Genomic DNA, 60,948 nt, shown 5'->3' with positions numbered 1-60,948 from the left:
CATAGCAATGAGATCAGTGTTAGAGAAAAGAAGATTGGCAGATGGACTCAGAGAGCTCATGTAGTAGCCTCAATAAACAAACTTCATGAGGTGCCGTTTCTCAAGTGGTTTTGCACAAGTGGTCATAGCGGGGCAGGGAAGGGTGCACCTAGAGAGCCCTGTGTAGGCAGAAAACAGTTTTCTCAGCAGACATTCCTGGCTGCTTCTGGTGGAGGATTCATTTGAAATTTTCAGTCTGAAATGCAGACAGCTACTCTGCAGCTCATTTCAGAGAACACCCATGTGCTCTAGCCTTCATTTTCTTTTTCCTACAAAACTTGTCCCTCTAAGGATACAAAAGGCAGTCTTTGGAGACCTATTTCTTTCTATACCTTGGCCCCAGAGAGGAATTACGGTGCAGTAAAATGTTGCCAATGGGGTTGGGATTAAAAGAAACAATGAGTCTGTAGAATGGTTTCGGTCAATTCAAGGGTGTTTGTGTGAAAGGAAGGAACTAGGGAGTTACTATGGCTGCTGGCACTATCTCTGAAGGGATGGGCTGTGGTCATTAACTACCGTACACAGCATACTTCAGAAGAGATGACACATTTATTTCTATTTATGTTATGTTTCCTTTGTAGGTCAGCTAGGGCTCTGCTCTGCCTCATCTCACTCCAGGACCCAGGCTGAGGGGGCAGCTGCTGTCTGAGCATTGCTGATTGCCATGGCAGAAGGAAAGAAAAAAGAAAAAATTGCATGCTAGGCCTAGAAACTTTGGTCCAGATGTACGTGGTTATCATAAGCAGAATTTTTTTTTTTTTTTTTTCGAGACAGAGTCTCTCACTCTAGCGCTGGGCTGGAGTGCAGTGGTGCCATCTCGGCTCACTGCAACCTCTGTCTCCCGGGTTCAAGCGATTCTCCTGCCTCAGTAGCTGAGTACTACAGTACTTCCCGAGTAGCTGGGACTACAGGCATGCACCACCACGCCCAGCTAATTTGTGTATTTTTAGTAGAGACAGGGTTTCACCATGTTGGCCAGGATGGTCTCGATCTCTTGACCTCGTGATCTGCCTGCCTCAGCCTCCCAAAGTGCTGAGATTACAGGCGTGAGCCACCATGCCTGGCCTCGTGAGTTGAATATTATCCACACCGCCTCCCTCCACAAATTCATGTCCACCCCAAACTTCATAATGTGATCTTTATTTGGAAATAGGGTCTTTGCAGGTATATTTAGTTAAGGAGCTCAAGATGATATCTAGGTTGGTCCCTAAATCTAATGATGGATGTCCTTATATGAAGAGGAGAGCACACAGAGACAGAGAAGACCCTGTGAAGACAGCGGCAGAGCCTGAAGTGATGCAGCTCAAGTTAAGGAATGCCAAAGGCTGCCAGGCTAGGAAGGAAGGATTCTTCTCAGGAGCCTTCAGAGAGAGCGTGGCCCTCAGAATAGTGAGAGAATAAGCTTCTCTTGTTTTAAGCCTCCTGTTTATGGTAATCTGCTATGGTCGTCCTAGGAAACTAACACACTGGCCCAAGCGAATCCCAGCGCCATACCCGATTTCAACGACACAGGGAAGGACAGTCTCACAGTGCTGGATAGTCTCTCTCAGATCCACCCTCTACCTTTCTATACTCTGCTCTGAGCCTGGAAAGTTAAAATTCAAGAACTGCATAAACAGACTCCCCTTTCCTCTGGCTCCTCGTTAAGATTTGCCAATAGTGGGAGTTCAGAGGGAGGGAGGAGAGTGAAGTCATCTAGTTTGCCACCTACCTCCCTGCCAGGCTGGTTGTAGCGGTGTTCCACTATTGAAGGCCACAGCTCCAGCCAAGCATCCCCTCCTTCAGTTTCTCCTTTCTCTTGGGGTTCTAGTAACTGTTTCTTCCCTATACTCCTCCAGGAGTGGGGTGCAATAGCTGTTGTTAGCCAACATGCTCTGTCATTCCTTGTTGGTTTTACATTGCCCCACTCACAACCTTGTAAACAGTCCTTTTCTTAATCTCTTCTCAATAACTTCATTTGAGCGTGCCATGTGTGTTCTGCTGAGACCCAGGAGACACACATACCACATACCCAGGAGGAGAGTTAGAAATCTTTGGTGGACAGAGTGACGACCTTGCTAAATTGAGAAGCAGCCCTAGTGAAACAATGGTGGGAAATGCAATGAGAGTGGCAGGTCACATGATGGCTTTTCTTCCACCCCTCCATCTCTGGCAGAGGAAGGAGTGTGAGCTCTGAAGCAAGATTCAAACCCCGGCTCCCCCGTTTATCAGCTGTAATAGGAACCTCTCTGAACCTCAGTTACTATTCGTATATGATGAGTATAACAATGCTTTCTTTATGAGGCTGTTACATGGATTAAGGGAGAAAAATACGAAAATAACCTACCTGTGGTAGGCAGAATAATGTCCCCCAAAGATTTCCAAGCCCTAATCTCTGGGAACTTGTGAATATGTTACTTTACATGGCAAAAGAGACAGTGTGGATGTGATTGAGATTACAGACCTTAAAATAGGAAGATTATCTTGGATTACCAAGGGGGCCCATCTAATCACTTAAAAGCAGAAGTGGAAGGCAGAAGAGTTGGTCATAGAGATGCAGCACAAGAAGCGGAGACAGAAGAGATCCAGGGTCAGAAGAATTTAATATGCCATTCCTAGTTTTGGGTGTGCAGAGACTACCTACAGTGACTCAAAAGAGGCCTCTAAATACCAAGGGAGATGCCCAGATGGCAGCCAGCAAAGGAAACAGACCTCAGTTCTATAGACATTGATTTCTGCCGACTACCTGGATGAACCTGGAAATGGACTCTCCCCTAGAGCCTCCGGAAGGGAAAGCAGCTCAGCGAATGCCTTGATTTCAGTCTTGTGAGACTTGAAACAGAGAAACCAGCTGTGCCTACTGGACTTCTGACCTACAGAACTGTGAGATAATAAATGGGTGTTGTTTTAAGCCCCTAAATTTGTAGTAATTTGTAGTAGTAGCAATCGAAAGTAAATCCACTAGCACAGCGAGGTCTTGGTGCGTGGTTTATGCCCACTGCACGTATGTTACAGGCTCTCAAAAAGGAGAGGTAGGCAAGATACAAAAGGGTCTTCTCAGGACTCAAAACAGTATGTGTTCTCAAAGAAATAAGCCTGCTGCAATTTTGCAATGTAATGTAGAAGCTGGCCTTCTCTAGTGCTTTCAAGCTGTCATGAATATGGGTGCCCTACATGAGTGGCCTCCAGCAGCAACAGCAGAGGGAGGAGTAGAGAATGTTGTGCATCTTGTGGCGGAAGCAAATTAATCCTTGTTATTCATTTGACATGCAGAGGAAAACGCATACCAGATCACATTGTCATCTCTGTGGCAGGATATCCCTTACCTAAAACCCTCAGTCCTATTATCCTCCTACCTTGAGGCAGTTCCTGCTTCTAATATTTGCCCCTAATTGGAACACAGGCTAGCAAGAAAATGATTTCCTGCTGCTGGAGCCTTCCTTCTGTTCTCCTAAGCCAAATCCATCTCTCCAACGCCACAATCCCATACCAATATCTTCCAGCTCCCTAACCATCCAAATCTAACCCTTGACTAGACAGCACAGACCTTCGTTGCTCTACTGCTTTATCTGATGACTGGGGTTCCTATGCTTTTATAGCTGGGTCAAGTTGAAATAGCACCCTAGGAGACTGGGCTCCAAGCCAGGTATCAGAGACATGGGTCCCTCAGCATTTAATCGCCAATGAAATGTGAAGAAGCAGCAAATTAAGGCCTACCCACTAGGCACAGACACGCTCATCTAGCTTCAATCAAAACTGTTGACACTTCTCCAACTCAAGGTGCTCCTTCAACGCTCCTGAGCAGCAACTGGTGATTCTTTTGATAATATTTTCACTGCCCTTCTAGGAGACCAATCTCACTATATAAGATGATTATTATAATAAGGGCTAATATTTATTGTGTGCCTACTGTGCCTCAGGCACTGCTCTACATAACTGTAAAGGTGTTAACTTATTACATTCTCAAGCCATGTTCAAAAGTTAATTTATATTGTTTTTAACATCTTCGCTTTACAAATGAGAAAACAAGTGCTCAGAAAGTTTAAATAATGTGTCCAAGGTTAACAGGTAGTAAGTGGCTTGACCTATAACTCAGACCTAGGCTAAAGTGACTCTGTATACTACATACCACCCTGTAAATTTTCTTGATTGATTCGACACACGTAGGTCTCCAGGCACTATGTTTGACTTTGGAGATTGTGATGGTTAATTTTAGGTATTAACTTGACTGGATTAAGAGATGGGTGCTAAATCATTATTTCTGAGTGTGTCTATGAGGGTATTTCCAGAGGATATTGGCATGTGAGTTAGTGGACTGAATTGGGGAGATCCTCCTTCAATGTGGGTGGGCACCATCTAACCGGCTGGGGGTCTGGATAGAGTAAAAAGGCAGAGGAAAGGCTCTCTTACTCTCTCTCCTGGAGCTGAGACCCCCTTCTCGTCCTGTCCTTGGCCATCAGAACTCTAGGTTCTCCAGCCTTTGAACTCTGAGACTTGCACCAGTGGCCTCCTGGCTTCTTAGGTCTTCAGCCTTAGAGTGAGAGGTGCACCAAGGGCTTCCCTGGTTCTGAGGCCCTCCAGTTTGGACAACCATGCTACTGGCATCCCTGTGTCTCCAGGCTTACAGATGGTCTATCGAGGAACGTCTCAGCCTCTTTAATCACATGAGCCAATCCACCTACCTCTCTATCCTATTAGTTCTGTCTCTCTAGAGAACCCTAATACAGACATGCAAATATACTCAGGACAAATTTCATTTTCTCCAAGCTAATGTGATAGAAGAGGAAACTATTATGTAGAAACAAATATCTACTGACACATTTTGTTAGCAGTATGAACAAAGCATCATGGGAGAGATAACTAGACCTATGAAATGATGGAGAATCATGGCAAAGAGGAAAAGTAGGGTTGAGAAAGGCTTCTTGGAGGAAGTGATATTTGATCTTGGCCTTGAAGAACGAGCTAGAATTCTCTGAGTTGAGGAGCAAAGAAGAAAACATGAGGGAGAATTATGAGAAGCAGAGCAAACAGCGTAATTGAAGCACAAAAGCCTGAAAGTAGCATAGTCCAGGCATGGAATAATCCAGTGTTGCTAGTGTTGCCTGACCATGCAACAGATGTTAGTTTGCATTCCATTGGCCAGAAGTATTAACAAGTGAAGAATCTTAATTACAAAAAAAGCACATATTCAGAGACACTAAGAAGAAAGAGATAATACTCCGAAACTACAACCAGCTGATGACTGATAAGTCAAAATTAGGAATTTAATGATGCTAAGAACCTCTAATATGTCAGGTCAGCTCCAAGGTTAGTTCAATAGTTTCATTCACATATGTTGGTCGGGCGCGGTGGCTCACGCCTGTAAATCCCAGCACTTTGGGAGGCCAAGGCGGGTGGATCATGAGGTCAGGAGATCGAGACCATCCTGGCTAACACGGTGAAACCCCATCTCTACTAAAAATACAAAAAATTAGCCGTGCGTAGTGGTGGGCACCTGTAGTCCCAGCTACTCGGGAGGCTGAGGCAGGAGAATGGCATGACCTGGGAGGCGGAGCTTGCAGTGAGCCGAGATCATGCCACTGCACTCCAGCCTGGCCGACAGAGCGAGACTCCGCCTCAAAACAAACAAACAAACAAAAAATAAAAATAAAAAAACATGTTTACACAACACCCTTTTATGCTAGGTGCTTTGTCAGACACTGATGGAAGATATAGTTCCTGACCCTGAGAGGTTTATTTACTCATTCAGTCATTCATTTATTCACTCATTCTATTTATTCTTTTAACAACCATTTGTTGAGTACATACTATGTGTCAGGCAAAGGGGCTAGCAGTAAAGAAGACTCATATGTAAGCTCCCTTCATTGAGCTTACAGTATAGGAAACAGTTATTACTGAACATGAAGACAGCTATATAAACATAATTTCAATAAAAGATGGTAACTGATATGCACCAAAGTAAGACTAAAACACAGAGAAGTGCACTTAACTTATACTGCCATTATCATGGGCCTTGATTTACTGTGGGATCCTTTGCTGTTATGTTCCCTTACGTTGACAGATGCATCTGGCCCTACACAAAGCACAGACTATGAGTAGGTAGGCACATACAGTTCTAAGCCAACCCCTTGGGGTACCAGGAGACAGCACTGTCTCATGTCGTTGCATGACACACCACCATGGGGCAAAACATTTGCTGAATGAAGTTACAATAAGGATACAATTGTATCTACATAAACATTTAAAGATACTATCATATCAATACCTACTATGTGGCAGGATCTTGATGTTGTGTGGGGAGGAAGATAAAAGTAAATGTATTGTTGAGACAGAAATGAGGGCAAGGGAAATTTTTTATGCACTGAGAGAGGAAGTTTGTGAATTTTTTCGCTGGCCATGGAGTCAGGGAGACTTCAGTCCAACCACAGTCCCTCCCTGAGCTTGTGACCAAGCCTCACTTTCCTTATCTATAAAGGTGACAAGAGTGATTTTTTTAAGTTTATTTATCTGTAAAGGGGAAACTGTAGCAACTTTGATATTATAGGGTAAAAAGAAAAAAGGATGAAAACCAGAATAAGGGAGAGAGACAAGAGAGAGAGCAGTGTCACTTATAACTGTGGGCAAAGTGCTCACCATTCCTCTTTCCCTTTGTTTCCTCATCTCAAAAAGGGAGATCATAACATTTATCCTTTCTGAGGTTGTTATGAAGATTAACTTAGGTGATATAGCTAATGTGTACTTCCTGTGTTCAAAAGATTCTAATATGTATTATCCCCTCCCTCTCTACCCAAGAAACTCCTTACATACAGATAAGATGAGCTCAACATCCAAATTAAAATGCTTTGAAAAGTTAAAAGGCAAACCTTTAAAATGATTAAATACTGAAAAGAGCTTAAGGTTATCTCAGAGAGAGGATAATCAAACCTAGGCAGGCTGCTTTGGACTGTCTCTCCTGGGATACGCCTGCTTTTGTCCCACCACCAAAACATACCCCAGCTAGATTCCCAAGAGCAGCAGTGGTCACCCAGGTGGCCTCTCATTCCATTTTCTGCACAAAAAGACATTAAGCATATAGCTAAGTAGCTCCCAGTGTAAAACAGAACATCACCCGATCTCCACCTCTGAAGGTTGGGGACAGTCCTTTCTAGTCACTCTTCAGCTTTAGGGGGGTTGGTCGGTATCAGGGACAGCTGACAGCCTTATTTAGCCAACCAGCTGCTCTGTGATACACAATGTCCCTAATGCTCAAAGTCTGGTGGATGATTCTTTTGTATCCACATAAGCAGCAGTTGGAGGAGAATCGATGAGTCCCTTTGGTTGCCTCGGGGTGTCAAGGCTGCCATTCAAATCATTACCACCATAATTATTAACCATTGTTTTAGTGAGATGTCTGCCAGGCAATTGTTTTTATTTTTCAATCATTAAAAAAGCAATCAAATTTCACTAGAGCAATGCCTGCCTCACGCCGCATCAACACATTTATTAAACCCCTTCTGTTTGCCGAGCTCAATGGAAAGTCTTGGAGGAGGGAATACTTAAAATGCTCTCGGATTTAAAAGAATTGATAATGCTGTGGGGAAGAGGTTCACACAAAAAAAGCAATTACAGGAAGAAGCTCGATAGTATACAATACACTGGTACAGAGTGTCATAGACAGTGCCACTTTCATATGCTGGATTTTATTTCTATGGCAATGGGATGCTTGGGAGGAGCCGCACTGTGTAGAGGATTTGGAGAAGTGGGGTATTGTGGTGGGAAATTGCTTTCTTTCCCAGCAGGTAGGAGGAAAACAATCAAGGAGGTGGACAGGATGTGCACTCCATTACAGCAGCCACCAGAGCCTGACTTTCTGATAAGAGAGTACATCAGTTAGGATAACGGTTAAAAGTATCTTTAAAAGACTTTTGCTTCAGGATGAATGATGTGGCCTGTGTGATTCAGCGATAAATTCAAAAGCCTTGTCCCTATTGTGGCTTGCGGCCACATTTCGAACCCATTTTTCAAGCATGTTAAACCCAAGCGCAGCGCAGAGGGCTGCACGTGGGGCAGTCACAAACCAAGCTCAATAATCTTGCTGGTGGGGATGTTTTGGACACGCTGCTAATGCCTGTTTGCGACAATGCTCGCTAGTCCCGGTGGTGGCGGTGTTCACAGGTAACAATGTTTACCACCGTGAATGGAACTTGTTTGATTAACCCTGATCAGAGGATGAAACCACTAAAGAACCAAGTGAGAAAGAGGGAAGAGAACCGCATAGGGAAGAGCAGAGCGAGCAGACGAGCCGAACGCAGAGCCCGCGAGGGGCGAGTGGAAGCTCCCTGCGGGCAGGTACCCGGCCTCCGCCCTGCCCTGGGCGTGGCGGCCTCGGGCTCAGGGACCGCTGGAAGCTGCGAGACGCCCCCACGCGGGGTGCGCTTCGGCGCTAGACGGCCGCGTCCGGGGGAAACGGGCGCTGGTGAAAGCCTAGGTGTCCTGCTCCACGCGCGCAGCCGGACGTCGGGTACAGGGAGAGACGCGGGCTGGGGCGGGGCGGGACCCGGCCCCTGAAGCGCGAGGGTGGGAGTGAAAGCAAAGAAGAGAAAAGTAGAGAGAGAGGACAGTGGGGCCCAGCGCCGCGCGAAAGGCAGGAACCGACCCGCGGACAGGAACGGGTGCAATGAGGTCCCCGGCGAGCATGGGAACACAGGGTTCAGCCTCCTGCGGCGGGCGAGCACGCGGACCCCAGGGGCGGGCGGGTGCGACAGGACGTGACCTGGAAGCGCGGCGCGTGCCACCGCCCTGGAGCAGGCATCCGGCCTCCGTGGAGCGGGCAGGCGGGCCCCGGGTCTGGAGCCTGCGACTAGGGAGGGCGCCGCGTCAACAGCAGCGGTTGCGGGGCGGGGCCGAGTGCGCGTGCGCGGCTCTCGCGGGCGGGGAGCAGGCGGGGGAGCGGGCGGGAAGCAGTGGGAGCGCGCGTGCGCGCGGCCGTGCAGCCTGGGCAGTGGGTCCTGCCTGTGACGGGCGGCGGCGGCGGTCGGTCCTGCCTGTAACGGCGGCGGCGGCTGCTGCTCCAGACACCTGCGGCGGCGGCGGCGACCCCGCGGCGGGCGCGGAGATGTGGCCCCTGGTAGCGGCGCTGTTGCTGGGCTCGGCGTGCTGCGGTGAGTGGCTCCTCGCTCCCAGCCCTGCGGCTGCTGTCGCTTCGCCCCCGCGGGCGTGTGGGCTGCGCCCCAGCCAGCCCGGCGGCGCCCTGAAGAGGGTGGCCGGGGCGCAGAACACTCGGGCCCTGAGCGCCCGAAGTGCAGACGTGGGAGGGCCCCACGGGGAATCGGGCGCCCCCCTTCTTCCTCCCTTCCTTTCCCTGGTCGTCTTCTTCCCCCTGGGTGAGAGCGGGGCTCATCTCCTCCACCCGGTTCTCCATCTCCAAATGCACACACAGAGGACTCCAAACCGCGCACCTCGCGCAAAAATTAACTAGCAAGAAAGGGCGCGATCAGAGGTGAGGGGCTGCAGCTGCTAGGGATCCCCTTCTTTCGCACCCCTCTCCCTTCTCAGTGCTTAGACGCATTTGGGGTTGAGGGAGGGAGAGTGGGAGGGCCCGGGCCTCTTGCGATGGAAGTGCGCATTTTGGCGAAGTCGGTGAGAAGGGGTTTCTGCCGTTTGCCTCCCACATGAACATAGGAGCGAAGAGGACGTAAAGGACACAATTAAGTTTCATTTTCAACTCAGCATTCAATCAGAAGAATCTTCCGGCCCTGTAATTTTTGCTGTCGTTTTTAATCCTAAAAATAAGCTTGCTGGAAACTCTTTCTTTCTCGTGACCCTCACGCCCCATCAGCCACTTGCATACATTCTAAATTGTACGTTGAAGTTTTTCCCACTTTATTTGGGGGAACCGTTTTAAAAGTAATCTGGTTTTCGCCTGAAATAGGAAGACAGTAACCTCCAGTCAAAACATGTGCAACAGAATGGGATTTGGTGTTTTTCGACGCCAAAGAACCTCCACCCCCCCACCCCCACCCCGAGCTTTTGGAATCCATTTCGCTTTTGTAAAACGTGTGCTTCGTCTGTAAAAACTGAGCAAGGAATAGAAACATTCGTAGCTCTACAGTGAGTGCCTGTCACACTTCACATCCATAGAGCCTTTTGTGAACTTTTATAAGATTCAGAATTCAGCTTGAGCACCAGTGACAGCAATTGTTACATTTATTCTAGAATGCTAAATTAATTCGATTTTAAACTGATTATTAGCCTTGGTGTGCCGTTCCTAAAGGCTTGTGACTTTAGGTATTTCCAAGATGCCCTTAAGTCTCTGCTTACCACTTTCCTCCCTCCCCAAGCATCCTGGATGTTGGGACTGTGAATCCAGATCTCCGTTATCTAAATGGTTGATGTTAGTGTTTCCTGTCATCACGTTTAGTATGCTTGTTGCCTTTACTATCATTATAGCTAAAATAATACTGCTTTCAGAGATGTGTTGTATAATCGCATAATAATTTCAGAACGCCTTCATATTGAACCAGATATGAAGTGATACAGTATCATTTATTCAAACTGCCTAAAAAGTAAAAAGTATAAACCATATACTATTTTTAAAACAGGTAGGTTAGATTTAAATCACGTAGTTTAGAACTGTTGGAATGGTACTTTGAGTGATAGGATTTATGTTAGGCCTTCTTTAGTAATAGTTAATATCATGTAATTAGCACTCGTTTACACACAATTTTAATGTGTTCGAATCCCTAGAGTCATCGAATTCAGAATTTATAGTATTTTATTTTACTTAGTTAATATTAACCTAAAAAAAAGCAAAATACAGGCATTATGCAATTGAGTTGTGTTAAGTGTGGACTGTAAAACAGGATAGTATTTGTTATAAAATATGTTTTTGTATGTGTTTAATATATAGCTTCAAAAGGACATATATGAAGAAAGATGTCTCAGCACATAGGTAGTTATAAACCAAGGGTTTGAGAGACTGACTTTAGAATCTAGAATGAGTAAGAAAGTGATGAATCTGTACATTCATTTGTATTGAAGTTTGATTTTGCTTTCAGTTTCGTTAATTAAGCCCCGGGAATCAGGGACCTTTCCTGGCACCCTCTACAGTGTTAGTGGCCTTTGTGGTAAAAGAAGTTATCTCAGATACTCATTTCATGCAATTACAGGCAAACTGGAAGGCACCTTAATGGTATGCAAGATGTGAAATGAATTACTATGTTGCATTCCACTCTGCCCCCACTCATGTACAATTATACTTTGTTTAAAAGTGCATAGTTTCAGTGGTATTTATTAGCTAGCAAATAAAACCTTAAATAATGATGGTGTTGTGAACTGTCTTTTTAGTGGTTGAATGATTCCTCTTTGTTCAAAATGAGGTGTTTTTTTTTTTAAATCAGGGTACATATGATTAAATAACATTTTTTCCATCGTCTAAGTCTAGTAGTAATTTGGCTTGTTTAAATAAAAATGTTTTCTCTTAAAGAATATATTATTTTTAATTACAAGTTGCCATTTTAAGGAAGTAAATGCCTATTTAAAAGTACGTATTTATGGGGCCGCCCCAGCAGTCTAGAGGCAGTGTTTTTTAAAGCATTACACTAAATGCCTACCATTAGGACACTTGCTCATGCTGTCATCTGTGTTTTGGCAGATGTTTTATCTTTGCCACTGAGTTGTTCATGGAGATTTGAAAGGCCAAGTTCTAAAGATGAGAGATAGATGACTTTACCCCCAAATTGATACATATTCTAAATCCAAAATAATCACGCATATTCGCAAAACTAGATTTGCATTTCATAGTATGAATTCAGCTATAGCTAGTATATAGGCATTGCTTTTAATATAGTAATGTTCTTTTTGTGGCATAATTTTCAATCACTTTCCCTGTCTCAGGTTTCTGCCTACCTTTTTGTACAAGATAAACATTTCTATTTTCATATCTTATCTCTCAGTCTGATTTTAATAATATCGTCTTGGGTTATCATAAAGTTACTTTCACTTTGTATACTAGTGTAGATATTTCTTCTGTGATAAAAAGAACAAGAATAATAGTGTAGGATCAGTTTTGTTAAACTCATTGTAGTACTAAAGTAGAAAATACAGAGCACCCAGGAAATTTGATTCTGATATACCTAGACTAAGACAATAGAATCTGGGTTTTTCCTCTTTATGATTATACAGTGTTGAAACAGAAATCAAGCTACACCCACCTCTGAATATTTCATTCCAAATCCATGGAGCAGTTGCATAAGACTCAGAATCTGGTCAATCTCATGGTTTGAGATTCAGATTAGGAGAATTAATGTGCATATTTGAATATATATCACACTTGTAGGTTAAAAGGTAAAGCAAGGGGTTTGGCAAGTTCAAGGTCTGTCAAAACCACCTTTTTTCCATTTCAAGCAAGTATGAGCCTATACTACACACCAAGCAGTTTGCAACGCCCTCTTTGGCATATAGACAAATTTCAGACAGTATGTCAGTATGTCTCTTAATGACTTAAGATGTAGTATATAGACAGTAGGGATATCTTGTTTTTATCCCCTCATGGTACTTAGGTGCTTGTTAAGGCCATAATTCTGGATGTTATTGACTTTAAACTGCCCTGCCCTTTTTAATTCTAAGTTGGCCTCTTCCATTCTTATAAGGCCACTTTTAAATTCATTAGGGGGATTGCTTTGGGTCAGAACTAAGTACAACTTGTGGACACCCCACTCTACCCCAGACCTTTATTTTAGTGTCCATTGAGGAGAGATCTGACTTCATCCTTTTTGTACATAACCCAGTGTAGCTAGAGACTCCAGTTCTTCAAGCCAGACACTAGTTCTAAGGGGCAAAAGTAGGTAGGATTCCTTTCTGGCGTGTGTCTTTACTGATGATCTTTGCTTCTTTACCTAAGAGGCTGCTGAGACTTCTTACTCCATTCCTGAACATCCATTCCCAGCAGATAATTAACTTCCTACTCTACTGCAAAAAATAGTGGTGTGTGGTTTGGACTCCCTCTGCTTCCCTCCCACCATTACTAAACTGATCTATAACATCTTAGATAACCTTCATCTCATTCTCTTCCGTCATCCAGCTTCAGAAGAAAACCTACTCACTTTTCCAAGGAAAGGACAACCTGTCTACCACCTTTTCACTTCTACCATCTTGGAGACCTGCTCAGTCAGCTTAATTCTTCAGTCTTGCATCTTAGATCTTTCCCTCTCCATTGACTCCTTCCCCGTAGCTTGCACACATGATCAAATTTTACCCCATATTAAAAAATAAAACAAAAAACCTCAAGAACCAAAATGTCCTTGCCCTTGTTCCTGCCTGCACATTGTCAGTTGTTGCCTTCTCTGCTTTCTTACACTGCCAAATTTATTGTAAAAGAATCACTGCCACTTAATATATTTTAAGTGCTTGATAAAGCCATCTTGTTTCTCTCTCATTTCTCAAACATAGTGTGCATCAGATCTCACTAGTCCATTGACAGATGGAAAGATATTCTCCCCAAATATTTAAGCCTCTTTTCTCTATAATTAACCTACCATCTAACTAGCTACGCATAGTATTTTGGTTCACAATTTTAATTTTCCCCTCTTTATCTCCCCTGCCTCCCACAACTAACTTCTGTTGATTACTGTAAGTTTTAGGTCTTCTCTCCAGTTGTTCTTTACCTGGACTATTGCAGTAGTCTGTTAACGGATCTCCCTTTCTCTTTTCCCTTGCTGCCCTCAGTCCTTCCTTTACACTGCTGTCAATGTTTTTTTTTTAATGAAATTAAATCTGAGTGGTTTACGATTGTTTATGTTATCAAGTCTAAACTCAGCATGACATTCAAGGAAGCCCTTTAGAATTTTTCTTATTCATCTTTTCCAACCTCATTTCCTAGAGCTCACCTAAATAATTCTCTGCTTTCAGTTCTTCACTTTCTTTATCTGGCTGTACATGTTACTCTGCCTAGAAAGCCCCTTCTTTCCCATAACATTCTTACTCATCCTTTAAGACCCAGTTTAAACATCACCCTCTAGGAAGATCATTCATAGACACATTCTTGTGATTTTTAAGGAACTTTTCTATCCAACCATACAAGTGACTTGAGATTTTCCATGAAAATATGCAGCTTCATGATTTCATAATCAAGTCTATACAAGTGAGAAGCAGTGGCAGGTTCTCTTGAAATACAGAAGAAAAATCTATCTTCTCCCACATGACTTTTAGATTTTTCTTCTATGGAATTTATACTTTAAACTTTTTACATTCACAAGGAATGTATTGAATCCTACTTTCTGGACCCTGTGTTAGATTCTTAGGATACCAAATGAAGACAGTGTCTTACTTTCTGAGCCTGGAGAGATCAGTTAAGTAAAATAGTAATTACACAGTAGTAGGTACAGTGACAACATTTGAACACAAGGCAATGGGAGCAATAAGGAGGGGAAGAATACAATTGAGTAATGGTAAGGAAGGGGAACAAGATTGAACGACTCAACTGTGCTTTAGTAGGAAGAGCAAAAGTTAGCAAACTGTAGCTGCCATTTATTGAGTACTTGCTGTATATGTGAAAGGTGATACAAGAACATGTTATCTTATTAAATCTTAACAATATCTCTATGAGGTATATACCATAACTATGCACATTTTATAGATGAGGAAACTGAGGAGCAGAGGTAAGTAACTTGCCTAAGGTTATACAGCTAAGAAGTACATGAGCTGAATCTTAAACTAGGGTCTGACCCCTAAATGTGTGCTCTTAACTATTATACACCCTGTGTACTCAGTGGGGTAATAGTGTATAACAGTTAAGAGGCTATTTAGGTTTGAGGAACAGTATGTGCTAAGGCATGGGGATGAGAGTGCATTTGCATAGTCATGGAATTGCAATAACGTCATTATGATTGGAGTTTAGTGTGAAAATGAGGGAGTACAGGAGGTGGGGCTGGAAAGGATCTTGAAGGACCTTGTTTGTATTCCATGCTAATGTACTTAGAATTTAGCCTGAAAAGGGTTGAGGGTGTTGTTAAAGTATCTTAGGCAAAGGAGTGCACATTTGCATTTAGAACAGTTATTTTGGGAACTGTAGAAAATACATCAGGGCCAGGATGGAGAAACCTTGAGGATGGAGGCAGGGAGCTGGTTAGGAGGATATGGCAGTAGTTCGAGGGGGAGGATGAGTGTCTAATTCATTCATTCAACAGACATTGGATTTAGGAACTATTAATTAGGTTGAACCTACTAAGAATTCTCCATGGCTAAGGAGAGGGAGTAATCTAATGTGATTCTTAGGTCCAGGTCTGGTTCACTGGTAGATGATAGAAAATACTTTAGCAAAGTGATTTAGGCTGAGGGTAAGAAGTGGGGGTACGTAAGTTTTTGGACATACTGACTTTGAAGTAACTGTATTACATCCAAGTGGAAGTGCACAGCAGACAGTTGGCTGTCCAACATCTGCAGTTTAGAAGAAAGGCAGTGCATGATTCAGTTTTTTATTTAAAAGTTTGCGGGTGAAGAAAACCATGGGAGTCAGGGAAAATACTAGGGGGCAGAGGGTGCTGAATCTGAAGCCCTTAGGGACACTAACATTTAGTGTGAGTCAGGGAATAGATTTCAACAAAGAAAGCAAACTAGGATGGGGTGGACAAAGCAAGAGGAAATTCGTAATCAGGAGATACCATGGAGGCCAAGAGAGAAGAGCAAGAAAGAGACTGCCCACTGGCTCAAGAACTGTGGAAAAGTCAAGACAGAAAGTGAACCATGCATACTTGATTTTTCACAAGGGATTGGTGGTGACTTTGGCAAGAGCTGTAGTAATGAAGAAATAGGGGTGAATGGGTGGAGGCCACGTAACAGATTTAAGGAGTGAATTGGAAGTGAGGAAATGCTTATAGATTGTTAATTTGGGATGCTAGGGAGAGAGAAAGTATGAGGGATTTTTTTTAAGTTGGCAAATATTCAAGCAATTTTTAAAGACACACACAAAAACAACACCTTGTAAATGGAATGGGGGATGTGGGAGGCTGATAATCAACTAAGGAAAGTCCTTGAGGAGACTGATGGGTATGGAGGCAGAAATGGAAACTAGCTTTCAGGTGATGGGATTCATTTCTGAAAAGGAAGCAAAAAAAAAAAAAGGTGTGGATAGTTGGGGTTACAGGTAGGTTTATAGGGAAGGAGTATTGGAAGCTTCAGGATTCTCCTCTGAAGGTTTCAGTTTGTATTAAGAAATAGGGAGAGAGGACTGTTGGAGAGTATGGGATAAAGGGCAAAAGGGAGTAATTTAAGAGTTGTTAAAAAGAAGCGAAAATTTACATGAAACATGTAAAAGGGTAAAGATTGAAGGCCCGGAGGAGCAGGGACTATGACATTCTTCTGTTTTTGCCTATTAGCAACACGAATTTTCTTAGAAATCTGTAAGACCAATTACTCTTCTGCCCATCCATAAGGACGTTGTCCATGCAGAAAAGATAACACTTGTAACCATGTATTATATAAAGTACTTATCATCGCCCATATGAGAATTGTAAGCTCCTAAAATATAATAACTATATTTTTTCATCACTATATCCCCACATCCTATCACAATATTTCATCACAGGTAATTCTCGACAAATGTTCATTGCATTTTTAAAATTTCTAACCTGAACTTGTGTGCTGTGACCACCATGGATTGAGTCTTCTCTGCCACTACAAAGCTCTTTTCTAGACTATGATATGAGATGGTTTGGGCTGATAGTCTATATTCACCAATACTTGTACAGTTCCAATGAAGGTTTCAAGTCTAATACTTTTGGCATTTGATATAAAATCATTTCCCCATTTTATTTGCTAATTTATCTATAACTCTGGCATTACTGTTGGTTACATTTGTCTGCTGCTATCTGATTTAGACTGCTATAAGCATATCTTGTTTATTCAGAGTTTTCTTATTCATGTTAATTATCTGTGTTTCTTTATTTGCTCTCTACATTTTAAATAGTTTCTTCACTTTGCTGTTTTATGAGAAGGGAGTAGGCAAAAGGAAAAAACCCCAAATCAAACAGTTTTACTACTTAATAGTTTTTTAATGCATCTTTATAGAGATTGAAGTTGTAGTTAACAGCTAGAGTGATATTTTTGGCCTGCCCTTATTTATTAATTACTAGTGCAAAGGTTATTCAAATTGTCATTTATCCAGGTCAATTTTACTGTTATTTTTACTAATAGCATTTATTCTACTTAAATTGCTTCAGCTATAAAATGTTTTTATTGTAACAAATAATGCAGTATAATTATTGCTTTCTGTATTCCTTTGAAAATTCATTCTCTAAACATATGTTATGAAATGATGGATTGTTCACCAACTACTTCTTACTTACTTAATTAAAGCCTTTGCAAAAAGTTTCATAGGAAGACTGAGTTCTTCATTCGTACCTCTTTTTTTTAAGAATAATCTCTTAAAAGTCAAACCATGATTCATACAAATATAAAATGAACATGTGTCAAAGATTTTATTTCACTAATTAATTAACAAGCAAACCAGCAAGAAGGCAAAACCCTTTTAAAAGAAAATTGGAAAAACAGACACATTTATAGGCAATCAAGAATGCCTAAATGAATTTGCTAATAAATGCCAAATTGGTCAGTATCCTCAGGGCAGTAAAATGTAGTCTTTTGGAATCCTCTCTTCCACCAGGTGGAAATCAATTGCAGAACAAGATTTATTTTTATCTCTATGGACACCAATCCATTTGAATTACTATCAGTTTTCTACAACTTATGAAACTGTAAAACAGCCCAGTCAAAGTCAGTGAAAGGCACAGGCTTCTATAGAGTCAGATAATTCCAAAGGGTCTGTTAGACATTGCCCAGCACTTGACTGAAAGGATACCCAGTAGTCTTTGTATCCCTTTCAAAATCTTCGCCATATTTTCTGATACTTTCCTTCCTTTATAATTTGAACATCTTCACCCCTTTATTCTTCTCTGGTATACTATGTCCTCTCTCCCTCAGTGTTTCTCTCTCAGGGGAAATAATTCACAATGCCAAAGTTTTAAAGAATGCAGCGGAAGTCCAGGTTTTGCCTTGGGCTTCCTAGTATTTGGGTGGCTAGAAATGTAGAAAACTGGGAAGAGGTGAGCTGTGGATGCCCACAATATAGGTTCAGACTGCAGTTTCCCAGAAATATAACAATTTGGACTAGTCAAAGAAGGCCCATATCATTACATTAAAATGCCAGATTATCTAGTTTTTGTAGTATCACCCTACATTTTTACAGCATAGTATTGTTTAGAGAGCACTTGCCGCTGTGTTTTCCATGTTAATGCTCAACACAGTTCTGTGAAGTAGCCCGGTGTTTGTTTTTCATCCCCCTACTTAAGAGATCCTCCTATTTTAGAGAGTAAACCAAGGCATAGAAAAGTGAGTTGCTTAAGGCAGCATATTAAAAAGGGGCAGAAATAGGATTTTTACTCAGGTGTTTTGAACATTGTCCAGTACATATATTCCACTATGCATCCTTGCATTCAATTCATGGGGTATTTATTGAGTAAACATAGTGTTCTTACAATAGAAACATTCTATGCCTCTGATTTTTATTCCAGTTTATGTAGAAGTAAATCTTAAGTGTGAACTATTAACAAAGTTGATATTTTATTTATATTTGTTAGTAATTTGTGTTTTGTTTTTGTTTATGTTTTGAGGGGAAGGCCAAGTAGCTACTTAGGTAAAAGAGTTGCCGAGTGGCTGAAGAATATGGAAGACAACTACAATTCCTACACATTCTTGTACATTTTAGTTGAACAATGAGTGATTACATTTATTTACCCAGTGCCTCTTCTATAAGGCAACAACTAGTAGTTTATCCTATTGAGAAGCGTAGATAGGATGCTTATTAGCAGTAACTGCTCTTGGTTTCAACTTGCATCTTACTTAGCTTTTTCACCGTTTTGTGGTTTCTTGGAGGAAGAATACCCGTAATATACATTTGGAGACTGTTGTTCTGTAGTGTCAATGAAATGTGGGGGTGGGAAAATGTCATTCAAGACTCCCATACAAAATGTCTATTGCTGCCTATATTTTGCTATGGGAAAGTAGCCACAGATAATGGTTTTTTTTTCCTCATTAGTATTTTAAGATTTTCCATCCTAGTGGAAAGATGTGATTTGATTCATCCTATCTACTTTGTATATTAAAGTACAGTAGAACCTGCCACTTTTTTTGGAAATGCAGCATAAGGATAAAGATAAATTTCATATCAGTTCTATTTAGCAGTGTATTGAAGTTGAGACTGAATAAAATATTTGGTTTGGTTTTCTGTTCAAAATTTTACCTTGATAAGGACAATATTTTTCTACATATATCAGTAGGCAGTAATGATTACTTCAAAGCTTCCAAAGCCAGATACTACACCTGCATGTTCCAACATAGTTGCTGAATTTATTCCCAAGATGCATGTAATGTATACTTTGTATTATTGAGAATGAATAAAGAAAAGTCATAATGATGCCTTCCAGCTGTGCAAGTTAATATTAAAATATAATTTGTTTGCATATTTCACCTAATAGGTCTTCTTCATTGCTATACTGTTTACTTAAGTGAACAATGGAAATGTTGCTGTTTATCTTAAGGATTTGTAACATGCCTAAGATCTTACAGTACAGACTTCTATAATTAATGAAACATTTTTCTTTTTCCTTTCCAGGATCAGCTCAGCTACTATTTAATAAAACAAAATCTGTAGAATTCACGTTTTGTAATGACACTGTCGTCATTCCATGCTTTGTTACTAATATGGAGGCACAAAACACTACTGAAGTATACGTAAAGTGGAAATTTAAAGGAAGAGATATTTACACCTTTGATGGAGCTCTAAACAAGTCCACTGTCCCCACTGACTTTAGTAGTGCAAAAATTGAAGTCTCACAATTACTAAAAGGAGATGCCTCTTTGAAGATGGATAAGAGTGATGCTGTCTCACATACAGGAAACTACACTTGTGAAGTAACAGAATTAACCAGAGAAGGTGAAACGATCATCGAGCTAAAATATCGTGTTGGTGAGACTTCTATGAAAGCTCCTTTTTTTATTTGTCCTGATACAACCTGATCCTCTTTCGAGAGGAGGCTAAATGGGGATAGGTACTCCTTTGAATCAAAAAGCAGGCTGTTATTAATAAATGTTGATGTAATGTTTAGCAAGTTTAAGATTGTGATTTCTATCCTATTTGTTAATCTACTCTTCACAGTAAAATCTACTATTTAATTTGTATTACTTGTTAATTTGTATATTGTGTGGTTCTCAAACTTTTGGTCTAAGGACCATTTTATTTGGGTGATTGGTCCTGGGGTAATGTCCTCTTCATTTCTGTTTGCTGCCATCCAAGTGCTTTCTTTCCTGTGACTAATTTTCAAGTCTCTTTCCAATTATTCAGCCTTCTGTTTTTTGTGTTTTTTGTTTTTTGTTTTTTTTTTAACCTTACACTTTGACCAAGGGATGACAAGTCCCAGCCATGCTTCCTCTGGAGAGAATAGAGTCAGGAGATTAAATCACGTTATCATGGATGATTTCTTCAGATTTTCTGTGCTTAGCCTTACTTTGATCTTTTTGTTGGCCAAAATATGAGAGAACTAGAGATTCAAATTAATTTATTCAAATTCAGACTTGATTATAGCACCATGATTCTGCCCTTTTTGTCACAAACTTGGGTTGCTGAGGTGTAGAAGGTAGTAAAATTAGCTGAAGTAAATAGTCTCCTCTCTTTGCTGTTTCCTGCTGTGCTAGCTGAGTTCTTCAACCCCATATGAGTATGTTCTTTCTGTTTTGAAATCTCTATTTAGAATTACCTGTCATATTACCGATCATGGCTTAACCACATTTTGAGAACCTTAACTCTAGATAGGTTCAGTTCTGTTCGGTTGGATCAACTATTTGCCTAGCTTTTATAAAATAATCTACTACCAGATTAGGAATGGGGTGTTTGGTTTGATGAAATGTTTGCACATTACTTAGGATTGAGAATCAGGAGGTCTGAGTTACAGCCCCTGTTCAGCAACTTACTATTCACCTGTGTGATCTTGAGAAGGTGCTTAACCGAGTCCAAGTTACCTCATGTCCGAAATGGAGATGACAATAGATACTTGCTTTTATGTATTCTACAGTCTAATGAGCATCAAATGAGATCCCAGGTGAACATGTTTTTTTGTAAACCAAAGTGTGTTGTAAATGTTAGTTGTTTTCCTGGGATGTTTATTTTATGAAGTAAAGTATCAAGTTGTTGAAGTTAGCCTAGAGCATTGTGAGAGGGATTTGTGTGCAGTGAGGAATGGGCAGGGGATGGCTCCGAGTAGGCAAGGTCTTTCTGCTCAGAAATCTCTCTTACATTGTAGCTTTTACTATTGATATTAATTTGGGCAAAGGAGCTTTTTTTGTTGTTGTTAAGTGTACCTTTAACGAAGGGTGTAATCAGTCAGTCATATCCACTGCAACTAACTGGTATTAGACCATCTAATACCTAGTTGAAATTTTTCTGAGGTAATGTACAATTTTGTGGAAATGAAAGAATAAGACATGGGGGAACAGTAACTTTTGGGGGGTAATGTAGGTCACTGAGAGGTAAACTGGAAAACTCAAGATATGAGATTTGAAAGGCCAGAAGATGAAATGAAGATGGAAGAGAAAGGAATGCCAGGATCTGAGATAAAAACAGTTTATTATTTTGCGTGTGATTGAAAGACTGTTTTATCTTTGTTTTCAAAATACCCTATAAAAATAAAAACTAGACTTATTTTGGGGGCCATTAAAAGGGAAAGTATTGTTTTATTATAGAGAATGTAGAAAATTCTACCAGAGGTTTGAGACATTTGGCTTTGCATCCATTTTAATTTTTTGAAATAATTATTGATTTACAGGACGATTCAAAGATAGAGAGCTTCCATGTGCCCTTCACCCAGTCCCCCCAATGGTTTCCTCTTATGTGACACAATATGAAAATCAGGAAGTTCACAATGGTGCAGTGTGTGTTAATGGTTCGCTCTGATTTTATCACGTGTATATTTGCGTAACTACCTACACAATCAGGACATAGACCTATCCATCATCACAAACATCTCCCTCATGCTTATTCTTACTAGTCATACCGCCACCTCCCACTGTCCCTAACCTGGCAAGCACCAATTTGTCCTCCATATCTATTATTTTGTCATTTCAACAATGCTATATAAATGGAATGATACAAGATGTGACCTTTTGAGAAGGGCTTTTTCACTCAGCACAATGCCCTTGAGATCTATCCAAGTTGTTGCATCTATCAATAGTTCTTTTTTCCTTACTTTTTTTTTTTGCTGAGTAGTAGTCCATAGTATGAATATATCACAGTTTGTTTAACCACTTACCTATAGTAGGACATTTTGGTTGTTTCCAAGTTTGGGCTGTTACAAATGAAACTGCTCTGAACAATTGTGTACAGGTTCTTGTGTAGACACAGTTTTCATTTCTCTGGGATAAATGCTCAGAAGTATGGTTACTGGGCTGTATGATAAGTATATGCTTAGTTTTTAAAGAAACTGCCAGACTTTTCCAGAGTGGCTATTTCATTTTACATTTCCATCAACAATGTAAGAGTGATCTGGTTTCTCCACATCCTCACCAGTATCTGGTGCCACTATGTTGTAACCATTTTTAACTGAAAAAAACAACAAACAAAAACCAGTTAAAAAGTTATCTGCACAAAAAGGTTAAATGGGGCAGGACTCTTACTATGGAGTATAAGTTTTTTTCTAATAAGAATACTTAACTTGTTATGGACTTTGAGGATTTAGGCATTAGAAACCATTTTTACTATGTTGTGATTTTTGCAAATACAGGCATAAATGAGAAACAGAATTTGCTCAATAGAGAAGTGAATTCTACTTAATAGAATGCAGATAATAGTGACCATTCTTTGTGCCTTTTTAAATTTTTTGGAGGACTAGGACTGAATACATGGAAACACTATAAGATATAGTTTTATATACCCCTGTGCCTATGTATGATATAGTCCATTAGAAGGAGCACTGGACTTGAATGTAGAAAGCTGTTTTCTAGACTTCACTGTTTAATAGCTTAAGAAAAGTTGGATAAAAAACTCAACCTATCTGGCCCTCAAATTCTTCTTAGTACAATAAAGATGGCATCACCATCATGGAAATGTTTGAGATATAAATAATACCTCTCTTACTTAACAAAATTTTACTAAGTGCCTACCATGTGTCAGGCACCATGCTAGGCATCACAGATTGTGTGATGAATAAGACATTATTGTTGATTTCAAGGAAGTGGTTGCAGTACAAATATGAAGAGTGAAGTGACCTAACATTTATTTGCACATGTGCCACATACTTTATGTAAGTCGTGTCCTGTTATCCTCTCAAGAACTCTAGGAGTTAGATGGAGTTCTTACCATTTAACAAATAGGGAAGCGAAAGAGATTCAAGGTATTGTTCAAGGTCAGAGTAATAGCCAAGAATTAAACCTAGATCTCTTTGGCATCAAAACCCAGTATTTTTACCACCATAATATGTGGTTCATGTGAAAACACCTTGTAAATAACTAAATACGGAATGCAAATAATAGTAATCATAAAATTTATCATTAATATTTCTGTTCTATTAGCAATACAAAAACTTGAAAACTTAAAGTTTATTTTTCTCTAAGCTATTAGAGTTTTGTTTAGAAAGGTCAGTTCAAGTTCCGCAGTGTTGCCAATTCCATTATTATCAACAGGACATATGGTCTGTTCATAATGAAGACATGAAGGCATTGCAAGATCTTTGTATTAGTTTTCTAGTGCTGCATAACAACTACAAATATAGCAGCTTAAAACAATACCCATTTTTTAGCTCAAAGTTTTGTAGGTGGCAAGCCTGGTCATGGCATGACTGGGTTCTCTGATCAAAGTCTTAAAAGACTAAAATCAAGGTGTTGCCCAGGGCATACTTTCATTTGGAGTTTGGGGTCTTGTTCTAGGCTCACATAATTGTGACAGAATTCAATTCCTTGTGATTTTAAGACTGGGGTCCCTGTTTCTTTGCTAAGTATCTGCCAAGGAATTGTAGCAGCTCCTAGAGATTGCCCTCATTTCTTGCCCCATGGCCCCTTGCATATTTAAAGCCAGCAAAGGAGAATCTTCCTCTTGTTCAATCCCTCTCACATATTGAGTTTATTTTGCCAGGAAGAACCCAGACCCTTTTAAGAGACCACTTGATTAGGTCAGCTCTCTCTCCCTCAAAAATAATCTCTCTTTCTTAAAGTCAGCTGATTTGGGATCTTAATTACATCAGCAAACTCCCTTTTGCTGGGTGATATAATCATGAAAATGAAATCCAATACATTCACAGTCCCAGTCTCCCACACACAAGGGGAGGGAATTATAAAAGATGCATGGCTAGGGCAGGGGTCTTGGGACCACCTTAGAATTCTGGGTTTGATTAAATAAATAATGGGACTGTAGCCTAGCAAGTCGACACATCAAAAAAGCCATCACAATCCTGAAACATCAAGTAAAAATTTGGTTTGCATTTTAGGATTGTAAATGTTACTGTGGTGTGTGCGTGTGTGTGTGTGTGTGTAACCTGGTATTCCCTATGTTTGTGGGAGTTTGAAGGAGACACTTTGTTGATAGGAATGGTGTCTTCACTTTTTTAGGTTGTCTCATTTTTGCACAGTGATAAGACAAATGAGGTCCTGGGTTTTAATAACACTTAAGCTTGAAAGCAAAAATTAAACACTTATTCATAGACTACACCCTTGTAATATCACTTCTTTGCCTTTCCACTAGCAAGAAGTTCATTTTCGTGGAAGCCATTCTGCCTGTCCAGGAATTGGAGGAAAGTGACAGACACAGTTGTCAGCCATAGCTTGGATAGAATAAGGATGTGAATGTCCTTGGCTTATCTTTATTAATCTTGTGATGGAAAAATATCTGACATTGTTCTTAGTCCATTTTAAGCTTAATTTATGTTCTTAGTGGCATAGAAATTCAGAGCTGAAAGAAGTATCATGTCTCACTCTCCCCTTGAGGAACAAGAGTTAACGTCATCTGACAGTACTACCATAACAAATCAATAGCTTAATAGGCATATAAGTGGCTTTATATAAAATGTTGGGTTTTTTCCCCCAGCATCTCAATTGGTTCTTAAATATCTAATTCCATGATCCTCAAACTTTTCCCACTGTAACAAATTAGAGAGAGGAGGAACACGTTCATCAGTGACTGTAGTTCAAATACAGCAGAAGTGTGCAGCAGTGATTTCAAACTGAGAATCCTGGATGCCCTTCTCCATTGCGTGCCCCCCCACCCACCCACCCCACATACCAGGGAACAATTTAAAATCCTGGCACAATAATGAGAAGGGAGAGTGACAAACTGATAAGTTCCAGTTAAGAATCACTTAGGCCAGGTGTGGCAGCCCACGCCTGTAATACCAGCACTTTGGGAGGCTGAGGCAGGTGGATCACCTGAGGTCAGGAATTTGAGACCAGCCTGGCCAACATGATAAAACCCTGTCTCTACCAAAATTACAAAAATTAGCTGGGCATGGTGGCGCCTGCCTATAATCCCAGCTACTTGGGAGGCTGAGACAGGAGAATTGCTTGAACCTGGGAGGTGGAGGTTGCAGTGAGCTGAGACCACACCACTGGACTCCAGCCTGGGCAACAGAGCGAGACTCCATCTCAAAAAAAAAAAAAAAAAAAAAAAGAATCACTTAGACAGTATTTTTTGTTTTGTAATCTTCCTCTCTTTCTGTCATTGAAATGTTTCATATTTCTTGTTTCACATAGAATCTGGGAGTCATCAAGTAGTCATCTAGTCTATCTCATCATCTAATTTACGAATTATTTCTATCACACCCCAAGTAGCTGGCGATTCAGATTTTTTACTGAAAGCTTGACATGATGAGACATTATTACTTCCCAGAGGATCTTGGTCTGTTATCAGGCAATTTCAGTTCTTCCTGAAATCAAGCTAAAACTTGCTACTATTCTCACTCACTGGGAGGGCTGTAGTATTTCTCTCAAATTTATACCTCTCTGTGATGAAAATCTCTGTTCTTTTAGCCATTGCTCATGGTTTCGGGATCCCCATTCTAGTCATCTTCCTTTGGAGCAATTCCCTGTTAGATCTTCAAATGTGATGAGTAAAACTGAGCTCAGGACTGCATTTGTTGGTCACACCCTTCTCCCTTCCAAATTACTGCTGCTGTAACTTTCTGACAGGTCCTGCTGCCCTGTAATCCATTCTCCATGTGGCTGCCAAAGAAGATTTGAAATAAGTCAGGTTATTTTTCTTCCCTATTTAAAGCCTTCCAGCCACTTGTCATTGCTCTTAGAATAAAATCCAAACTCTCCCAACAAGCTTTTAAGACTCTACATAGTCTTGCCCCAGCAAACTCTTCCCATCTGATCTCGTCACTGAATTCCAGTCACAATGGCCATCCTTTGGTTTCTCAAAGTTGCCGTTCCTTTGGCATCTCTTCCTCCCTGTCTTCACAATGTAGGCTCCTTCCCATCCTAGGCTTAGTTTCGTTCCTCTCCCTAGAGGCCTTTCCTTACTGCCTCAGCTTCTCCCACTCTGCACACTCAGGGTCCTCTGCATTGTTCACTGCTGGCCTTCAAGAGCCTAGAGGAGTTCCTCCCCATGGTGGGCTTTCAATAAGTGTTTGTGGAATAAGTGAAAAATGAGTGGTCACACCAGGATCGAATGCACCTCTTACTTTTGTTAATATATTCAAATTAATATTAATATATTAATATTCTATTAATATATCCTAAAATTTTGTTGTGTATAGGGGCAGGGACCAATGAAAGAACAGTTCATTGTCAGCTCATCTTGACTATGAGATCAGATATTGGCTATATTTTGAAGGTAGAGTCAGCAGGATTTGCTGTTTAACTAGAGTGGGATGTGGGAGAAATCAGGGAGTCAGGTATAACTCCAAGGTTTTCAGCCTCAAGCAACTGAAGAAATGGGGTCACCACGACTGAAATGAGGAAAATAAGAGGGGGAGTTTAGTGGGGGATGGGGTGATGAAAATATCAGGATTCATTGTGGAACATGAATGGTTAAGATAACTGAAGAGCCTGAATTCACTGTTCCTCAGTTTCTACAACTATAAGGAGGGGTTAATAATTTCTCACATCATAATTGTGAGGATTTGAGAAGTTGAGGTACACAATTAAAAACAAAAGCACAGGGGAAGTAAGGAAAAATACATCAATTAAGCATGGCTATTAGACCATACAGCTTTACCAAATCCATTGGGGATTAGATACAAAAATCCAAGCATGATCTCCAAAATTTTTTCCTGGTAGGGTTTTAGGCTATACTGAAGTGACTTTTCTTTGGTATAAGAAGATATTCAGTTATACAGTTGGAAATAAAGGTATTGATTTGGAGTATCCAAAAACATCTCTCAGTAGAGATCCACAACCAAAGAAGCATAAAAAAAAGTCTTCCATTCACTCGCAAAGCTGTCTTATGACCATTGCAACCCTCAACAGCAAACATATGGAGTCTCTACTACATATGGAGCAAAATGCTAGATTCTGAAAAGCTAATATCTGTAAAACAGAGTTTATAATGTTGTTATATTCTGGGGATTGATGTAAGCATTTTACCAGGACTTATTATAGCATTATAAGCTTAGCACAAGAAATATATGGCTATCATTATGGAGTGAAAGGCTGGAAAATTCCTCACCTGCTGACCCGAGAGATAGTGCGTGGTAAAATTTGAAAGAAGTGTTGATTTCAGAGGAATGCTAGTGCTTGCTTAGGGCAGTATTCAGAAGAACTCTTCCAATCACACAGCCCCTTGTACAGGCAAACTCCGGAATACTTTCAGTACATTTACTTGGCTTTATTGTTAGAGCAGAAATTTCACAGCTAAAATTATGGTCTTAGGGGTTTATAAGATGCAATTCAACTTAATTTTTAAAAGTTCTCACAAATCTTATTTGAAGTCTTAATATCTTAATTTCCTTTATATAGGATATGTGGATATATTTTTATGATAAAAGTAACATGTGACCAACTTAATAACAGCTTCGTTAATATCCTAAAGCCACTCATCTTACTTTACATATAAACAGTCCTTCTGAAGCCTAATTATGCATGGATAATTGCAGAGTGAGTTTGGGAAAAGACCAACCGGGCACATCTCTCTCCATTTTAACCACAGTGAGAAGAGAGTACCTAGTGGTGCATCTTCCTCGCTTAGGTTCCCTGAGTCTGTCTTTACAGGAATACTTCATTGTTACTTGAAGGTACATTCTTGGAACTTTACACACCCAGCCACTCAACACATGAATACATACTTATTTTAGTTAACTGAGTACTTAGTGAGTGCTAAGCTTTGTTTTAAGCCCTTTGCATGTAGTTTATTAACTTTGTTAATAGTTACAACAATCCTTCAAGATACAGGTACTGTGTTATACTAGTGTGACAGTTGAGGACACTGAAGAACAAAGAGGTGTTGACACGTGGTCACGGTTCCATAGAGTGTTAAGTTAGAGTTGGGTTCAAACCCTGGCAGTGTGGCCACAGAGCCTTGTTCTCAGCCACTGCACTGCACTACCTCCTCCCGTGAAACGTAAGAAAAATGTGAGAAATGCTTAAGTAAGTATAGTTTTTATTCATAAATAAAATTTACATAAGTACATTATGTGTAATTTGTTTTATGTATATGTGTTTATGTATAAATAAATACATGTAAAAATAAGGCCACAGTTTTAATTTTTTTCCATCTCTATAATAAAGCATGTATTATAGACCATTAGCAGAATTTAAAGTGTTATAGTAAATATTAATTGTGACTTTTGTTTTCTTCTTCCCCAGTTTCATGGTTTTCTCCAAATGAAAATATTCTCATTGTTATTTTCCCAATTTTTGCTATACTCCTGTTCTGGGGACAGTTTGGTATTAAAAGTAAGTATTATTTCTACTTTTCATTTATGTTTCAGTGATGATATAGTTATTTCTATGAGACATTGTCAGTGAAATATTTAAAGTTGTACTAGGAAAAGTGCTATTATGATAAATATGAGTACGTAATTTGAATACTACTAGTCTCCTTGAAGTATATGTTGTCGCCCACATTTTGCCGCAGTTCACTTTTAATTCCTAAGAAGGTTGTTTTCGCTTGGTGTTTTTTTAATCTCTTAAGAATGAATAGTAGGAATATTAGTACCAACACCTTAAACTCATGTCACATTTTAATATTCACAGAACATCTACACACACATTATGTTATTAGGTAAACAGGTGGTGACAGCCTGCATTAGTTTTAAGATAGGACGTTATACTTTGGAGCATTTAGATTCCCCTCTTTTTATTTTCCCAGTTTGATTTTCTCTGTGTACATGTGTTCACCCTTGGAAAAGTCCAGTCGGAACCATGTTTTGTCATCCTCTGCGTGCAGTTCTGCAGCCTCTAAAGAAGCAGCCACCAGAGAGTTATGTTCTTTGATCTTGCTTTCCTATAATAGTAACGTAACCAGACTTCTGAGGGCAGATCTTGATGCTGCATTAGATTTAGCTTCAACAACACAGAATTGTCATTACTAGGCAAATAGGTAATATGCATTATGGTTAATGTTTAATCAACCATATTTTCATATTTTGGTAAAGAAAATTTACAAAATTAATGAAGTTCTGAGGTGACAGTCTAAACTTTTAAGCTTTTTAAATACAAGATTTATTCCTTCTTTCCTTGTAGCATCCTGAAGACCAGTAAACATTTATATAGGCAAGGAATAAATACTGCTTATTTAATTTATTCTGCAACCTTTAAACACACAAAAGCTAGTAAACTATTGCAGTGGATTGCCCTGTTGTATATTTTATGAATTTTACTTTTACTCAGCAGTTTAAGCTGTCTATATCTATGGTGATGTATAAACATGGAAGGGAGATGACTGATTGATTATATGTTTTAAGCGCTTTTCTCAGTGTATGGCATTCTGGAAATGCTTAGTGATTTCAGAAATGTTCTCAACTTTTGTCTGAAAGGAAAAAAGGGGGAAGAAAGGGGTGGCAGCGGCAACTGTCAAGACATTTTATAACTTTTACTTTCAAGATAGTGTCTAGACTTCTTTTGGAAATTTTCTTATAATCTCTTAGTTTTTTATATCAAGAAAAGGACTGGTGTAGCATTAAGACCTATTCTGGCATCAGTGATATTAGGGAAAGCTTTTAACCATATTGGCAGAGCCAGACTTTAAGGGCTAAGTCATATGACTTGGGCAGGGAACAGCCTTTTTTAAAGATCATGAAATTATTTCACATAGTGCGATTTTTTGAGTTTGGCTTGATGGATGTTTGCTGATCCAGATGTTATCATTGGTGACATTATTTTTAGTGAAATGAACCAGGAATCAGTTTGTTCACTGTTGGCTGTATTTTTACAAAATGAGCTTTACAATATTTTTTCTGACTTAAAAAAGTAATACATATCACTTTAGAACACCTCGTACAAAGTAGGGAGTTATTTAAAAAAAAAACAACTCATCTGTAGTCCCCAAACCTAGAAATAAACTATTGGTATATTCTAGTGAATTTCCTGTTTCCCTTTCTGTCTTTTTCTATTCATTTTTGTTATCTTTTTTTTAAAAAAAGGTAACCATAAATGGACTCGTACAGCTTATATGCTTGTACATTCTGATTTTCCCCCGTGTCTTCAGAAATCTTGTTATAGCTGCCTGTGTTCTACTTTTGTGGATGCACTATAATTTACTTAACTCTCATCTTGATGGATTTTAAGGATGTTTCCAATTTTTTTGATACTATGAAAATAACTCTGCTAAAGATATGAAGCCTGGAAATGGCAGAGATATTTTAAGACTCTAGATACATACTGGCAAAATGTTTTCCAGAAACGTTTGTATCAACTACTATTGCAGATGAGAATACCTGTCTTTCACCTCAGTTATAATTCTGATATTATAACGCTAAAATCTCTGCAAATTTGATGGGTGAAAAAGCATCTTATTGTAATTGTAATTTTTGTGTTAGTAAGGTGGAATGTTCTTTTTTATATTTTTTGTACTGGTCATATTTTAAGGAACGTGCTTATAAACCTAAAGAAATATTTTGGTGGGAATTTTTTGTTTTGGCTCATCTTGAAACAGGTAGATGTGTGTGTATGTGCATGGAAGAGGTATGTCTATACATGATTCACCCAGCCTGCGCTCACATTTAAAGGTGTTGATGATAATAGTAGCTAACCATTTGTGGAGCTCTTGCTCTGCATGACAGGTTCTGTGCAAAGTACTGTATATCTGAAATGACATTTATTTCTCCCAGAAACTCTATGGGCATAGACACTGTTGTTATTCCCATTTTGTAGATAAGAAACAGGCACAGATAGATTAGGCAATTTGCCCGCAATCACCCAGCCGTTTCCTGGTAGTACTGGGATTTGAACTAGTACTGTTTACCACTGCACTGTACTGCCTCCCCGTTTTGCATTTATTTTGAGGATTTTATTTCCATGAAGGGTGAACCTATATCTAAGCACATAATACTGAGTAGCTAAAACTTATTAGGAGAGCAGAATGTTGACCTGATTTGTTTACTTATTCTGCAAATACCTAGTGACAGGGTGCCTACCGATTGCTGGACACCAAGCTACATGCCTGAAATGTGGGTGTGATGTGCATATTGCCCTGGTTTTGTAGCACCCACATTTAAGCCAGGGAGACATGATGTATGTGCATCCCGTGCCTTGTCACATCTTTGAGATAGTCATGGATCCAAATCTAACTTTTCTGTTAGTGCCTCTGTTGATGGCCTGAGCATTCCACCAAATAGAAATAGAAAGCACCTCTATTCTCCACCTGCTTAGATGTTTATTTTTTAGAATCCAGTATGGTAAATCTTCTAAAGCATTCATAATAACTCAGACCCATGACTTTTATTTTATAGATTTCTAGTTCTGCTTAACTTTTCCTGATTACCATTTATGGTCTGTACTTGGCTACAGGGGATTTCTCTCAGTGGTTTTTCCAGCTCTGCATGTGAGTCTTTGTGGTCCAAGACAAACCTGGACCTTTACCAGGCTAAACTTTCTGTAAAGACAGCAGGTTGTGCCCTCATTTGCTCACTCTGAGGAGAAAGAGTTTCTTTATACCAGAGCTGTATCTTGAAAGATGTCTCCGGATGCCATTGGTCCTACTGAGGAAGAAGCCCGAGAAGACTCTTAAACTCCCAGAGCCCAGCCAGGACTTGGTGAGCCCTGGACCACGTTTCAAAGATAAAGACCTCTTACAGGGAAATGTTCCTAAATACCTTCACCTTTAGCTTAGCTTTAACTTAGGAACTTTTAAGCAGAATCTCTATGCTTAGCAAACAGCTCAGAGATTGCTAGAATCAAACACCAAGGCTTAACTGATAGTATTGAATTTCAGATGCTTTGTGTTCTGAAAACTACACCAACTCACAGTTTGCCACTCTACTGACAATTAAGTTCCTGGCTGATTTTCAGGATTCTTCTTTCTCACTCTGATATCATTTTAAGTGCTGTCCACCTAGTCCTCCAGTTCCTGCAGGATTAAGGTCCAGCTGTATGTAAAGAACTGGCTAACATTTTGAAATTCTTTGAGATAGGCCTATCTGTTCTTTCTTTGCCTTTGTAACTTTGTTTTATACAGGCAATACTGGCTTCGCACAAAACTGCAAGACCATAAACATGACCATGTAAGCTGAAACTCTGCAAAACAATCTTTATGATGAATGGGAAAAACTATTATTATATTGTTCCATGACCTTTAAAATTTTTTGTTGTTGTTAAAACCTTAAAAACTCTGTTATTATCAATAACAACGGCATTGGGAAATGAAAAATAGTAAAGCTAGTATTTAGTATGTGGTAAATTAAATCATTAGAAACATCGAGAATGAAAGTGTGTTATCAAGAGTAGTTTGAACAACACTTGTGTGTTCTTCTTGTATAACTTTGGATACAGAGCAAGCATCTTCTGTATGGCTTGGTGAATTGTCATACCCCTTTCTAAGTTTGGATCGGTTTCTACCGTTTTATCCTTTGCACTCTCAATGTCATGAAAGAATTCCTTTAATGTTTTTTTGAATGTTTAAAGTTTATTTTATTGCCAGTCACTTCCTCTGGGACATCTTTATTCTTTTTGTTACATCCTCCTCACTTTCCTCATTTATATCAGTAAGTCCACCTTCGCTGAGTTCTTCTGGCTTCATCTCTAGAGTTTCTTGCATTGCAGTAATGTCAACATTCCCACAATCAGCTATTTCTTCTCTTACTCCATTTATGGTCTATTCAAATTTCACTCCTAGCATTTGTCAGTTTTTATTTCTTTACTCTTTCATCTTTCTTGCCTAGTTTTCTCTTTTGATTTATCCATTATAAAATGTCACATGGGTTTATCACTGGGAAACAAGGAGGTAACAAAACTCCATACTTTGCTGTCTGTGCATGACCTAAATATCAGATGTACAGTGACTAGTCACCAACAGTCTTCAAAAGAAGTGACATGGTTGATCACTGATCATGATGGGACATCTGCTATTTACATAGTTATTTCTGAACTGAAGAAATAGCAGTGAAGTTGTACTTTATGCAGTTACTCAGTTAATATATTGTGGTAATTGAAATTTGGACTGTTTATGAGGGATTTATTTGATTAAACCATGGTAACTGGAATTCATATCAGAATAGTGCAAAGTGAGGACTGCAGTACTTGATTCCAAATTTAAAACTGTATTCTAGGCATCTTTAATTTTTTTTTTTCAACTTTCCCCTCCCTGCTCAAAATTACTCCACAGAGATTTTGGTTATGGCTCAGATGTCTTTGAGTAGATGTTCCTGTAGAAATCATTGTTAGAAAATTCAAGGAAAAAAGTTCTTATTACACTACCTTGAGATCCTACCAAGTCCTTGAGTTTTGACTTGAGGACAGCTTAATAATGAAAGTAATTCAGCCATGAAAGCATATTTAAAATAAGTAATGGAACAGGAAATTTCTTCATAGATTAGAAAAATTATTCTGAAAAAGTGAAGACATAGCCTATCTTGGACTAGGAAATTTCCATCCAAGAAAGTAAAATATACAATAAATATTATCACAAAGAATCATTCTGTGACCTGGTTGATGGCCCCTGGTAATAAGACTTTGTTATTAAGTTTACTGTGAATTCTTTTTTTTTTTTTTTTTGAGACGGAGTCTCGCTCTGTTGCCCAGGCTGGAGTGCAGTGGCGTGATCTCGGCTCACTGCAACCTCCGCCTCCCAGGTTCAAGCGATTCTTCTGTCTCAGCCTCCCGAGTAGCTACAGGCTACTGGCGTGCACCACCATGCCTGGGTAATTTTTGTATTTTTAGTAGTGATGGGGTTTCACCATATTGGCCAGGCTGGTCTCGAACTCCTGACCTCGTGATCCGTCTGTCTCGGCCTCCCAAAGTGCTGAGATTACAGGCATTAGCCACCATGCATGGCCCCTTACAGTGAATTCTGTTCAATAATCTTGAACTCCCAGTGCTTTCCCTTGGTCCTGTCCATATAATGATCACATTCTGTTATTAAATAATGTGCTTATGTGCTGATTTTATTGTAGGAGGAGTTGAACAAATCTATAGCTCAGCATTTTACTCTTTTGTAGAAATCCCTTGACCCTTTCCAAATCCAGACATCACAACCTTCTCCATATACTCTAAAATTGTGAAATCCACAAGGCAGGGAAAGTTGATAATGAAAAAAAGGAAGTTTGGTCTGTTGGACATCCTCTTCTTTCATCTTTTATGTTCAAAGTACTTGATGCACAAAGCCTGGGCTCTTTTATCTCTGTCCTATAGACTGATGTCTAGTCAGTATTCATTGTGACAAAATTGTTTCATTAGAGCAAGTTGGATAGTGTATGGAGTTTATTATAAAATGATTTAACTTGTCTTCTGTCAAGTAATTTTATAATTGGTATTAATGTTCATTTTTTTCCAGTACCAGTTTCAGAAGCTTACATTTGTGTATGCATGTGTGTGTTAAATAAACGTATTAGATACTTGAAAAATAGTAATTTAAATTTAAACAATTTAAAAAATGAAATTGTAATTTTATGTGTAAAGGTGTCTGATGTGCTTTATTCTGCACTGAAAACAATATTCATTTACAGCTCAACAGATACCAAAAATATTCTAAAATTACTTTCCTAGAGTTATCAGAAAACAGCACTGTAATAATGAAATCAAACCCATCTTTCTTTATGATTTATTCTAAGTCTGATACGCATCAGCCTGGTAAGCCTTCCTGTCTCTCTGCTTACTTACCAATCACTCCAAATGTCATGTCTTTGGGCAGGCATTAAATTCTTGGGTTTTGGGTTTTGTTGGATGGACTGCAGTCTGTGTGAGCCTATATGGGTGTGTCAAATCCAGTCTTTGGGGTGTCGTGGAAACTTAACATGATAGACTTGATTTTATCCCCAAGTTGACTTGGTAATTTCATTAGATTTCATCAGTCACAACCTGCATTTTATCTTGTATGTGCTGTCTATTGGTCACAAAATCAGAAAACCTTCTTGTCCATTCATAACATTAGCTGTTTTTTCAGGTGGCTAGAGGACATGTCATTGCTTCATCTGCATGAATTTGAAAGATTAAATGCATAAAGGAATTTTCTTAGAGTAGAGTAGGCCTTCACCATCTCTTTAACTGGGAAAGAAGTTTTGGGAGTAACATACTCATCACTCACACCCCCCTCCCCTGAAACACACACGCTCACCCATTAGAATGTAAGGGCCTTGAGGCAGGCCTTGTGTTTGCTTTTCGTGTTCACTGTCAGCATTTAGAATAGTGATAGTCATACAGATGGATAGTGCTCAATCAATTATTGTCAAATAAAGTAATCTACTTGTTCCTTGATTTAGACTAGCAAAAGGGGCTGGTACATTGTAGGTACACAGTAAATATTTGTAGAACAGATGAATGAACCAACCCAACAGATTTCTTAGAAGTAGCCTGCTTTTGGTTACTAATTATTTTATAGAACATATAAAAGAAAATTTTAGAATACCTAATTTGTTCACAAAAATGTTATATTGTCTCCCCTGATACTTGGTATTCCTGTGTCAGGCTGAGCACTAAGGTTATACATTTTTTGTTAAGCATGTAATTACTATTATTTCTCATGTACTTTATTTTATGTATTGATTTCAGTAGTTGTAGCTGAAGGTAATCCTTAAGAGCATGCAGATTTTAAAAATTACATAGATTGCCTTTGCCAAGCCATCTGAAAGTCATACTAGAAAATTTGATAAGAGCCTGCTGTTAACAACACATTGAGTTATTTTTATCTTAATGCTAAGTGGAGAATTACTTGAATTTATTTTTTTTGCTGCATTTAATGTTTTGATACATTCAATAAATAAGGATAAATCCACTTACTGAAGGACAAGAAAAGATCGATAAGAGATCCTTGAGGTTATTGGGTTCTATGGCATCTATTATATCAAATTCCTTGCCCTTTCACTATACTGAGAAATTTGACGACTGGGCTAGCAACAAGATACCTACCCCACATTAGCTGTGGTACCTGCTGAAATGTGACCATGTGAGCAAAGAAAATGAGCCAAAAGAAACTCTTTCTGAAGATTCACTGAAGAAAACCTGGAGATACTCTTTCATTAGTAGACCCCACAGAGACAGGTGGAGTGTCCGTTATCCAGAATGCCTGGGACCAGAAGTGTTTTGGATTTCAGATTTTTTCACACTTGGGATCCTCAACATGTGTATTTGTTGGAAATGGCTACTTAATTTAAGGAAAAGTTTAAGGTGGCCTGGAAAATAAGTAGTAGTTGAACTAATCAACAGGAACCAAAACTACTTTCAATATATAGTGTACTTATACTCAAAGAGAGACAGACCATTTTATGGTGGAACCCTGTCTATGGTAGTATTTTGTGATGTTTTATTTTTGTTGCTATTGTTTGCACTGTTTTCTCCTATAACAGCTCTTCTAAGCCTAAAGAGGATAAATTTTATATGAGATTCAAACTCTTATTTTTGTTAAGAAGGATGTAAGTCACCAGGCATGGTGGCTCACACCTGTAATCCCAGCACTTTGGGAGGCCGTGGCAGGTGGATCATGAGGTAAGGAGCTCGAGATCAGCCTGGCCAACATGGTGAAACCCCGTCTCTACTAAAAAAAAAAAAAAAAAGAATTCAAAAATTAGCCAGGCCTGGTGGCGCATGCCTGTAGTCCCAGCTACTCGGGAGGCTGAGGCAGGAGAATCATTGAACCTGGGAGGCAGAGGTTGCAGTGAGCCGAGATTGTGCCACTGCACTCCAGCCTGGGTAACGGAGTGAGAGACTCTGTCTCCAAAAAAAAAAAAAAAAAAAAGAAAAGAAAAAGAAAAATATAGAAGAACATAAGTCAACCTTTTCCCATGAAATTATACTGTACTCTAAGGCAAATTCTTGTTGCTTGATCTTAGTAGCTTTTTTATGCATTGACTTAAACCTGGAAGAGTTTCTTATGAATGTTTGATTGATTGTGAGGTGCATTTGAAACAGCTTCTACTTTATAACCCTTTGCAGAACTTTCAAGCTCTATTTAGATAACAATATATATGGGATTAAAATGGAAAATGTGACGTATGTCTAGAGAAAGTTCCTTTTTCTGTGTATGTGCCTTTTGTGACTTATACACTCAGTTTCATTCTAGCCAGCATTTGAGCCTAGAAAATAGGGAAGTTATGAAAACTCTGTGCCTTATAAGAAGGCAAGGCTATGACTGAGTATTAGGCACATAAGTCCAGGGCTGGGCGGAAGTAATGAATCAAATAAAAACTTGGGGAACTTGCCATAGGATGTTTTCTGATTAATATGGGTTTCTCTTCTCTGATTAATGTGGATTTCAGTTACTCAACTGCGTAACTGAAATCCACATTAATAAATTGGTTATTTATTGCTTAGGACTTATCTCCCCATAGAGAGACTAAAATTGAGGTTATAAAGTATGGGTAGATAGAAATTCCAGAAATATTTAGGTACCTGTCATATACCTTAAACATAGATTTTTATCACAGTCATTTAGGGGCTTATTTATTGCTTTTACTTTATTTAATGTTTGTCACTGTAGAAGAAAAAAAAACTAAATGCTAAATATAACATTTAAAATATTTTCCCCTTCATGACAGTCACCAATTGATTACTGTCATGGAGACTATCTCTATGTGGATGACACACAGCAGCATTTCAATCACACGCTGTTTCTTTCCGCTACTCAGTTTGCTTTTAGGTTGCCTTAAACAACTTCCTTGGTGAAAAAATCAACTTCAATATTAACCAAAATTTAAAAGATTCATATATAGTAAAAGAACTAATATTCGCAGATTGACCCATTCCATTCTTTCAGAGAAGGTATGAGATACTTGACAGTGGAGCTAGCAGCAGAAACAATAACATGTATGATGAATCCCATTGAGTCTTTGCAGTTTATTTTTATTAAAATATTTTAATTGAACAATTTAAGCTTTTTTTCTTCATCAGGATTTCACAAGGGTGTAATCTGCCCAGTTTTATTCTGTCGTTTTTTTCAAAACAAAATAGATTTCCAGATGGTTTACTAATTTTATATAAGGTAGAACAAAATTCTCTTTTTCTCAATATTGTTAATTAACCCATTATTTCCCATTAGTATTATGTACATCAGTGTTGTGTTGTCAGTTGGAGTGGTTTTGCTCATCGGGGGCATTGACAATGTCTGAAAACAGTTTGATTAACATAACTGGCATCTAGTTACTAGCATCTAGTATGTAGAGGCCAGGGATGCTCCTAAACATTCTATATTATGCAGAGCAGTGTCCCCCCTCCCCCCAAAAACTTATCTAGCTCAATTTATTAGTAATACATCAACCGAGAAAGACCGATGTATAGAACCTCATTTGTTAGTGTAGGAAAACAAGGTGTCACCTATAAATTCACCATCCATATTTATACTGCCGTGACATTATCCATTTGCTTATGAAAGAGATGTGAGGTGACTTGATGATATTAAGGAGTTGTTCCTCAGAAGTTATTACATTATAGTACTTCTGTCAGTTTGTCTCTGTACCTTATAAGTTATTAAAATGGCTTCACTTGTGATTGAGTTCATATAATTCTTTGTTTTTCTTTTTTAAGCACTTAAATATAGATCCGGTGGTATGGATGAGAAAACAATTGCTTTACTTGTTGCTGGACTAATGGTCACTGTCATTGTCATTGTTGGAGCCATTCTTTTCGTCCCAGGTAAGACGTGCAGTTCCTAGGCAGGAACGCAGGAGGTAGATGAGTGCATTCCAAGGTGAGGAGGGCTGCATTAGTTTCCTAGGGCTGTTGGAACAGATGACCACAAACTGGGTGGCTTAAACAATAGCAATTCCCTTTCCATGCTGGAGGCCAAAAGTCTGAAATCAGGATGTCCTCAGGGCCACACTCCCTCTCAAGGCTGTATGGAAGAATCCATTTCTTGGCTCTTCTAGCTTCTGGAATTTGCTGAAGAATGACAGTGTTTATCATTCCTTAGTTTGCCACAGCAAACTCCACCCTCTGCCTCTCTGGTCACATTGCCTCCTCCTTCCTCTATGTCTTTGCCTCTGTGTTTTTGTTAAATCTCCCTCAGCCTCTCTCTTATGAGCACATTTGTCATTGGAATTAGAGCCCACTCATATAATCCAGGGTAAGCTCCTCCTTTCAGATCCTTAACTTCATCATATCTTTTGCCATATAATGCAGTATTCACTCTTTTGCTGTATTAGGTAATATTCACAGGTTTTAGGGATTAGGAGGTAGAAATAATTTTAGGGCTATCATTCAACTCACTACAGAGGCAAACTTCATTGGCCAAGACATGAAAGTAGAATGAATGTGGGAACCAAGTCTGTGGAAATTGGCAGTTGCATTTGGAGGATGGGAATGTGAGTGGGAAATGAGGATATGTAGCACATGTAAAGAAAAGCAAAGGAAGGCTGGGACTCAACCTAATAACTATAGCACACCATCGTTTCTGGAGAAGAATGCAGTGCAGGTGTAATATTTAGGAACGTGGGCTTGGCAGCTCTATTGGTATCTGAAGTTAGTGAAGACAGCAGGAAGAAGGAGGTGAATTCAGAAGACAACTTGAAAGAACAATTGATTTGACTTTGGGACATACTGAATACAGCAGATGAAGGGAACAGTAAAAGATGAATACACAGTTTCTCACTGGAATTCTGTAAACTAGTTAAGAAGGAGGCAGAGCCAATTCAAGGTTTCAGCATGTTGAAACTTAAATGTTGAGATTTAGATGTCTTAAGTTTGGTCTTAATCAAAAAATAGTCACTAATTTTGTGTGAGGTTTTCAGGGAAATGTATATTTTTAAAATTTTCACAGTTGTCAAGCACAGAATTTAGATTAGTACATTTAAAAAGTATGTAGGAAAATATTTTAAATGTTTTTATTTATTGACAGGTGAATATTCATTAAAGAATGCTACTGGCCTTGGTTTAATTGTGACTTCTACAGGGATATTAATATTACTTCACTACTATGTGTTTAGTACAGGTGAGTTTTCGTTGTTACAGTATGATTTTGTCTACCTTTTTCATTTACAAAACAGCAGTTTTGGTGAAAATATTCATATAATTTTTTTACAACTCAATAAGAGTAGGTTTATTAAAAGATTTTTCATGCTATTCTTAGTGACATTTTCCCATTCATATTAATTTTAAGGTTATTCTAGGTTAGCTATTTTGTAAAAAGTGATTTTCATATGTATTTGATGCCAATCAGCATAATTTTAAATTATGCCATATAATTTCTTAATGATTATTTTCATATTCTAATTTCAGTTTTTTGAAGTTATAAGTGGATGTTAAATGCAGTCTTTTTCTTCTTTTGCTAAGCTTCTGCTTCTGCATTAAGAAGACTGGTTCTATAAAATGGAATTATGAATCACAAATAGTAGAAACATATTTGTTTTAATTATTAGCAAACCTTAATACTGTAGTTTTAAAAGATGGTATGGAAATCCAAACTATAATCAGTATCATTTTCACTGCATTTTGAAAGTAGATCACTACCATATTTAGTTATTACTATTAAAGAGTCACATTTAACACTTGGTCTTAGAGCCTATCTCTGGCTCGTTGTACATTGGAAAGGTATTAGTTTGTTATAAAATGACAGATCTAGAGATAGAGAGCATGATGTTTACAGTCACATATTTGCATAATGGTTCCCTCAGCAAGAGCAATTCCATGTGCATGTGGAGAAGACATTCATAATAGCCATTCATATTGTAAAATGCACAAGTGTGGTAAAAGCAGCATTGTTCTAAGATTTAGGGTAAAAACTTCCAGTCCAGCTTAGCTGACTGTGAAAATTAAAGGCTGCCGAATGTGTGAATTTGGAGCTGACTACTTGTGTGGAAGGGTTAGATCACTGAGTTAACATCTACCGTCAAACAATGAACTCCAGAGTCAGTCTTTGGTCTTAGGAGATCCTTGATTATACCAAATGCAAGTGGAAGTGATTGCTTTTTAAATACTCTTGACATGCTTCTGTTACATCCTTTTCCTTCCTCCAGCGATTGGATTAACCTCCTTCGTCATTGCCATATTGGTTATTCAGGTGATAGCCTATATCCTCGCTGTGGTTGGACTGAGTCTCTGTATTGCGGGTAAGAGTCATCTTTCTGTAGACCTAATTTGGGTTACTCTTGGACAGAGCTCTTCTTCCTTTTTCTTTTTCTTTCTCTCTTTTTAAAAATATATAGACTTGATTTTTTTTTTTTTTAGTGCAGTTTTTGGTTCATGGCAAAATTGAGTGGAAAGTACATTCACATGCATATTTTTATGTGGACATAAGTTTTCAATTCCATTTGGGCAAATACGGGAGTGCAATTACGGGACTGTAAAGAGTATGTTGAAATAAACTGCCAAACTCTCTGTATCAAAATAGCTGTACCATTTTGTATTATCACCACCAATAAATAAGAGTTTTTGTTTATTCGTATACTTGACAGCATTTAGCATTCTGAGCTTTTCTTTTTAAACTTCCAATTTATCCCAGTGGTAATAGTGCTTTCCTCCTCGCTACAAAGATATTAGCTGTATATATGGCTTGGTGGCTGATTGTTCTAGCACCCAAACTGATATGCCTGTATTTGTGGAAGAGCTTTTAAAATAACTGGGCTAAAATTGGTTGGAGCCTTAGACTTGAAACACCAGTTCCCATTTCTTGATATGATAAGGTATGTGTTATGCAAAGGAGGGCTTTGTTCTTCTAATAATTTTGAGTCATTTTACTGGTTAAGTTAATAAACATATATGGATAATTTTTGTTTTTTGATCATTAGAATAACTCTCTTAAAACTTGGGATTATTACTGTTTTTTAATAAGTTATTTCATATGCTTTTCTAATACAGAATTTTATTTGTTTTTACAGCGTGTATACCAATGCATGGCCCTCTTCTGATTTCAGGTTTGAGTATCTTAGCTCTAGCACAATTACTTGGACTAGTTTATATGAAATTTGTGGGTAAGTCAATCTTATTTTCATTAACCTATGCCAATAATTTCAGATATATCACTTAGAAAATGCTTTTTAGTTTGTTCTTCCAGTTTAGGACCAAAAATGAGAAAATGCAATTGGAGTGATTCGAGGATAATTAAAGAGGGTAGAAGACATATAAGATTTTTAGTTGGTTCTTCCAGTTTAAGACCAGAAGTCAGAAAATACAATTGGAATGATTTGAGGGTAATTAAAGAGGGTAGAAGACATATAGGATTAATGAAAATTTGGTTTCCAAAGTAGTTTAAAGGAAAATGGCTTTATCTATTAGAATGTGTACCTTTTTATACTAAGTAAAAGGGGAGAGATCTTTGAGGATCCATTTTAAGTAATAGAATAGGATTTTTAATTGTTCCAGTGTTTCTGTGATAGAGCTGTCCTGCACAGACCTGTTTGTTTGTCACTTGCTCTTTTTCTTGCAGACATAGACACCCCAGACAGGAATTAAAATTCACAATCTATCAATTTTGTTCATTTAAAGAGCAGTGACCTCTAATGCATGACTTTAAAACAGTTCTAGGTAAAATCAATATAATGAAAACATTGAGTTTCAAGATATAGGCTTTTACTCCTTTTAAAATCAATTATTAATAAGTATGGAATTTACTTCATTGTTTCTAACTTGTATATTTAATCCGCCAATTTTCAAGTAACATTTCTGCATAAATTCTTATTTTTTATTGAGATATATGTACACAGAGAGATATTTTCAATTGTGCCTGAAACTAATGTTATCTTACCTAAGCTCAAGATGTTCCCAATAATGTAATTTATATTAGTTTCCGTTTTTTAAAAAAATTATATTTTTATGAAATAAAACATACTCTTAACCACCTATCAAAATAATCAAAAGTTATAAATTAATGGAGTAAAAAAATAGTGTTTCTGCTTTGCTTTAGGTAAACTTTGCTGTGTGTGTTTCTAAAACTTAATACAAACTTGAATTGTTATAGTCAAATAATTTCTCATATGACTCACATAATAGTTTCAAAAAACTTTTACCTTTATTTCTGAACTTTGGTTCTTGATGATTGTTAATTGAATTCAATTCTGTCATATATTCTGTGTCTTTCTTTAATTAATGCTTATTAGATAAATAATTAAAATACTTAACCAAAATCTACCTATCCTTAGCATATGAGTTCATAAGCCTTAGTTGTTGCTCAATGAAATTTTCTAATTTTATACCACATAATGCCATAAAATACAATGGAGGCATCTAAAGCAGAATGGAATTCATGTGGTAGCTACAGTGAACATCTTGAATGTTGGTGCATATTCTATTTTTGTTACATCTTCCAATCACCATGTGTCTGGTTCTGGAAGATGACACTCCTGGTTTTGTTGCTCCCCACAAATGCCTGAGAATAGCGTGTGATTTGCAGTATCCATACAACTCTGGTGAAGTAGTATTAGATACCTTTGGCTGACGGGCAGCACGCTCTTATTTTTTCCTCACTATCTGGGTTGTCCTCCCTTTTACTCCCATGCCACCCCATGCCTTCCATATCTAGCATAGAATGATCTTCAGTACAGTTGCCAGCAGGTCTGGTGACAATGTCTCAAGTGGAACTAAGCATTGTCTATCTGCCACTTCCTTAACTTCACTCTCCTGCCTTCTCCATCACTTACGTTCCTCCAAGCCTGTGAAACCACTGTACTATACCTGTCACTGTTCTGACATTTAAATTAAAATGACTTAAATCTTGACAAGTACCCCAAATTAATTTTTCTTTGTCATAGGTTAGCATATAAGTATACTATATGCTAAAATTTATGCTATATGTTTAAAATTTAGTGCAATTTTATTGATAGTGTCCTAATTTTATTGATAGTATCCTAAAATAACTTTTTAAATCAACTTGTCTGATGCCAGCGTTCAGAGGGAGACCTATGGTCAGTTAAAAGGCAAGAAGAGACAAGGTACAGGAAAGTTGCTCTTTAGATAACGTGGTAGACTAGGAGGAACATTAATATGGTTTGCTTATATAATCTGACTGTGTAAATCTGAATCTAGGTAACATTAAGGTTGCAAATTTGAGCGTTTATATTAGGAAGTTAAAATTTTAAGTGTCTCCAAAATAATTTTTACTCATTGCACGTGTTCTGTTTTAGAAAAGCCTAATGATTGTGTTTTGATTTAAATGCAATAAAATCCTCAGATAGTTAAAAATCCAAGCTTTCTCTTCAAGAAGAAGTTAATGTCGCTATGAGATTTTTAACTTTTATAATTTTTATTATTTCCAACTTTAAATTTGTAGCCTTAATTTGCTATTTTAAAGAGTAGGCCTTTCACTTTCACTTTCTACAACTTTCTGTGAAAGGGACTTTCACTTTCTATTTTTTAACTTTTTTAACTGTGTTGTATTTTTTTTCTTTTATTGGAAGCATTTTAATTTTATAAGATGAGAAAAAGGACTGGGCACAATAACTTAATGTGAAAGCATAGAAAAGATTACAAGAAACTAACCAAACTCACTAAAGTTGGGCTTGTTGTTTGTAGAGAATGTTTATATAATTATAAGGATCAATACTTTCTCATTTTTAAAGCCATTACCAGTTAGTTCAATATAAGGGCATATAGTGTTTTGATACAAATCAATCTGGTAGCAGTAAGAACCATATTTACCACAACATCCCAGATATTTTAGAATGATGCAGATGCAGAATATATATGTAGAATTTTTATCTATGTATAGATACAAATTCAGATATTTTCTTGTTCAATTTAAGGAGAGGTAAATTTGGTATCAATAGAAAAAATGTTTCTGAAAAATTTAAACCCTGGAAATATATTTATGGCATGGAGTCAGATGTTTCAGGGAGAGAAGAACAAATCAAGAAGCATTGCAAGTATGCTCATATGGAATGCTTAAGGCTTGTGGTTAAAAAATATATATATATGGCTGTCAATGTCTTAGGCTCATGGTAGCAGCAGAAATCGTAATAATTCTTTTGTCACATGGGTTATATCCATATTGGAGAGAATTAACTCAGGTGAAATTAACTTGTACACTGTTTGGTTTTATAATATTTAGAGGGATCACAACTGACTGATGTCCCTTTGAAGTACCATTCTTCATAAATCTCTTTTTTCAGAATGGGCCAGCCAAATGTGACATCCCTTGGATCTGAGATTTAGAACTAGAAACTATTCTTTCTACATTATTAGGGAAGAAAAGGAGTTACTTGGCAGTTAGCAATATTCTATTTTGTTTTGTTTTGTTTTTAGAGACAGGGTCTCATTATGTTGACCAGGCTGGCCTCGAGCTCCTGGGCTCAAGCAATGCTCCCACCTCAGCCTCCCAAGTAGCTGGGACTACAGGCATGTGCCACTACACCTGGCAGTGTTTATTCTGATAAATACATTTATGAGCTCAAAAATGTAACTCTAAAACCTTATCTCTGAACTTTCATATTACCATCAGAAATTTAGATAGCTGTTTAGTTCTCTTTTTCTTTGTAGAACATAGATATAAGGCATGGTTTCATTGAAGTCAGTTGTATATACATGTAACTATCCTGATGTTCCCAAATAAAGCTCTGTATTTCTGCTTGGTTTATTGGGGAGGCTGCTAAATGTAGTGCATCCCAACCCATTTTACCCTGTTCTACTTTAAAAAGAGGTTGGCTTCTTGTTTGGATACAAGGACCAAGTCACTCCCCCAGGTTCCTCCACAGTAAGGGAGGCCTATTTAAAGCCGCCCATGGCACTAACAGAAACTGGACTCCTATGAGCTCAGATACATAACTGGGCCTCACAGGGGTGGGACAGTATGTAGTCTAGGAATTGGAAGGATCCATTCCATATCAAAGAACTGAAGCATCGTGTTGCCCTCTCAGCAGCAAGAGTAAGGTGATGCCCCTGTCAGTTATAGTTCCTGAGTTCCTCTGTCTTTGATTCTTTGCCTATTAGCCAGCTAGCTCACCCTCTTCTTTATGCCACTGTTTTTTATCCTATTCATGCCTTCTCACAGACAGCTTTTCTTACCTACAGCTTTGAACTCATCCTTGTCTCCTTTCTGTTTCTTTTTCACTTTCCCTTCCCATCACCAACTTTCTGGGTTTTTTTCTGTTTCTTCTTAGAGTCCAGTGGCAGGGAGAAACTTGTCAGTCCAGTCTGTTGCCATTTTTCCTGTTTGAGAAAGACTCACCAGCTTTTGGCTGGCTCACAGATTGGCTTTCCTTGGGTCAGGACCCACCCTTTTCCCTGCCAGCTTTGGAAGCTTGACAGAGTTCGAGTGTGCAGTGGTGGTAAATAAATAGTAAGGAACACAGAGCAGTCCTGGAGGCGTGCCTCCATCTGCTGATGAGAAAATCCAGTGCTGTCATCCAGCCCAGGTCCCAGCGGAATAGGCCTCTCTGTTCAGTAGGATCCCCCTCCTGCTGAGTGGTTCATGGCATGTTTCTGTTCAACGCTTTTCCATCTGTAGGATTCTTATTCTGTATTTATTTGGTTTTTTGGGTTTTTTTATTTTTTGAGATGGAGTCTCGCTCCGTCACCCAGGCTGGAGTGCAGTGGCATGACCCCAGCTCGCTGCAGCCTCTGCCTGCCAGGACGAGGGAGATCCTCCCACCTCAGCCTTCCACGTAGCTGGGACTACAGGCATGCACCACAGGCATGCACCACCAGGCCAGCTAATTTTTGTATTTTTGGTAGAGACAGGGTTGCATCATGTTGCCCAGGCTGGTCTTGAATGCCTGAGCTCAAGCAATCTATTTGCCTTGGCCTCCCAAAGTGCTGGGATTACAGGCATGAGCCACCACGGCCAGCCTTCTCATTTGTTTCTTTATAAGGAAGCTATCTCTTCTTCCCTCCCCAACTAGGGTATTCTTTTCCCTTTCATCACTTTGCTCATGTACTGTATTCCTTCAACTTCATTAATGAATCCATTTGGAAGCAGTGAAAAAGGCAACTCAGAAAGCTAAGAAGAAATAGATAGAGGAATACTTAGAGCTATCTGAGTATTTTCTTTAGTTTGTTAGCTCTTCGGAGCTTTGAAACTGGAAAGACCCAGGGAGTGGTGTGGAGAAAGAGACTGAGCTTGTAAGACACAGGAGCAGTGAGCTAAGGGAGATGGAGTAGTGGGGACAAATTCTGGCACATTCTGTCTACACTCTGGGTAGATAGAGGAGGGAGGATGGAGCACCCATGGTGGGGCTATGTTGGTGACAGCATTTTCCCACCAGCCAGTGTAACAAGTGGCTGATTTGGGGGAAAGATAGCATAAACAAATGAGAGAATGTGTTTACTATTTGATGTAGATGGGTTATTTGCTTCATTTTTCAAATCAGTGTATATAATCAAGAATATTCAGCATGTTTGAATAGACTGTCAGAGCTGGAACTCTTTCATTAACATCTCTGGCACCTTTAGTTTTAGCCCTGAACATTTTATCTTAAAATTAAACATTACCAAATGCCTTAGTTTATTTCATTTATTAAATTTATATTCTTATTTGTTATTTATATCAGCTTCCAATCAGAAGACTATACAACCTCCTAGGGTAAGTTAAAGTTTATTAAATGAATTGTGAACGATCATTTGAGGGATTAGACTGAGGAACTTGGTAATTGAGATATTTTGCTATCTGTTTTGTCTCACGTCAAATTAAGAGAATGTTGAAGTCATTGCATGACCTTTGCATGAATGGGTCCAGTTCTATTTTAAAACCTGTGTTTGGTCATTTTAGTGTCAATGGGATGGAATAAATGATTTCTTAAGATTGTACTGACTTCTCACACCCAAAACTGGAAAGTAGGAATAATGGCTATATTATCTCTGCAATCAGAAGGAAGCTGATTCCAATATATCACCTCACCTGTTGGATTCATTGGATGTGCATACACAGAATGACAATTTCAGGCTTAAAAATGAGGAGAAATCTATACTAAGTTGACATCATTGATAATTATAATCTATAAAATAAATGTAAATATTGCTGAAAACATCTATTCGGAGTTATGATTCGATCCTCTCCCATACAAATGTTTTATAAACATTTTTTCCCTTAAAACTGTGCTTAAGGTTTCATTGTACCTTAGATACCTTATTAAGCCATTTGAGAAAATTCCAAGAAAGGAGTAATTTTAGGAGGGCATAAATGAAGAGAAAAGCATATTTATAAACATAGACTTATCACAGTGACAGGCCCAAGTGCTATTTTGTGGAGATAAGCTCTGGAAAGGATTATATTGTACTTAGCTTCCTATAATGGAGTGATGATAGATGTATCTGGAATGCCAAAGAGAGTCTTCTGTCTGTGGCCGGAGGTAGAGGTCACATATGCTTCTAAGTCTGACAAGCCTCAGTGTGCCTAAAGGGCAGGTGGGGCGGGTATGTGTGTCTACCACAGGGGTATATTCTAGAAAGATTGGTGCCATAGCTATGTTGGTCACAAGAGGCCAGCAACTTAACTGGACCTGTAAATCCTAACACATTTTCTTTCCCAGTTACTGAGTTCAATTTGCGATACTTAAAGATGATTCTGTTTTGCTTCCACCTCTTCACTGTGTTATTTATTCTGTTGTTGCTATTTATGCTTGCACTTTCATATTTTTAGAAGTTAGAATTTCTTGAGCTGAGTGGTGAAGTGGGAAATTCTGTTTAGAAAAATAATATTAAGAGAATAATACAGTTATTATTAAACTATTAACCCGACTTGGCAAGCTTTGCTTTAACATTTACAGGCTTATTTCGTTGTTTTGTTTTGTTTTGTTTTGTTTTTGACTGTAGGATTTACTGCTTACTACATAATTTAAATATTAGCATATATTAGTTTTACTATAAAATGACATGACATAAATTATATTTTTATGTAAATATATTTTAAATATTTTTCAGAAAGCTGTAGAGGAACCCCTTAATGGTATGTGGTTATTTCACTCTTAATCCCTTACCAGATCATAATTTGAACTGGCCCGCAAAACAGTTAGAATGCCCTGTCTATGCCTTAGGAAGAATCTAGGTTTTTTTCCTCTTTTTTTCTTTCCTTGGCATCTCTACTCTTGATTATACATCAAGAATTATGGGCTGGGTGCGGTGGCTCATGCTTGCGATCCCGGCACCTTGGGAGGCCGAGGCGGGCAGATCACGAGGTCAAGAGATTGAGACCATCCTGGCCAACATGTTGAAACCCTGTCTCTACTGAAAATACAAAAATTACCTGGGCATGGTGGTGTGTACCTGCAGTCCCAGCTACTCGGGAGGCTGAGGCAGGAGAATTGCTTGAACTCGGAAGGCGGAGGTTGCAGTGAGTTGAGATCATGCCACTGCACTCCAGCCTGGTGACAGAGTGAGACTCCGTCTCAAAAAAAATAAAAAAGAATTATGAATATTACTTTTATAATATTCTCACCACTGGGAAAAATGCACTATTCTGTGTCTAAGTAGCTGCTTACCTTAACCAAGTGATATTTGGGCAAGGGGATCGTTGCCTTTTGCTACTGGTTGAGACGAAGCATGGCACCCCCTAGTAGAGAAGGATCCCAATTACTTCCAATTTCTGATGTACACATTTTAGAAAGATACAGGCTATTGCCACAGAGATAGACCAAAACATCTCATTTTCTTTCTTTGTAAACCTAGATCTGATTTCCCAACTAAGTCTGTTTCCTTTGTGAATGCTGTGGGTATGATCCACAGAAAGGCTACATAATAAAGTGATAGCTTTACAATTAATTTGGCTGTAGAGTTGTAGACTAGTTAGCATATCATTGCATATTTGTTTATTTAGAAATGATTTCCAATTGTGGAACCTCACTAACTGCCTGCTTGGCTTGTTACTAATCCTAGCATTCAAAGAATCAAAAGGAATGATGAATGATGGTAAGTATAAAATGCACTTAATAATTATAGATCAGTTAAAACATGGACTTTGGAAAACAAAAAAGCTTCTTGAAAATGTGGCTCTTTTTTAGTAAAAGGGACACTGTCAGATGATAAAGGTTCACATTTCTTGATGTATACAACTTAAATCTACTCTGCTAAAAATTGCAAAACTACTACTGTAAAAACTGTAGGGTGTCACGAATCAGACTCCAGTCATATGGCTCCCAGCAAAGAGAAATTACCACTTTTTGTAAAATGTTTTTCAGATTCCGTGTCTGGTGACTGTAACTTTAAAATGCCTTTTATAAGGCACATAAATAATCTGGCACAAATCTTTATCATTTTGACAGAGTTTCTTTTATGCTTGTGTTGGTGATTTTGTTGCATTTAACCCATGGGGACTTAACATCTCTGCTTTTCCAATCAGGAGCTTGGTTCTTACCTTTTAGGAGATGATTAAAGAGAGAGGTTGAGAGAGAGAGAGAGAGAGAGAGAGATGTTTCGTCCTCAGCTTTTGCTTCCATTTTTTTTTTTTTTAAGAACTCTGGGCTAATAACTTCTAATCTTTATGGAATATTTCAAAGAAATATATTTGTTCTTAAAGATACATAGGTTTCAGATATTGAGTGCAACAAGCATTTATTTTGGTTTTACCTTAGCATATTATGATTCCTCAGTTTTGTTGGCATTTAGTAATTATGTTTATGTTTTTATCTTATCAAAAAATGTCTTCTTACCTTTGATATTTATAATCACTCCTCGGTCATGTAAATAGTTTGCTTTATATTTTACTGTTTTAAAGTCTGTGACCTTACCTGCCCTCTTCTGTAGCAAAGTACAGCATTTAACTCAGGAAGCTGTATTCCCCCAAGTGTCATTAATATTTGCATAAGATTAAAAACACTCCAGTCATGCATTGGTGAACAAAGTTTAAAACAATGTGTATTCAGCATGGAGTCACAGAATGATCCTACTTTTGTATGTTTGTGTCACAGCCTTTAAAAGCATGTTTTGTTATATAAGCCATTAGCCTCCTAAAAAAGACTATAGTTCACAGGAATAAATTAAAAGACATAACAAAACATAAAATGACTAGTACCAGGAATTGTGGCCATGGTTTGTTCCAGTAACTGTGGCATGGCATGGTTTGTTCCAGGAATTGTGGCATGGTTTGTTCATGTTTACATTCTGATGTCCTATATTTTTTTAAATTTATATGTCCTTTCCTTTTCCTTGGTGGTGTCATTGTTCTGTAGTTGTATGAAGAAACTAAACTTTTCTCCATTTTCAGGAAAGCAATCTAAGAATCTTGAGTGCCTCTTCCTTTGTTAATTTCTCTTAAGATGTGACTTTTTTAAACTACTGCATCAGGAAATATTGTAAAACAGTTTTGCCTTGAATATTTGTGATGAAATCTGCGATGATCTTCAAGATTCTCTTAATTTTGCTAATATTCAGCTGATCAGAATTTGTTTTTAAAATGTCTGGCTGGTGGGTACTTCCCACTGCCAACTGCTTATTGCTTACAGTATGTCTGCCTTGTCAATGAATGAGGTTCAGGGTGCTTCCTAGGTATCAGAGTCAGTACCATTTTTCTCTTTCATCTACAGCTGATCAGATGTTTATTTTACTTACATTAAATGAATGGTGGAGATCCAAAGTGAATATTATAGAATATTATTCTAGGATCAACGTCTTTTGCTTTGAAAAATCAACATCTCTTGGCTTTTCCTCAGCCAACCCAGCAAACAGAGATTATCAGACTCTGTTGATTTTTTACTTTCATTTGGCATTGGCCTTTTTCTTACTGAAATTAAAAAGGCTAATGATTTGCCTGGTTTCTGTCTCTGACCTTTGCAGATCTATTTTCTTAATTTTTAGATACTATATATCTGAAACTTTTTTTAATGTGTCAACTTTTTAATGGGTAGAAAATAGACACGAATAGTGATTATGTGTTCATTTTTCAATTTTCCAGAATAACTGAAGTGAAGTGATGGACTCCGATTTGGAGAGTAGTAAGACGTGAAAGGAATACACTTGTGTTTAAGCACCATGGCCTTGATGATTCACTGTTGAGGAGAAGAAACAAGAAAAGTAACTGGTTGTCACCTATGAGACCCTTACGTGATTGTTAGTTAAGTTTTTATTCAAAGCAGCTGTAATTTAGTTAATAAAATAATTATGATCTATGTTGTTTGCCCAATTGAGATCCAGTTTTTTGTTGTTATTTTTAATCAATTAGGGGCAATAGTAGAATGGACAATTTCCAAGAATGATGCCTTTCAGGTCCTAGGGCCTCCGGCCTCTAGGTAACCAGTTTAAATTGGTTCAGGGTGATAACTACTTAGCACTGCCCTGGTGATTACCCAGAGATATCTATGAAAACCAGTGGCTTCCATCAAACCTTTGCCAACTCAGGTTCACAGCAGCTTTGGGCAGTTATGGCAGTATGGCATTAGCTGAGAGGTGTCTGCCATTTCTGGGTCAACGGAATAATAAATTAAGTACAGGCAGGAATTTGGTTGGGAGCATCTTGTATGATCTCCGTATGATGTGATATTGATGGAGATAGTGGTCCTCATTCTTGGGGGTTGCCATTCCCACATTCCCCCTTCAACAAACAGTGTAACAGGTCCTTCCCAGATTTAGGGTACTTTTATTGATGGATATGTTTTCCTTTTATTCACATAACCCCTTGAAACCCTGTCTTGTCCTCCTGTTAACTTGCTTCTGCTGTACAAGATGTAGCACCTTTTCTCCTCTTTGAACATGGTCTAGTGACACGGTAGCACCAGTTGCAGGAAGGAGCCAGACTTGTTCTCAGAGCACTGTGTTCACACTTTTCAGCAAAAATAGCTATGGTTGTAACATATGTATTCCCTTCCTCTGATTTGAAGGCAAAAATCTACAGTGTTTCTTCACTTCTTTTCTGATCTGGGGCATGAAAAAAGCAAGATTGAAATTTGAACTATGAGTCTCCTGCATGGCAACAAAATGTGTGTCACCATCAGGCCAACAGGCCAGCCCTTGAATGGGGATTTATTACTGTTGTATCTATGTTGCATGATAAACATTCATCACCTTCCTCCTGTAGTCCTGCCTCGTACTCCCCTTCCCCTATGATTGAAAAGTAAACAAAACCCACATTTCCTATCCTGGTTAGAAGAAAATTAACGTTCTGACAGTTGTGATCGCCTGGAGTACTTTTAGACTTTTAGCATTCGTTTTTTACCTGTTTGTGGATGTGTGTTTGTATGTGCATACGTATGAGATAGGCACATGCATCTTCTGTATGGACAAAGGTGGGGTACCTACAGGAGAGCAAAGGTTAATTTTGTGCTTTTAGTAAAAACATTTAAATACAAAGTTCTTTATTGGGTGGAATTATATTTGATGCAAATATTTGATCACTTAAAACTTTTAAAACTTCTAGGTAATTCGCCACGCTTTTTGACTGCTCACCAATACCCTGTAAAAATACATAATTCTTCCTGTTTGTGTAATAAGATATTCATATTTGTAGTTGCATTAATAATAGTTATTTCTTAGTCCATCAGATGTTCCCGTGTGCCTCTTTTATGCCAAATTGTCATATTTCATGTTGGGACCAAGTAGTTTGCCCATGGCAAACCTAAATTTATGACCTGCTGAGGCCTCTCAGAAAACTGAACATACTAGTAAGACAGCTCTTCTTGAAAAAAAAAATTATACACAAATATATACGTATATCTATAAATACGTATGTATATACACACATGTATATTCTTCCTTGATTGTGTAGCTGTCCAAAATAATAACATATATAGAGGGAGCTGTATTCCTTTATACAAATCTGATGGCTCCTGCAGCACTTTTTCCTTCTGAAAATATTTACATTTTGCTAACCTAGTTTGTTACTTTAAAAATCAGTTTTGATGAAAGGAGGGAAAAGCAGATGGACTTGAAAAAGATCCAAGCTCCTATTAGAAAAGGTATGAAAATCTTTATAGTAAAATTTTTTATAAACTAAAGTTGTACCTTTTAATATGTAGTAAACTCTCATTTATTTGGGGTTCGCTCTTGAATCTCATCCATCCATTGTGTTCTCTTTAATGCTGCCTGCCTTTTGAGGCATTCACTGCCCTAGACAATGCCACCAGAGATAGTGAGGGAAATGCCAGATGAAACCAACTCTTGCTCTCACTAGTTGTCAGCTTCTCTGGATAAGGGACCACAGAAGCAGGAGTCTTCCTGCTTGGGCATCATTGGGCCAGTTCCTTCTCTTTAAATCAGATTTGTAATGGCTCCCAAATTCCATCACATCACATTTAAATTGCAGACAGTGTTTTGCACATCATGTATCTGTTTTGTCCCATAATATGCTTTTTACTCCCTGATCCCAGTTTCTGCTGTTGACTCTTCCATTCAGTTTTGTTTATTGTGTGTTCTCACAGTGACACCATTTGTCCTTTTCTGCAACAACCTTTCCAGCTACTTTTGCCGAATTCTATTTGTCTTCTCCTTCAAAACACTCTCCTTTGCAGTTCCTCTTCATCTGTGTAGCTGCTCTTTTGTCTCTTAACTTACCATTCCTATAGTACTTTATGCATCTCTGCTTAGTTCTATTAGTTTTTTGGTCTTGCTCTTCTCCCTTGATTTTAAAATTCCTTCTATAGCTAGAGCTTTTCTTTCTTCCATTCTCTCTTCCTGCAGTGTTTTGCATACATCAGAAGCTAGGTACATAAGTTAAATGATTGAGAGTTGGCTGTATTTAGATTTATCACTTTTTAGTAGGGTGAGCTTGAGAGTTTTCTTTCTTTCTGGTTTTTTTTTTTTTTTTTTTTTTTTTTTGACTAATTTCACATGCTCTAAAAACCTTCAAAAGTGATTATTTTTCTCCTGGAAACTCCAGGTCCATTCTGTTTAAATCCCTAAGAATGTCAGAATTAAAATAACAGGGCTATCCCATAATTGGAAATATTTCTTTTTTCAGGATGCTATAGTCAATTTAGTAAGTGACCACCAAATTGTTATTTGCACTAACAAAGCTCAAAACACGATAAGTTTACTCCTCCATCTCAGTAATACAAATTAAGCTGTAATCAACCTTCTAGGTTTCTCTTGTCTTAAAATGGGTATTCAAAAAGGGGGATCTGTGGTGTATGTATGGAAACACATACTCCTTAATTTACCTGTTGTTGGAAACTGGAGAAATGATTGTCGGGCAACCGTTTATCTTTTATTGTATTTTATTTGGTTGAGGGATTTTTTTATAAACAGTTTTACTTGTGTCATATTTTAAAATTACTAACTGCCATCACCTGCTGGGGTCCTTTGTTAGGTCATTTTCAGTGACTAATAGGGATAATCCAGGTAACTTTGAAGAGATGAGCAGTGAGTGACCAGGCAGTTTTTCTGCCTTAAGCTTTGACAGTTCTTAATTAAGATCATTGAAGACCAGCTTTCTCACAAATTTCTCTTTTTGAAAAAAAGAAAGCATTTGTACTAAGCTCCTCTGTAAGACAACATCTTAAATCTTAAAAGTGTTGTTATCATGACTGGTGAGAGAAGAAAACATTTTGTTTTTATTAAATGGAGCATTATTTACAAAAAGCCATTGTTGAGAATTAGATCCCACATCGTATAAATATCTATTAACCATTCTAAATAAAGAGAACTCCAGTGTTGCTATGTGCAAGATCCTCTCTTGGAGCTTTTTTGCATAGCAATTAAAGGTGTGCTATTTGTCAGTAGCCATTTTTTTGCAGTGATTTGAAGACCAAAGTTGTTTTACAGCTGTGTTACCGTTAAAGGTTTTTTTTTATATATGTATTAAATCAATTTATCACTGTTTAAAGCTTTGAATATCTGCAATCTTTGCCAAGGTACTTTTTTATTTAAAAAAACATAACTTTGTAAATATTACCCTGTAATATTATATATACTTAATAAAACATTTTAAGCTATTTTGTTGGGCTATTTCTATTGCTGCTACAGCAGACCACAAGCACATTTCTGAAAAATTTAATTTATTAATGTATTTTTAAGTTGCTTATATTCTAGGTAACAATGTAAAGAATGATTTAAAATATTATGAATTTTTTGAGTATAATACCCAATAAGCTTTTAATTAGAGCAGAGTTTTAATTAAAAGTTTTAAATCAGTCCAATGTGTTTCATAATTATTTTTTAATTTTCTCCATGGTGCAGTGAAAACATCACATGAGAAAGCGGGAGACCTGGGTGCTAGTCCTGGCTACACTACCAGCTAGCAGAGGACCTGGGAAAGCTACTTCCCTGGATCTCAGTGTCCGTCTCTGCCTGTAGAATGAGATAAGTCTCTTCAAGACTGAAATGTATGGTTCTCCATTTTAATTATCAGTTAGGACTATTGATTACAAGTGAAAGAAAACTTAAATCTAAGAAAAATGGGATCTATTGGCTAACATAACCTGAAAATTCAGACACACAGCTGGATCCTGGGCCTCCAAGAAGTGTCATAAGGACACAATGTCTTGCCAGCTCTCAGCTTCACTGTCCTTCGTGTGGCTTTACTCTCCCAGGTTCCTGTGATGGCAAATGGCAAGCTGCAATCCCAAACCCATTTTCTTCCAGGTTCAGGGAGAGTAGAGGGGTAAAAAAGAGCGCATGTCTCTCTCTTAATAGTCCTGTCCACCTTGGGTTGCACCTCACCTCGGTGCTCTGACTGGGTCACGTGCCATGCCTCCTTCAGTCACTGAGGCCAAGTGTCTCTGGCGCTCTGATCGGGCCTGGCTGAGTCCCGAGTCTAGACTGGAGTGGAGGTGCTGGGCTCCATCTGAGCACATGTACCTGGCTGGAGGTGCCAGGCAGAGGGGAAGTTCACCTGAAGAAAACTCTGGGGGTCTTTCCAGATGATGAGATGTCATTTGATTTGGGGCACAGTATTCCTAGTCAACGCTTCATTCCTTCAGGTCTGTACTCTATGATTCTGCATTATATGTGTGATCGTAGACCATTTGAACAGAAAATAATATTTGGCAGCAAAATACCATCTCGTTCTTACCTCATAGGCAATTTAAATTTTATGCACTTATGAGAACTTTTCACTCTCAGCAGGGGTAACTAATGGAGTTCAGAAAGCATTTAATGGCCTGCCTCCTGCACTGAAAGCTGCTCTGTGCAGCACAGAACTGTACTCAGCCTGATTGAACTCCCACGGAGGGGTAGGCTTCCAAACGCAACTGAATTTCATTTTGGTGCAGCACCTTTCTGCCTCAAGGCCTTAGCTTTGATAGCTTTAGAAAATAATGGATATGGTAACACTATGCAGGTAAGACATGGTTTTACCAGTGGCTCAGAGATTTAAGCACAATTGGCAGTGTTTGGTGTTAGAAGTAATCTTTATTTTTTGTAAGCTTCATACTAAGTACCCATTCACCAAATCAGAGGGAAATGAAGTATTTACCCCTAAGTTATGGATACTTGGCCTGGTTATTTTATGTATCTATGACTATATAGAATAATGGACTTAATGATTAGAACTCTTATATACTTAGCAAGTATTTATTTAATCACTTGAATAGCAGGCAGCAACTTTTCAGCTCTGATGATAGCCAGTTGTGAAAGACTAGGCATATTTTCCAAATCTGGATGATGAGAAATGCTTGGTAAGAAGTCCAGTTTGGACAGAAGTGATTTGTAAGTCTAAAGACGGCAATCTTATGTCAGTTTTGAAGCCAGACTGCAAGATTGCTACCATTGCTCACTTAATGGACAGGCTTTCTGGAAGCCTCTACTGAAAATAATCTTATCTGATCATAGGCCTCCCTTAATAAAAAACAAAACTATAATGTTGCTTCCTAATTTTCTCTGGGTTGCCTAAGAAATTCTTCAGGATTAAACTAACAGCCTGTAAGTGGTTTGACTTTCTAAACCAATGGATTATTTGAAAAATTTAAATGTATTGTTTATAACACATGCCAGACACTTCCTCACGCCTATAATCCCAGCACTTAGGGAGGCCAAGGTGGGTGGATTGCTTGAAGCCAGGAATTTGAGACCAGCCTGGGCAATGTGGCAAAATCCTGTCTCTACAAAAAATACAAAAAATAGCTGGAGGTGCTGGTGGGCACCCATAGTCTCAGTTACTTGAGAGGCTGAGGTGGAAGGATCGCTTGAGCCCTGGATAGAGGCTGCAGGAAGCCATGATCACAGCACTGCACTCCAGCCTGGGAGACAGAGCGAGACCCGGTCTCAAAAAATAATAATTAAAATAACAAAGCATGGAATATGTCTTTCATGGAGCTCTCTAAGTTTTGCTCATTTTTATTAAAAATAATGTTTGTGGAGGGTGTTGTAGTTAAGCTGCACTGTGGGCAGAGTGGACCTGCACAGGTCCACAGGACCTGTGTCCTGTGTCTCTACCAGTCATCATATATGTCACAGATTCTGTGGGGAAATATGTCTCTGGCATGCTAACTGGGAACAACTGGAACCTTTGCTCTCCCTACCATTGCAGCCTCCTCCTCCAGCAGTTGTAGGACTAGCGGCCCCACCACATGGGATGAGAGCCCTGTGGCGGCTGCCTCCAGCCCCTGCATCCCAGGCAGCTCATTCTAGGAATGCTCCTTATTCCCTGGGAAGTTTCCATCCACAGCTCAACCAAACGTTTTTGGAATGTGATGTTTATAAGTGTCACTTTTGCAAGTTGTATATGTTTGGTAACCCGAGTAAACCTTTGTTTATTGCACTACTATCAAGTATTCACTTCTCACAATTGAATTGGTTAGGTACATATCTTAGGTTTTTAAATTTGATTATCATGGATTCAGTAGAGCCCATGTCTCTTCCTGTCTTTAGCTATATGCCTAGCTATCAGTGGGAATTGTCTGCTAACGACTATTACTCCATGGAACAGAAAAGATTACCATGGATCCTGTGCGGGAATATGTTTGAAAGCATCCACAAAAATCAGTTTTTCTCATTTCTGCTCAAGGAAAGTTGTCAGAAGATTATGGAACCTTTCTGCTTTAAGTTGATGATGATAGAAGATGGGGCATTTATTAATTGCCTAAAAGAATTATCCTTGAAGTTATACTGAAAAAAATTTTTTTAGTTTTTTCAAAAACACTATAGTAAAATTAAATTTTTATTTATTTATTTATTTTTTTGAGATGAAATCTCACTCTTGTCCCCCAGGCTGGAGTGCAATAGCAGGATCTCAGCTCACTGCAACCTCTGCCTCCCAGGTTCAAGCGATTCTCCTGCGTCAGCCTCCTGAGTAGCTGGGATTACAGGTGCCTGCCACCATGCCCGGCTAATTTTTGCATTTTTAGTAGAGACAGGGTTTCACCATGTTGGCCAGGCTGGTCTTGAACTCCTGACCTCAGGTGATCCACCTGCCTGGGCCTCCCAAAGTGCTGGGATTACAGGCGTAAGCCACCGCACCCAGCCAAGTAAAATTAAATATTCTTGTATTCTTTTTATATCTCTGGAAAAGTATTAAATACATTCTCCCAGAAAAACCTTTGCTGAAGGGCTTGGCTGGACTAGTTTCCCACAGCTCATCCTAGGGCCTCTGGGTAGAATCGTTTTTCTTTATTGTGTGGATAGATAGACTCAGTACAGAGACCAATAGGCTCTCTGTCTTCTCCTCAGAAGCAACTGGGATTCTCCAGAGCAGTCATAAGGTGACAGAAAGGCCCCAGAACAGATGTTTCGTGTGTGACAGAGCCTCCAGGGAGACGACTCTGTTGCTTTAACAGTGCTAATGAGGCCAGGTTGCCAATGGGTCCTCACCTGAGCCAGTTACTTATTTATATGACTCCATCTTATTCCTCAAAGGGTTTAAAGTGCCCTGTTTGGGCCAGGTGTCTTCACACTGAGAAAAGCGGCATTCCACGGTCACAGCCAGGTGAGTGCACTCGCCCATCGGCATGGGCATCCGAGGAGAGCAGGGCCGTGGTGGGTAAAATGCGCTCCGCGAAACCTCGCCTCTAACTGCCTTGCTCAAAGCAACCCGCCACAGAGGTCGAGAGCGTCATTTACTCATATAAAGAACAGTTCTTTCTCAACCCCTGAGAAGCAAAGCCACCATAATAATTTTCACTATATATAGGAAAAAATTTTTGTAATCAAAAAACGAAATGAAATTCCTGATTCAACACATTCCGAGGGCTGTCCAAATCAATCTGGCAGTGACATCAGTGCTGTTGAAAACCACATTTTGTGAGTCTGCCTTCACTCATCCTCCTGGGCATTTTTTATTCTTCAAATTGGAGATAAAAATAAGGGTTGGTCTCTCAAGGTTAGGAGGGAGAGAGCAGCATATGTTCTTCAAAAGACTCAATAAGATAATAGATTTTTTTAAAAGCTGTTGCTAGTGTAACTTACTTATAGTTTCAAAGGGCTTTTTTAAAATGAAATCTTTGCAAGCAATAGTAAAGAAATCTAGAACCCCCTGAGGTGATGGTTAGAGTCCTGTCACGGATTTAAATCTAATTATTAGCCTGAAAGTAAAAAGGAGAAAAAACCGGCCAAGTGTCAGCCCGGAAAACAATAATCGCTGTGGTGGTGTTCAGCAGCCCAGTTATTAGTGCCTTC

At 38.6% G+C, this 60,948-nt stretch overlaps 1 protein-coding gene across 3 annotated transcripts; it reads left to right on the top strand.

Annotated features, from left to right (window-relative positions):
• Window positions 1–8,390: 8,390 nt before the first annotated feature.
• Window positions 8,391–56,330, top strand: CD47 (CD47 molecule). 3 transcript variants are annotated; one of them, XM_034957051.4, is made up of 11 exons: window positions 8,925–9,158; window positions 19,664–20,017; window positions 28,834–28,923; window positions 39,139–39,246; window positions 40,448–40,540; window positions 41,565–41,657; window positions 42,426–42,518; window positions 48,027–48,058; window positions 49,396–49,420; window positions 50,347–50,379; window positions 52,361–56,330. In XM_034957051.4, the coding sequence occupies exons 1-11, from the start codon at window positions 9,113–9,115 to the stop codon at window positions 52,363–52,365; spliced, it is 972 nt and encodes a 323-aa protein (XP_034812942.3). In that variant the 5' UTR covers window positions 8,925–9,112; the 3' UTR covers window positions 52,366–56,330. The 3 variants fall into 3 exon arrangements, with proteins under 3 accessions (XP_034812944.4, XP_034812945.3, XP_034812942.3); XM_034957053.4 differs by lacking the exons at window positions 49,396–49,420; window positions 50,347–50,379 and having other exon boundaries at window positions 8,391–9,158; XM_034957054.4 differs by lacking the exons at window positions 48,027–48,058; window positions 49,396–49,420; window positions 50,347–50,379 and having other exon boundaries at window positions 8,921–9,158.
• The last annotated feature ends 4,618 nt before the right edge of the window (window positions 56,331–60,948 follow it).

Source organism: Pan paniscus, chromosome 2 (genome assembly GCF_029289425.2).
Source record: "Pan paniscus chromosome 2, NHGRI_mPanPan1-v2.0_pri, whole genome shotgun sequence".
NCBI classification, from domain to species: domain Eukaryota; kingdom Metazoa; phylum Chordata; class Mammalia; order Primates; family Hominidae; genus Pan; species Pan paniscus.
Note: the sequence above shows the minus strand (reverse complement) of the source record. Positions and strands in the feature narration are given on the sequence as shown.

Coding starts and splice junctions, on each gene's coding strand:
- CD47 (XM_034957053.4), top strand. CDS start 8,675: ATGAGGTCCCCGGCGAGCATGGGAACACAGGGTTCAGCCTCCTGCGGC. Junction 39,247..40,447: donor AGCCATTCTTTTCGTCCCAG/GTAAGACGTGCA, acceptor ATTTATTGACAG/GTGAATATTCATTAAAGAAT. Junction 42,519..48,026: donor AGTTTATATGAAATTTGTGG/GTAAGTCAATCT, acceptor TATTTATATCAG/CTTCCAATCAGAAGACTATA.